The sequence below is a fragment of the Odocoileus virginianus genome, chromosome 3 (genome assembly GCF_023699985.2).
Source record: "Odocoileus virginianus isolate 20LAN1187 ecotype Illinois chromosome 3, Ovbor_1.2, whole genome shotgun sequence".
Lineage (NCBI taxonomy): Eukaryota > Metazoa > Chordata > Mammalia > Artiodactyla > Cervidae > Odocoileus > Odocoileus virginianus.
The window spans coordinates 90,056,262-90,117,209 of record NC_069676.1 but is presented as its reverse complement, the minus strand read 5'-3'; the positions used below and the strand labels follow the sequence as shown (position 1 = coordinate 90,117,209).

General features: G+C 41.1%; 2 long non-coding RNA genes across 2 annotated transcripts; one reads left to right on the top strand and one right to left on the bottom strand.

The window, feature by feature from the left end:
- The first annotated feature begins 1,981 nt into the window (after positions 1-1,981).
- On the top strand, positions 1,982-36,070 carry LOC139032486 (uncharacterized). The gene is made up of 3 exons (XR_011485042.1): positions 1,982-2,190; positions 15,356-15,513; positions 35,887-36,070. It is a non-coding gene; the product is annotated as an uncharacterized lncRNA (long non-coding RNA).
- On the bottom strand, positions 20,409-30,853 carry LOC110126020 (uncharacterized). The gene is made up of 2 exons (XR_002310274.2): positions 25,525-30,853; positions 20,409-21,037 (listed from the first exon to the last, which is right to left on the bottom strand). It is a non-coding gene; the product is annotated as an uncharacterized lncRNA (long non-coding RNA).
- Positions 36,071-60,948: the final 24,878 nt, after the last annotated feature.

Below are 60,948 nucleotides of genomic sequence, written 5' to 3'. Positions count from 1 at the left end.
GGTGATATTCTGACATTTGCTGTGTTTGTCTTCATACATATTTTATGAGAAAATACAAATAAGGGAGAACAGAGTCTGCCTTTACTTTAACTTCAAATGTTAGTTGTTGATGGGACCAATCAAGGATTATTATAATGAAAGTTCTGTGGTATTTTTCACATAAAATTCAGAATGGTGTGGTGTTACCATATTGACAGAATATGAAGAGCTTCCTCTTAGGGTGATATGATAGCAGCAGAACCGTTAAAAATAATGCCTCTGTGAGTCACTTGACATTGATTTTTTTTTTAATCTTCACTTCCTGAGGATTTTTTAAAGTCTTACACAGCCAGAGTGCAGTAACATATTTCCATCCAATGGTGTGAAACAGAGATGATATGCCAAAGGTCACTCCATTTCTGGCCAGAAGACTGTACATCTGAGGGAGGTCTGAGAGATCTTACAAGTGACTGATGACATAGTAATTCAATATTACACTTTTTGTTCCTTTTGATTTCAAAAGACTCACATTACAAAACTTTTAAGACTGAGGTTAGTCTTGGACCTATTTCTAGCTATTTGAACATTTCCTGGTTTGCCTACTGATTTTACTGACAATTCAGAAATTCAAGAGATGTTACAAAGTTTAATAATATTTTCCAAGATTTTGAAGGTCATTGGTCACAGCTTTGCTGGTTCAGTGTTTATTATTCATTTATATGCTTTTAAATGTTTTCCAAACCTCACTGGTTTCCAAAGGATCTTTCAACCATTTTCTATCCTAACAAATGAATACAGAAGAGGAATTTCCCTTCTACAAATAAACATGATGTAAGGTTCACATCCACATATCCTTATATAATTTTATACCTATATCAATCACCATTAACTGACCTACTTTCCTAAATAACTTCAAATTAACTAGTGGTTATAAATTTAGCCCTAGAACCTGATAATGGCTCTCGATAACCTCTGTGGTTGAAAGGAAGCTATTCATTGGAGGGCCTAAAGAATACCACGTGACTTGGTGTACCACGTGGTTTGTCTAATGAAGCATTTTTCTTTTGAAAGCTGTTGTGCTTGCCTTGTGTGTATATCACATGAACTGAACAGGGTTTTCAGGGGGCTGAGGGAGAGAAGAGACTGAGAAGTGAGAGATCAATGGGAGACAGGGCTGGAAGAGTGGAAGCTACTACAGGAAGATATTTTAGGGGAAGAGCTGGGATGATCTATGGACATAAAGGATGCTTTTGGTGTATGATGTGCAAACAATCCCTTCATCCCCCTCAAAAACAAACTAGCAAACATATATATTCAGTTCAGTTCGGTCACTCAGTCATGTCAGATTCTTTGCCACAGCATGCCAGGCCTTCCTGTCTATCACCAACTCCTGGAGTTCACCCAAATTCATGTCCATGGAGTCGGTGATGCCATCCAACCATCTCATCCTCTGTTATCCCCTTTTCCTCCTGCCTTCAATCTTTCCCAGCATCAGGGTCTTTTCAAATGAGTCAGCTCTTTGCATCAGGTGGCCAAAGTATTGGAGTTTCAGCTTCAGCATCAGTCCTTCCGATGAACACCCAGGACTGATCTCCTTTAGGATGGACTGGTGGGATCTCCTTGCAGTCCAAGGGACTCTCAAGGGTCTCTCCTATATATTATTAGACATCTCTAGTTTTATTTGGGGATGCATGCTAAGACTGGCCCCAGGGAAAAAGCAGCATGGCCTGAGGGGCTGAGTGACAATCACATTACTCCTGGAAGCAGCACCTCCAAAGCAAAGGAAAAGAAAGCTGTCCACCTTTTACGGCTGCTCTTTCATTTCTCGGCTGCTTTCAAGATGCCAGAGTTTATAGGTGAAGAAAAGAGAAATGAGAGTTTATGGAGAAATGAGATGAGCTTAACCTCTTTGGAGAGGAAATGATGAGTCATTTGCCATGAGAGTTGACTAGATAAGGATTTTTTTAAAAACTCTTCCTGTGTTGCTCACAGAAACAGTAACTGAAGTGTTTTAATAAGTTCTCATTTCAGTGGCTAATCATACACTAATGTGACCACAGTAGACCAAAGTAGAGGGCTTTTTTAAATCATAGCACAACTCAAGGGGAAGAGAGGTGCTTGGAAAGCCTAAATGGACACAAGATGGTTTGCATGTTGATCCAACGAGAGAAAAATGTGTTCAGACATTTTTACAAAATCTGCTGAGAAGAGGTAAGTTGCTTTTATATTTTTTTGGTGAAGAAGCCAGTTCGAATTCAATTCTGAGATAAGCTTTGGGGGAAGTGAAGCATAGTGACTGAGTTGAGTTAGGGGTGCAGGGGACAGAGGTCAGCAAGGGTAGGCTTCAATCTGGCCTGAAGCCTATAAGCTGGTCAATAGTCAGGGGAAATCTGACTGGCTACTATAGTGAAGTTTTCCTTCCTTGGAAGCAGGCTCTATGTCTCAGTCAAATTTGTATTTCCCTAAGACTTTACAAATTCAAGCATGGTAGATTTAAATGTGAGAGCTAGACTTCCAGGTTCTCTTGGAAGAAGACAGTCTGGTTTGGTAACTTTTGTCAGTGAGAATGGGATCGTAAACTCCCATCCCAGGCTCACCTGTGACAAATATGTGGCAAATCACTATATTTAATTTTTACTCACTTCTTCTTTCTATAAAGAACGTTCACATTGTTACAAACATTTCTCCCCCTAAAAGTCGGACCCTTGCTTACTAAGCTATTTGGGGTCAGGAGGGGTCACTTCCTGTGGCATGATCCCAAATCATTGTTAGAATTTCCTTTATAATGTGGCACAGATTTGAGATGACATCTCAGAAATGGATTACTCTAAGGTATGTGATGGCTATACAGAAAGATAAATGTATCAGCAATCCTATAACCAACAGATTTTCTTCAAATCTCATACCTATGCCTTCTTCAAATCTCGTATCTATGCCTTACCTTCCTCTTCTCTGATTCTGTAATTACCTCTCCTTCCTCACTTTTTGCTCACTTGTGAATCTACTGAAATCCAGGCTGCAGACCCATTGCTCCACTAAAACTGTTCTTGTCAAAGACACCATTGAGCTCCATGTGGCAAAATGCAATAGACAAATCTGCCAACCTCATCTATGGAAACTTCACTGGCGCTAGATAGTACTGGCCCAGCATCCTCCTCTTTAAAAAAAAAAAATCTTAAATATTTGACACATGTTGATTAACATGTGGTTTTATAAATACATTTGGTTTTCTCTGTTGTGATTTATTTATACTTAGAGTCATGCTATACATATTCTTTTTAAAAGTTTCTATTGGAGTATAGCTGCCTTACAATGTTGTGTGAGTTGGTACTGTATGGCAAAGTGAATAAGCTATATATGTACATACATCCCCTCATTTTTGGATTGCCTTCCTATTTAGTTCACCACAAGGCACTGAGTGGATTCCTCTGCTACACAGCAGGATCTCATTAGTTATTTGTGGCTATATAATTTAAATGTGCAAAAGGGCCCATCATTAAAAAAAAAGAAAAGTCCATGCAGTATTTTATTTAAAAAATAAAAATACAGGATACCCAGTTAAACTTGAATTTCAGATAAACAATGCTTTTTTAAAATATAAGTATATCCCATTTAATATAGGAGGTATATTATGCTAAAAAAAAGTATTTGTTGTTTATCTGAAATTCATACTTAACTGAGTATTTTGTATTTTTTCTGGCAACTCATGCAACGATATCCCATGCTTTATCCAATTCTCCAGAAGCAGTGAATTCTAATTTTTAAAATGCAGTTTCTTCTGGGAAATGAGCTCCTTGTTTCTAAATATTTTAAAACCTCCTGATTTTTTACTTTATCCCTTTGCTTCTGTGATGATGAATGAGGATTTAGTTCCCTTACATGATTCCCTTTCTCCTTTCCCCACTTTTTTGCAATAGAATCATACTTGCTATGTTAATTGCTGTTTCCTTACAAGCTTTCTAAAATACCAACAGCTTCAAATTCTTATTCCATCAACTACAGGTAATATTTTCTGACCTTTTGTAATGTGAGGGAATTAGTGCTCCTGCCCTATTCTTTATCTCTTCTTTCCACTTCCACCTCCTACTTTCTGTCTTCTGTACTCATTCTGTGGATAAAGCAAGGTTGATGGTATTTACCATTGGTTCTACAACAGGAACTCGGCTTTTATTTTTATTCTAAAAACTACAAGTCAATAAAGTGCTTACATTGTTTTGACACCCTACCAATGCAGTTTTAATACTCTGTTACATTAAAATGTATTGATCTCATACTTTCGGGAGCTCTTTTGCTTGTGTGTGATATAATACCATGCACTGGTTATTTAGACAATGTTGATTCAATGAGTTATGCATATCTTCCAAATGTTGACAATATCAATATTTTACAATATCAAAAAAAAAACATTTGTTAATATCACCACTGATCTCATCAGGAAGGTCTTTAAGTATCGAGAATCTGTCAGGTTTATAGGAGCAGATACAAGTTTTCCAAGATTGTCATTTCTGCTTGACAGTTTGCATTTTATCAGTGGCAATAAATACTGTCAGTTCTTTTCTTTGAAGCGATGGGCTCATTTCATTCATTTTAGGAAATGTCTGCCAAAATTCCAAGTTTGAATAATCAGAGTTTGTCTATCAATTGTTCACTCAAGTAAAAATAGTGCTTCATGGCAAAAGCATCTAATTTAGCTCACAAACAGCTGCACAAGTGCTTGTCCCCAAGAACACCTTCATGCTGCCGTTGATGGAGGGTTCTGCATGTTTGTTTTGATGTGAAGAATATTTAAAAAGACATGCTCAAGAGTCAAGATGAATAAAACTAACAATTTTTGCTGCTTTGTCTATGACATTTTAAAATAAAGGGTGGTGGGGTTTTGTTTTTTGTTTGTTTGTTTTTATTTTTGGTTGTTTTCACCAGAGTGCATGGCAGAGGAGAATTCAGTGCCTATTAGTACTGCTTGGTAGCACCAATTCATTTATGCTAGTAAGCAATTTTAGCCATCTTGGCTTATGCAAATTTCAAAGCCATGCAAAAGGCGTATCTTAGCAGTATTATGAAAAGTGTCGATCTCGGATCTCCATCTCACAGAGTCCCTGAAGATGTCTCTGTGTTTCCTAGGAATCCGTGGAGCCCAGTTTGAAATCCAGTCTGGGTCTGGAGACCTCTCAGGACCCTCTAACTTCCTTCTCTTTGAGCAAAATCCCCAGACTTCCCTTCACAGGCGTGAGTTAGTGATTCTGTTATTTGGATCCCACATCATCTTTTTGTTGTTATTTACCCCTTGATTTATTACCACAGGAAAAACGCATAAGGGAGGCAAAGTTTTCTGAGTCCTTCTATACATGAAGTATCTTTATTCTATCTTCACACATGATGGTTTAGCTGGGTATGGAATTACAGCTTGAAAATCATCTTCCTTTGAAACTTTTCATTGTTCTACTGTCTTCTAGCCCTTGGTCTTGCTAATTGCAAAGTCTGATGAGAGGGTGATTCTTATTTCTTTATAAGTTGTTTCCTCCATATCCCATTGAGAAAGCATTTCAGATCATGTTTATATCCTTGGTGTTTCTACATTTCAACGAGATGTGCCTAGGTGTGGGTCTTTTATTTCTTTCATCCATGTAGGACTTCAGATCCTGTAAAACCCATAGACCTTTAAATCTGTCTCTCTGAAATATCCCTGCATTATTTCTTTGATAGTTTATTACTTGTTTTCTCTTTCCAGTACTTCCATTAGTCAGTTTTTGTATCCCATGTCATCTTTTTATTGTTATTTACTCCTTGATTTATTACCACAGGAAAAAGTCATATAGGAGGCGAAGTTTTCTGAGTCTTTAGTTTTTCTTTCTTTATTATTTCTTTCTTTCATATTCTTTGGTTTTATTTCTATGTTGCTTATTTGTAAATAATATTTTCTGTCTCTGACTTTTTCTTCTACTTTCTGATATTTCCATTTTGATTTGTAATGCTTCTATTGAATGTTGTACTTTGGCAGTCATATTTAATTATTCAAAACATCTTTCTTTTGTTTTGATTATTCCTTCTTTTGCTGCAATCTTTTCGAAGATTTTTCTGTTCCATATATTAATATTTCACTTCCTCCAGTGTCATATTTACCTATTATTTATCATGATTTCTTTGTGTTGGACACTTTCTTAAAATCTAGTGATCTTTAATTGTCTATTCATATTTAAGAGTGAGGCAATAAAAAGTTAACTGGGTGCTCTGGGTACATGGAAGACCCTGTTATCTCACAGATTTAGATCAAGGTTAACACACTTTATTAAAGCATGTTAATTCTCCATGCATCAGGCTCCATTCTCCAGGCCAGGCTCCAAAATCACTGCAAATGTTTACTGCAGCCATTAAATTAAAAGACGCTTGCTCCTTGGAAGAAAAGCTATGACCAACCTAGATAGCAGATTAAAAAGCAGAGACATTACTTTGCCAACAAAAGTATGTCTAGTCAAAGCTATGGCTTTCCAGTAGTCATGTATGGTTGTGAGAGTTGGACTATAGAGAAAGCTGAGTGCCGAAGAATTGATGCTTTTGAACTGTGATGTTGGAGAAGGCTCTTGAGAGTCCCTTGGACTGCAAGGAGATCCAACCAGTCCATCCTAAAGGAGATCAGTCCTGGGTGTTCATTGGAAGGACTGATGCTGAAGCTGAAGCTCTAATACTTTGTCCACCTGATGCAAAGAGCTGACTCATTGGAAAAGATCCTGATGCTGGGAAAGATTGAGGGCAGGAGGAGAAGGGGACGGCAGAGGATGAGATGGTTGGATGGCATCACCGACTCGATGGACATGAGTTTGAGGAAACTCTGGGAGCTGGTGAGGGACAGGGAGGCTTGGCGTGCTGTGGTTCATGGGGTCGCAAAGAGTCAGACACGACTGAGCGACTGAAGTGAACTAACATGCTTAGTAGGAAGGTAGACTTTATTTAAAGGAGGTAACTTCTAGGAACTGTAGAGTATAGGCCTTCAACTTACAGAGAGGAGGTTTTGTTTGTTTGTTTTTTCTAGCTAGAGATTCAGAATGCAGGGGTGAATGTGGTCAAAGAGCAACAGTTATGTATATTCTTCCTTTCAATGCATTCCTCTGTGTTCAACCCTTAGCCTCACTTCTGTTCTCTGTGGTACACTCCTCTAGGATTCCGCAGGGCAGGTCGGGTCTTCCTGTAACCCCATCTCTTGCACGTGTTCTCTGCGCTGTGTCTTCCTGGGTCACACTCAGTCAGTCTTCCATCTCCTTTCCATCCTCCGGAAATCACTGACATGAAGCCACTGACGGTTCTTCCCCATGTCTTTACTGCAGTCACGTTTATGTCTTTTCTAAAACCGTGGTACTCAGATCATTTCCTAGGTCTTGGGATAGAAAGGGGAGTGGGAGATGTGCTCATCACCCCAGCATCCTTAACCACTAACTCTCTTCTTTTGACTCCTATGAGCTCCGCTCTCCCAGGTCCACTGGGCTCACTCTTTTACTGGTTCCCTCTTCCGTATTGATGGCTTCTTGTAGGAGTTTCTCTTTTCTCCATACTCTCTTCCAAGACAATCTTATCCACTGGATCATTTTTAAATGTTTATCTATATGCTGGTTGTTCCTCGTCTGCACCTCCCTCCCTGACATGACTTCTGGGCTCCAGGCTCTTTATCCAACTGCCTATTTGAGATCGCGCGCATTTCAGATCCTTCCGAGGCTAGTTTCCCACATTCCCCTCTCCAGCTTGCCCCCGTCTCAGTGAAGGGCCCCCTTTCCCTCTGCAGAGATTTCCACTCTTGTTTCCGCTTCCAGGAAGGCTACTTTCTTCTCATCCTGAGGCAAAACTTCCCTATCTATACAAAGTTTCTCCCTCCTTCCCACTCTGGTCTTTTGTCTCTTGGCAGCCTGCTATCAATCTTCATAGAACTTTTTAAACTTGAAATTATTTATTAATATTATGCTTATCTTCTCCCTTTCTTATAAATGGTAAGGTCCACTACAGGTAGGGACTGTGCTGTCCTATTTGTCACTGCTGTCCTAGCTCTAACATAGTGCTTGACATGTAGAAAGAATTTAACAAATACTGTAAAATCGTTAGATACAGCTTAAAATGAATGCTGAGATCTCAAATGTTTTCTTATTTATGATCATCTGAAAGCTGCCTTAAAGGGCCTCAAAAATATTCTAACAACTTATCCCATCACTTAATTTTTAAAATTTTTACTTGCAACCTGAAGATATAATTCAATTAAAGCAGAATACTGTATTGATAGAGCCATGATGGAGAAGAGTATGGGGTTCCTTAGAAACCTAGAAACCACCGTTTGACCCAGCAATCCCACTCCTGGGCATATACCCAGAGAAAATCATAATTCAAAAAGATACTTGCACCCCAGTATTCATTGCAGCACTGTTTCCAATAGAAAGGATATGGAAGCAACCAAAATGTCCAGCACCAGAGGAGTGGATAGAGATGTGGTATATATATATACAGTGGGATATTAGCCATAAAAAGTAAAAAAAAAAAAATATCATTTGCAGAGACATGGGCAGACCTAGAGACCATCATACAGAGTGAAGTAGGTAAATCAGAAAGAGAAAAACAACGGAGGAGCCTGGTGGGCTGCCGTCTATGGGGTCGCACAGAGTCAGACACAACTGAAGCGACTTAGCAGCAGCAGGAGCAGAATATCACTTATATGATATGAGGGTGGGGAGGAAGGGAGAATGAGGCGAATCGGGAGATTGGGATTGACATATATACACTATCATGTATAAAATAACTAAAGAGAACTTACCGTATGGCACAGGGAATTCTACTTAATGCCCTGTGGTGATTTAAATGGAAGGGAATCTGGAAAAGAGGGGATATAGGTTTACATATGACTGAGTCGCTTTGCTATAGGGAAGTAATTAATTCAACATTGCAAAGCAACTATATTTCAGCAAAAATTAATTAAAAAGACAGAATACTATAATACTTGTGAATACAGTTTAGTCCAGAGAACAATGTGAGTGCCTTTTAAGGCATGTATCACTTCTTGAAGTGATATATGCCATCTTTTTTGATATATGCCATCTCTTTGCCATCTACAGGGTGAGAACTCCAAGTGAATTTTCTCTCAGTTTTTTCCTTTTGTCCTTACTTGACCCAACTTTATGAAATTGATATGGCTTGCTTGATTAGGGCCATGAATCTTGAGTTCAAAATGGATTATGAATCATGACACCACCTGAGAACACAGGAATAAAAAAGCAGCAAGACTTTTCTGCTAAAGCCAGACAGCTCTCTATATTTCACTCCTTTAATTCTGCCAAATAAAATGTCATGAAATAGATCAGATAGATCTAGAGGATCTCGCTGTCACAAAGAGCCATATTCATCAGATATATGTCAATTGTCCTGCTACAGATCCTTGGCTTGATTCCTGACACCTACTTCTTCAGGGAAGACACAGAAACACACAGCTGGTTACACAGAGAACTAAGCCCTGGGAACTGACAGAGTAAGATATTATTAACGGCTCTGAATATGTATTTTGGCTAGACCAGTCATCACCACAAGATCCTTTTATTATCTCTTGGCACTAGAAAGAATCACTTGGACTAAGCTTATGAATGCTACTAGCTATCAAAGGAAAAGAATACCTTTTATGCTGTAATTCTTGATTTTAATGGGAAACAAATTCTTGGAAACTATTCTTTAATTCAGTTTTTAAGGTACATATTTGATATAGCAATAAGAGCTGTTTTGTGTAGTGATAAGAGCTTGTCTTATCACATCCGAAGAAAACCAACTGCTAGGGAGATTCTCTTTCTGCCCCTCTTATCCTGTAAGACCCTTGAAACATGTGCCCTAGTCTCCGGCAGGCAGCTCCTATCCTATGGGAATGAGCTTCAGAGAAAATCATTCACCTTGTAAGGCCTTCCTCTGGTTTCAAGGAAGCTATAAAGGAAACCAGGAGGGGCTGGTGGAGGGGTGGATGATTGCTTGGAGAGGTGGCTATTGACAGAACCATGATGTGGAGGAAGTTGTGCTAATTAACTGGATCTGTGTCTACATCATTGTCTCCTGAGCCCAGGACACTTGGCTTCCTCACTGTGCTCTGGCTAAGCTCAGAGATACTTCTTTAGGAGGAGACCAAATAAATCCAGCTTTTAAAGTCAGACCACTCAGATTTGAATACCAGTTAAACCACTTTGGGACTTCCCTGGTGGCTCAGATGGAGAAGTGTCTGCCTACAATGCAGGAGACCCAGGTTTAATCCCTGGGTGGGGAAGATCTTCTGGAGAAGGAAATGGTAACCCACTCCAGTACTCTTGCCTGGAAAATCCCACGGGAGAAGCCTGGTAGGCTACAGTCCATGGGGTCACAAAGAGTCAGACACAACTGAGTGACTTTACTTACTTACTAAACCACTTTTAGGGCTTCCTTCGTGGCTCAGATGGTAAAGCATCTGCCTGCAATGTGAGAGACCTGGGTTTGATCCCTGGGTCAGGAAGATCCCCTGGAGAAGGAAATGACAACCCACTCTAGTACTCCTGCCTGGAAAATTCCAAGGACTGAGGAGCCTGGTAGGCTACATATAGTTCATAGGTTCTCAGAGTCAGACATGACTGAGCGACTTCATTTTCTTTGTTTAAACCTCTTTTTGGCAGGGTAACATTATCAAGTAAACTCAAGTTCCCTGAGTTTCAATTTTTTTTAATCTGAACATGTGCATAAAATCAGAACCTCTCTCTGTGTTTCTTTTGTGTGTGTGTGTGTGAGTATTAAGTGAAAAAGTTCTCAGAACTGTGAAAATATAAATCAAGTGCTAAATACATATTGTTTGTTGCTGTGAGCATTGCTGCTATCTTTCCATCACTCATTCTCCCTCTCCTGGAAATTATCCCATTCTTGTCTGGGTTTGCATGACCAACCCTATAAGATCTTTGCTTTTGGGTCTTAGCTTAATATTCCTGGCTCAGGCCTTAAGTGACACAATCCCCACCTCCTAGCCATGGTTCTTGGTCCTAGGGTGGGTGTGTGATCTACTTTGGTCCAGTGTGACTTGAGATGTTTGCTGGGGAATCCTGAGAAAGAAACATTCTTGCTTTTCCAAGAGAAGTTTCTGAGGGAAGTGGCATCATCACTATTAGCTCTATTTCTTTTATTATTATTATTGCAGATGACAATTCTAGGTTTTCTGGAGGGCCTTGACCTTTGTCTTCACCAACCTGCTGTAGAGGGAAGAGTCAAGTCAGACACAAAAATGGATTCAAGGAGTTTACTAAACTTCACCACTGAGCATAGAGACAGAGACAAGGTTAGAACCTCCACAAGAATCCTCACGGGTCAGACACTGAGATCAAAACCTCACCACTGAGAATAGAGACAGAGACAAGGTTAGAACCTCCACAAGAATCCTCACGGGTCAGACACTGAGATAACAACTCCACCACTGAGCATAGAGACAGAGACAAGGTTAGAACCTCCACAAGAATCCTCACGGGTCAGACACTGAGATCACAACCTCACCACTGAGCATAGAGACAGAGACAAGGTTAGAACCTCCACAAGAATCCTCATGGGTCAGACACTGAGATCACAACCTCACCACTGACCATAGAGACAGAGACAAGGTTAGAACCTCCACAAGAATCCTCACGGGTCAGACACTGAGATCACAACTCCACCACTGAGCATAGAGACAGAGACAAGGTTAGAACCTCCACAAGAATCCTCACAGGTCAGACACTGAGATCACAACCTCACCACTGAGCATAGAGACAGAGACAAGGTTAGAACCTCCACAAGAATCCTCACGGGTCAGACACTGAGATCACAGCTTCACCACTGAGCATAGAGACAGAGACAAGGTTAGAACCTCCACAAGAATCCTCACGGGTCAGACACTGAGATAACAACTCCACCACTGAGCATAGAGACAGAGACAAGGTTAGAACCTCCACAAGAATCCTCACGGGTCAGACACTGAGATCACAACTCCACCACTGAGCATAGAGACAGAGACAAGGTTAGAACCTCCACAAGAATCCTCACAGGTCAGACACTGAGATCACAACTCCACCACTGAGCATAGAGACAGAGACAAGGTTAGAACCTCCACAAGAATTCTCACGGGTCAGACACTGAGTTAGGGAAATTAACATGGAACTAACCTTGTTCATGCTTCAGAAGTAGGACAGCGGGCCTCTGACTAACTTCTGACCCTGCCTGAACTGCGTGCCTGCCTGCAAACACACCAGTCATTACCAGCAGGTCAAGTGGCAGTTTAGGTAAAAGAGGGAGCAGGTCTTCTATTTTCTTGAGCTCCTGTAGGCCTGGCTACACCCCTGGCTTCAGAAAATCTTATGACCTGTAAGGTGAAAAAAACAGCATTGAAAAGTTAAAGGAAAGTCAGCCGTCTTTTTGCTCACAAACTGATGATACCACCAGTTTGTGGCCTGGGGTTACATGCAGGAGCCCCCAAAACTGCAATCCGAAGTCTTGCTCACGGGGTGGATGCACCGCCTGGGACCCTTTCCCAACTGGGACTCCAGATTGCGGTTAATGAGGGACTTCCCAGAGCTGTTTAAGTTTGGAGGTTGGTCAGCCCAATTTGGTGATGTATGTGCTGTTACTTTTCTCTATTATTTCTGTTGCTCTTCTTTCAATGACTGTACGTTGAAATTAAGTTAAATTATCCTATATTAAATATTGAAATTGTTTATTGTGTGTGACATGTAGTTTCTTTTGTTAATGAGTCCTTTGCACCTAAAACAAAAGTAAAACTTTTGGCAAAACAGATGGCAGCCAAGGAACTGTGCAACTTGGGGCCCCATGTTATATATCAAGAGGCTTCTGAAAATGCTTCGTGCATTTCTTGAGGGGAGTGAGGAGAGATAAATTAGGAATATGGGCTTGACATAAACACACCAATATTTGTATAAATAGGTAAAGGACAAGGACCTACTGTATAACACATAAAACAACAATCAACATCTTATAATAACCTATAATGGAAAAGAATTTGAAAAGGAATATATATATGTGTGTGTGTGTGTACTTATATATATATATAACTGAATTACTTCATTGACACAAATTTTAAAACATAAATTTTAAATTAACTATACTTAAAAAGAAAAACATTGCTTTATGAATTATTAACAGCAAGATAGCAGGAAGTTATATGACATTAACCATCCTGAAAAAGCAAGTTCTCCAAGGTCCTTGCCTTCCTTCCAATAACTTGGCCACAAAAGGGGGAAATAGTCTGATGCCATAGTAGCAAAAGCAAAGGCATCTCAGGGAATACTGCAGCTGCAAAACTTGCTGTCTGAAACCCAGTGATGCGGTACAAATGTAGGCACCAGAGATCTGTGGCATTTGGGCCAATTATGAGACACAGATCAGCTTTCATTGTCAGGGGATCAATTGCCTCTCACTTTCTCCTTTCCGGTTGGAAACCACAGTTCCCTCTGACTGAGAGAACTATCATGGGGCGGGAAAAGCAGTCACTGACAAATGTCTCTAGCCTCGTTTTAGCTGTTGGTTCATCCACCTTGGGGAGACAACCCCAGCATGCCAATTTTCAAAGCTTGCCAACCTTTGTAGCAAAGCACAGTGAAACGAACTGATGTTTCTATTTTGTTTTATTGCTTATTTCCCTGTAATGCTTATGTTTTTCTTTAGCTTAACTAAATGATAACCAGATTCTTGACTCAGTAGAAACACCATATTTCAACTTATAGGCAAAAGTGAAGACCTCCAAAGGCAGTGAATCCTAGAGACAACATTTAAGTTAGAAAGGGCAAGAATGTAACTGAGCCTGATTCTCAACAGCCTTTTGAAAATGCTTCATGAATTTTTAACTGCAAGAGGGCAGAAACTTGTCTTTGTGACTCAGCTGAGGGATGAATCCTCATAACCCACTGGTTTCATTTGAAGTTCAGAAAAAGAACATCATCTATTAAGTCATCGATATCACTGGTTATAACACCTTGGGTTTCCCTTGGAGACTTGGCTCTGACGTATAATTCTATAACAAGCCCCAGATTAGGGGAAACATGGTGAGTGCCTAAGGAATTTCACCACGATGATGATGTGAGGAAGGCTCAATGGAACAACAGACTGTGTGAGCAACATAACACGCCTTGGTCCATGTCATACATAGTCTAGACCAAGTACCTGCCTTCCAGGAGCTGATAGCCTAAAAAGTGACTGTGTAGGATTAAATCAATGTGGGAAAACAAAAAATGAGGAGCCAAGGCAGCAGGCTGAGGAGTTAGGATGAATCACTCTTCAGTGATCAATATGGTTCCCGCTTCTAACCTTGGCCTTCAGAGACAGCAAAGCTGCAACAGCAGATTGCAAGGTTATTACTCAGGAGGTCTGAGTTCTATTTTTAGCCCTATCCTCACAGCAGGAATAAATATTAACTGACAATATGTGGTTTAAAAAATATTAATACTCTGTTGGAAAAAAAAACATTCTCCCTAAGTTCCTACCTGCTCGTGGAGGAAAATTCACCCTTGATCTCATTTTGGGCACTGCCTCTACTTCCCCAGGGTTATAGGATAGTCTCAGTTCACTTGTAAGACCAGAATAGAGAGGGGACACCCAACTGTCTCACTTTCACTTTCACCAGACCCACTCCCATAATATACATTTTCCTGGAGAAGGAAATGGCAACCCACTCCAGTACTCTTGTCTGGAAAATCCCATGGATGGAGGAGCCTGGTAGGCTGCAGTCCATAGGATCGCAAAGAGTCGGACATGGCTGAGCGACTTCACTTTCACTTTCACCCTCCTGTCTGGATCACCCTGGTCATCTCTCTGGAAAATGGGTTCTTGAGCAGAGAAAACATTTCCAGCATTGGGAGGTACTTTACAATTCACATCTGGGCTTCCTGAGCCACACACATGGCCGCTGCTCTTAGGATGTGTTCTGAAGGCAATGCACAGCTCTGGTCCCAGTAGCTGCTAGACAGCCCAAACCCTGGCCCCTTCTGCCTCAAGGAAACTTCAACACCTCTCTCCAATCCACTTCTGCTTTTCCCAAACTTTGGAGCTCCTCTCTCATTACAGGGACTTTGCTATCATTGTTTCCATGAGTTCATGTCATGAAAGCAAAAGTTGAGGCTGGGTTTACCTGCTGAGTACCTGTCAATGTTGGCTCTTGATCCCACAACACAAGAGCCTGTTAGACATGGGGACAAAAGCTGAGCTACTTTTCCATGACAGGGAAGGGAAATGTATCAACAGCAGGGAGACGGAAGTACGAATTAAATTATCAATAGGTGATCCTCTCGCATATACTGGTGTGGATGGCACAAGCAATTCAATGTGCCAGGTTGAAATCTATAAAAGGGGAGGGAAAAAAATCTTCTCTTTTTTGCAGAGACTCCCTGATCTCTTTGATTACGTATTCTTGGCCTCCTTCCTGGGAGCAGAACTGCTGATGTGGCTGGAAACCTGGACACACATAGTAAAGGGTTCATTTCCCAGCCTCTTTTGCAGCTAAATGTGGCATTGCAGCCAAGCTCTGACCCATCAGAGGTAAGTGGAAACCTATCATGTAAATTCTGTGAGTGTAGAGTGTCCTTAAAGAGAAGGGGCATGTCTTTCTAGGTCCTTACTCTTTCCTGCTGACTGGGATGCAGCTCCCGATGCTCCAGCAGCAACCTGGGTTCTTGCAGTGGACACCGCGTGTTGAGGGCGGAGGACCAGAAAGAAGGCTATAGCTCAGGCCCTGGTGACCTCACAGAGCTTCATCACCAGGCCTGGACTGGTCTAGCTTCAGACTTCCTCCACCCTACAGAGAAACAACTGCCTATCTTGACAAGCCTAGCTATTATTTGGAGATATCCCAGCTGATATTCCTCAAGGTAAATGAGATAACACCAGGTTTTAGATTCTCAGAAGAATTCCACAATACCAGCAATTTCACAGTACCAGGGGGAAATAGAGTAAATTCACAAACATGTGAGTTTTGCATTCTCTCTGACAATTTCAATAAGGACATGTAACCATGTGTGCACATGTTCCTGAAGTGTGCAGAAAGAAAGCTAGCTAGAGTGTCTACAATGAATTTCTAGACTGATCCAACAGGTGTGTGTGTTTGAGTGGCTGTGGAAACTCTGGGCCTGAGCCCATCCTAAGCAAGGAACAAATCAGGTCCACAAGCTGGGTGTGGTCCCTGGACTAGAGGCAGAGTTCCAGGATGCTCCAAAGATAACACTCAGCTCGTGTCTGAACATGCTTGGATTGTACTCAGGCCACAAGGTGAGAAGCATCTGAAATGAAAATACCTATGTTCTTTAAAATATTTGGTGTGTTTGGGAATTGCGTTTGGGGGCCAACATGGTCTAACTATGGGCATCAGGAGGAGGTGATGCTGGCGGCGGCAGGAGGCGGTGGGTCATGGCGGATGGTGGCAGGAGGGACGGGCGGTGGTGACAGGGGCGGCAGCACTGTAGCAGCAGCGGTGCGGGGTGCAAGCGGACGAGGCGTCAGCTCACAGCATCGGTAAGAAAGAGGACGGCTCCAAAGGCGGCCAGAGGCGCTGCTACAGATTGCAAGTCTGCGGAGAAAAGGGACCCTTTAACACAGTTGGTGGGAATGCAAACCAGTGCAGCCACTATGGAGAACAGTGTGGAGATTCCTTAAAAAACTGGAAATAGAACTCTCATAAGACCCAGCCATCCCACTGCTGGGCATAACACAGAGGAAACCAGAATTGAAAGAGACACGTGTACCCCAGTGTTCATCGCAGCACTGTTTACAATAGCTAGGACACGGAAGCAACCTAGATGTCCATCGGCAGACGAATGGATAAGAAAGATGTGGTACATATACACAATGGAATATTACTATTAAAAAGAATGCATTTGAGTCAGTTCTAATGAGGTGATTGAAACTGGAGCCTAATATACAGAGTGAAGTAAGTCAGAAAGATAAACACCAATACAGTATACTAACGCATATATATGGAATTTAGAAAGATGGTAATGATGCCCCTATATGTGAGGCAGCAAAAGAGACACAGATGTAGAGAACAGACTTTTGGACTCTGTGGGAGAGGGCGAGGGTGGGATGATCTGAGAGAACAGCATTGAAACATGTATATTATCATATGTGAAACAGATCGCCAGTCCAGGTTCGATGCATGAGACAGGGTGCCCAGGGCCGGCTGCACTGGGGTGACCCACAGGGATGGGATGGGGAGGGAGGTGGGAGGGGGGTTTGGGATGGGGGACATATGTTCACCATGGCTGATTCATGTCAATGTATGGCAAAAACCACCGCAATATTGTAAAGTAATTAGCCTCCAATTAAAATAAGTAAATTAATTATATGTAAAAAAAGATCACAAGTCTCCAGTGGTGCTGGGAGCCATGGAAGGTGGCAGAGCTGCTCTGTGCCAGCAGGAGCCGTCAGACCACCTGGGCGGCAGGAGCCGGGCACCTGCAGCAGTAGGCACCCTGGAAATGGGAAGAGAGGCCGGGAGAAACACGGTGCGGGCCACGTGGAGGCTGGGAACAGCTAACTGTTTTGACACATTTTCACCACTTCACTTAGCGCCCCTCAAACTTATCTGAGGATTGAAGAGAAGGTTTTACAAAGAGTCTGAGATCCTATGACATTAAGCAGGGGGTCAGAGCAGAGAAACACTGTTTATTACTATTAATGTTGCCTCATTTTACCCTGAGGCTCATGTGGCCTGGGGAAAACATAGGTTACATTTTTTTTAAAGGCTCTTTATGCTGACTCCTGTGATTTTTTTCACTGTGCCACATTCAGTTCACTGATAGATGGGTTTGAGACAGGCTTAAATGATCCTTTCCAGCAGCTACCTAAAGGCATTTTAAATTGGGTAAGAGAGACTTGCCTTCAAGAAACTAATATTGTCTCATGTATGCAGCATGTAGGAGGCAATAAGTGGGTGACAAGACTGACATACTATTCTGCTAGAAATGGGAAAGTAAAACACTGCAAGGACAGATTATTTCATCTTTTACATTAGAAAAGCAGGAGAAATGAACAGCAGGTGGTCAACACTTAAAAATAAATCTTCTAATTTGGTTTAAGAATAAGACCTTGAATTGTATCTTTTGCAAAAACATTGAGTAAACTAAGGTTTAACCCTTTAATCATCATCCTACATAGTACAACGAAGAGTTATAAAAATCTATTCATTAAATTAAAAAAAAAATTAAAAAAAATCTATTCATTAAATCAAAAATTACCTGATCAAATGCTATATTCTAAGAGCTGAGATATATACCATATGAAATTAGAGGCAAGTTAAAGATTAATAAGATACAATTCCTGTCCTTGAAAAACTCAAAGCATATGGAATAAGGAGGGGGAGAGATAGACACACAGAAATAGGTGGTTACAATATAAGGTCATAAATGAATCCAAGTGACTCTGTGGGTACAGGACTGAACATGTAACATACGAGGGTGTGTGATCTTTGAGTTGGTTATGAACAACAAACAAGGTGGTATTAAAGGCAGACTCATTGCATAGAGCATTTACTAGTAGGCCTTGAGAAATCCTAGAGTAGATTATCTGGAGAGCAGGAGACGCAGGATGGTGTGGCGGGAGCAAAAAGGAAATGACTGGGACCTGGGGAAGGAGGAACCAGAAGGAGAAGGCAGGGCCAGCCTGAAGGACACTGTGTGTCCAGCTAAGGAGCTTGGACCTAAAATCTTTCATCGTGGTGAGTCAGCAAAGGATTTTAAGTAGCAGAAGGGCATGATCAAATTGGCTTCGGTTAGTAGCTGTTTAGTCAACACTTACCGAGTTTTTCTTAGGTGCCCCACACTGTTAGGCAGATAAAAGGAAGGACGCAGCTCAGGGATCCTACGGCTCCATGGCAGCGGCGACGACACAAACATCCTGGGGTCGCAGTCACAGGATGTGCTGGGCTCAGCCAGCCTGGGAGATGCAGAATTCAGGAGGACCCACGCTGAGCCGCGGAGAACTCATCTGGCTGGTGTGCATCCCCAGCTAGAAAGGAGTCTCTTGGACTGCAGGAAGTGCTCCTGGCACACAGTCCAAGTAACATTCAATACATTCTTAAACTGAGAGCCAAGACTTATCTGCCCTGGTCCATGTCTGGAACAAGACCTGCATGGAGTAGGTGCAACACAGATATCTGTTGAGAAATGAAGGCAGGCAGGAAGCAAGGGTGGGCTGAGGTGAGGAAAAGCATTTTAAGTAGAAGGAACAATATGCACAAAAGCATGGATGCCTGAAAGAACAGAAGTGGCATAGCTGACAACAAAGTTGGAGTATTGAGGAGGAGTGCGTATTAAGGCCAACAAGGAGTTTGGTGGCTAAACAAGGTACCCTGCTAAGCGGCTGATGTCCACCATGTAGACGCCTGGAAGCCAGGAGGGTTTCTAGAAAGGTGGTATCTTTTAGACATCTCACTTTGAAAATAGCTTAGAGAATGGGCTGAAGGGATAAAACTGTATTCTGTTCGGCTATAGCAATAAAATGATGATGAAGGGATAAATCTGGATATTTAGGAGGTAGAACACCTAAAAGCTTGGATGTTTATTAGAGGAGAGAGCTGAGAGAGTGAGAGCAGCCAGACACAATCTTCCATCTTCCTTGGTTATACAAGGAACACACACACACACATGCACACATACATATACACACACATGCAAACATAGACACACATCCACACATGTATACACACATGCACACATGTATACACACAACACATTTGGTGGGGGTGAGGTGTTTATTTCAGATGTTGTATGTTGAGGCTCCTGTAGCATGTCTGAGTGTGTGTGTTCAGAGGACTGTTGGCAATACAGATCTGAACTGAAGAAGGGAGGAGGGGCTACCTTGGGAAGATGACACATGAACACATTCACCAGTCTTCCTGACTCACTTCTAGAAACAGCAGAAGAGACGAGAGAGTAAAACAAACTCAAATCAGCACTGGGAGATATGATGGGACACTCTTAGGGATTAGAAATCATGAGAAATCTTTGGGAGATGGAAGCAGATGGACTAATTGAAGATGAAAATCCCAGCTGGCCTAAAACTCAGGCAAAAGTGGAATTGGTTTTGAGGGAGCCTTGAGCACAGCCAGAACAAATCTAGGGACCAGGGGTGCTTTTGAAACAACAGAAGAGAGGTTGGGGTATCACAGGAGTGCCCATGTGGGCTGGCGGGGGGGTTGCCACTTTTTTCCAAAACTGGATGAAAAAGTGCATATAGAATGATGAGATGAGCTACAAATATTTTTTTAAAAGAAAGAGAAAATAGATTACAAAGATGAAATAAGGTGTGTAGTATATTAAAAGTCATGCTATGAAATCCCACACACTTGCTAGAGAGAGTGTGTCACAAATTAGGCTATAAATTTTCATTCAATGAGAAAAGGAAAACAGAATCTCTTTACATAGCTACCAGCAACCAAAGGGTTAAAAACATATTAGCTGCTTTTTATTTGATTTCCACAAGTTCAGCCTGGGATCTGTTCACATTCAGAGAGCAGCCAAGGGGTTAGATGCAGTGGAAGAAATGAACTATCAGTTAAAACATGCCTGCCTGGTGCCGGACACTACCCCCATATTCTCAATTTGGTATTCAAACAACTGTTCTTAGTCCAGATCCTGCGGGCTTTCCATCGTCCTCTGCTTTCCTTCAGGAAGAAGAAGCTCCCGTGTTCTTTGCTGTCTGCTGAGTCCTTAGTACAAAATGCAGGTTGATTCCCATGATGTGTATCAATAATTTGTGAAGGAATCTTCCACGAGATGTGAATCAAAGGACTTTATCCAAGATGATTGATACTTGCAGCCATCTTTTAAGATTACAATACATTCTATTAATCCTTGCTGTCAGGCAAAGCACAATACTATTCCTTCTCAGAGAGGGTTGCTTGACCCAACACAAAGCTTCCTCCTGGATCACCAGGAATGCCTTATCCACAGTTTTGTAACAGAACAGCGTGCCCATGGGATGCTGTCCACAAGTGTTCTGTGAGGTATTTGAATTTATGGGGAAAAGTCAAGTGTTTTTCCAACTGAGTCCAACCCTTGAGTCAATCCACCTGAAAGCGTAAATGTACATTTTTAAGGTAAATCTGATGTAAATGCCTATTAACAGCCCAGATGTACACTGAAACAGCAGGCGGTATAATTAGGGTTCTGTAGCTTTCAAGGATGATTCTCTGATCCTCCCAGATAGCCTATGACTAAACTGATTCCCTTTAGTATATTCCTTTCTTTCAGCTAGCTAATGTGGATTACGCCCTCTGCAACGAAGAACTCCAATAGTTGATATATATCTATCCACAGAGGAGAAAGAGGAAAAGGAATAAGATCCACATTGTATATTAAGGGCTTCCCTGGTGGCTCAGATGGTAAAGAGTCTCCCTGCCGTGCAGGAGACCTCCCAGGTTCAATCCCTGGGTTGGGAAGATCCCCTAGAGAAGGAAATGGCTACCCACTCCAGTGTTCTATCTGTAGAGGAGAAAGAGTTAAAGGAATAAGATTCGTGTTGTACATTGAAGCTACAATTAAATACCAGGTGAAATGTGTATAGGTACTAGTTCCCTGGTGTCACTCTTCATTACTTCATTTCCTTAGTTATATTTGAATTGCCTCAAAGACAAGGACATCTTCTCAGGAGAGTTTAGTATTTAAGAACATGAGCTCTGCCACCAGACTGCCTGATAGGAATCCTGGCTTTATCATTTTCCAGCTGTGTGACCTTGGACAGGATATTTAAGTTCTCTGCACCTCAGTTTCTTCATTGGTAAAATGTTCAAAGTGATAATAATCATAAAGAGCTTGTCACCATCTTGGCAATGTGATAAGACTGAATAAAGATTGCTATCCTTTTTATCTTGATTTTATCTTGTATAAAGATTGCCAGGAGAAATATCAATAACCTCAGATATGCAGATGACACCACCCTTATGGCAGAAAGCAAAGAGGAACTAAAGAGCTTCTTGATTAAGGTGAAAGGGGAGAGTGACAAAGCTGGCTTAAAACTCAACATTCAAAAAACTAAGATCACGGCATCCAGTGCCATCACTTCATGGCAAATAGCTGGGGAAACAATGCAAGCACTGACAGACTTTATTTTCTTGGGCTCCAAAATCACTGCAGATGGTGACTGCAGCCATGAAATTAAAAAATACTTGCTCCTTGGGAAAAAAGCTATGACAAACCTAGATGGCATGTTAAAAAGCAGAGACATTACTTTGCCAATAGACATCCATACAGTCAAAGCTATGATTTTCCAGTAGTCATGTATGGATATGACAGATGGACCATAAAGAAAGCTGAGTGCTGAAGAACTGATGCTTTTGAACAGTGGTGTTGGAGAAGACTCTTGAGAGTCTCTTGGACTGCAAGGAGATCCAACCAGTTCATCCTAAAGGAAATCAGTCCTGAATATTCATTGGAATGACTGATACTGAAGCTGAAACTCCAATACTTTGGCCACCTGATGTGAAGAACTGACTCACTGGAAAAGACCCTGATGCTGGGGAAGATTGAGGGCAGGATGAGAAGTGGGTGACAGAAGGTGAGATGGTTGGATGGCATCAACAACTCAATGGACACGAGCTTGAGCAAGCTCCAGGAGTTGGTGAAGGACAGGGAAGCCTGGCGTGCTGCAGTTCATGGGGTCGCAAAGGGCCGGACATGACTGAGCGACTGAACAACAATTCTTTTTTTTTTTTTTTTCATTTATTTTTATTAGTTGGAGGCTAATTACTTTACATCATTACAGTAGTTTTTGTCATACATTGAAATGAATTAGCCATGGCTTTACATGTATTCCCCATCCCGGTACCCCCTCCCACCTCCCTCTCCACCCGATCCCTCTGGGTCTTCCCAGTGCACCAGGCCCGAGCACTTGTCTCATGCACCCAACCTGGGCTGGTGATCTGTTTCACCCTAGATAATATACATGTTTCAATACTGTTCTCTTGAAACATCCCACCCTTGCCTTCTCCCAGAGTCCACAAGTCTGTTCTATACATCTGAGTCTCTTTTTCTGTTTTGCATATAGGGTTATCGTTACCATCTTTCTAAAGTCCACATATATGTGTTAGTATACTGTAATGGTCTTTATCTTTCTGGCTTACTTCGCTCTGTATAATGGGCTCCAGTTTCATCCATCTCATTAGAACTGATTCAAATGAATTCTTTTTAATGGCTGAGTAATATTCCATGGTGTATATGTACCACAGCTTCCTCATCCATTCGTCTGCTGAGGGGCATCTGGGTTGCTTCCATGTTCTGGCTATTATAAACAGTGCTGCGATGAGCATTGGGGTGCATGTGTCTCTTTCAGATCTGGTTTCCTTGGTGTGTATGCCCAGAATTGGGATTGCTGGGTCATAGGGCAGTTCTATTTCCAGCTTTTTAAGAAATCTCCACACTGTTTTCCATAGTGCCTGTACTAATTTGCATCCCCACCAACAGTGTAAGAGGGTTCCCTTTTCTCCACACCCTCTCCAGCATTTATTGCTTGTAGACTTTTGGATAGCAGCCATCCTGACTGGCGTATAATGGTACCTCATTGTGGTTTTGATTTGCATTTCTCTGATAATGAGTGATGTTGAGCATCTTTTCATGTGTTTGTTAGCCACCTGTATGTCTTCCTTGGAGAAATGTCTGTTGAGTTCTTTGGCCCATTTTTTGATTGGGTCATTTATTTTTCTGGAGTTGAGCTGGAGGAGTTGCTTGTATATTTTTGAGATTAATCCTGTCTGTTGCTTCGTTTGCTATTATTTTCTCCCAATCTGAGGGCTGTCTTTTCACCTTGCTTATAGTTTCCTTTGTTGTGCAAAAGCTTTTAAGTTTCATTAGGTCCCATTTGTTTATTTTTGCTTTTATTTCTAAAATTCTGGGATGTGGGTCATAGAGGATCCTGCTGTGATTTATGTCGGAGAGTGTTTTGCCTATGTTCTCCTCCAGGAGTTTTATAGTTTCTGGTCTTACATTTAGATCTTTAATCCATTTTGAGTTTATTTTTGTGTATGGTGTTAGAAAGTGTTCTAGTTTCATTCTTTTACAGGTGGTTGACCAGTTTTCCCAGCACCACTTGTTAAAGAGGTTATCTTTTTTCCATAGTATATTCTTGCCTCCTTTGTCGAAGATAAGGTGACCATAGGTTCGTGGATTTATCTCTGGGCTTTCTATTCTGTTCCATTGATCTATATTTCTGTCTTTGTGCCAGTACCATACTGTCTTGATGACTGTGGCTTTGTAGTAGAGTCTGAAGTCAGGCAGATTGATTCCTCCAGTTCCATTCTTCTTTCTCAGGATTACTTTGGCTATTCGAGGTTTTTTGTATTTCCATACAAATTGTGAAATTATTTGTTCTAGTTCTGTGAAAAATACCGTTGGTAGTTTGATAGGGATTGCATTGAATCTATAGATTGCTTTGGGTAGTATAGCCATTTTGACAATATTGATTCTTCCAATCCATGAACACGGTATATTTCTCCATCTGTTTGTGTCCTCTTTGATTTCTTTCATCAGTGTTTTATAGTTTTCTATGTATAGGTCTTTTGTTTCTTTAGGTCGATATACTCCTAAGTACTTTATTCTTTTTGTTGCAATGGTGAATGGTATCGTTTCCTTAATTTCTCTTTCTGTTTTCTCATTGTTAGTGTATAGGAATGCAAGAGATTTCTGTGTGTGAATTTTATATCCTGCAACTTTACTGTATTCATTGATTAGCTCTAGTAATTTTCTGGTAGAGTCTTTAGGGTTTTCTATGTAGAGGATCATGTCATCTGCAAACAGAGAGAGTTTTACTTCTTCTTTTCCTATCTGGATTCCTTTTACTTCTTTTTCTGCCCTGATTGCTGTGGCCAAAACTTCCAAAACTATGTTGAATAGTAGTGGTGAGAGTGGGCACCCTTGTCTTGTTCCTGATTTCAGGGGAAATGCTTTCAATTTTTCACCATTGAGGGTGATGCTTGCTGTGGGTTTGTCATATATAGCTTTTATTATGTTGAGGTATGTTCCTTCTATTCCTGCTTTCTGGAGAGTTTTAATCATAAATGGATGTTGAATTTTGTCAAAGGCTTTTTCTGCATCTATTGAGATAATCATATGGTTTTTATCTTTCAATTTGTTAATGTGGTGTATTATATTGATTGACTTGTGGATATTAAAGAATCCTTGCATTCCTGGGATAAAGCCCACTTGGTCATGATGTATGATTTTTTTAATATGTTGTTGGATTCTGTTTGCTAGAATTTTGTTAAGGATTTTTGAACAACAATTCTTATTATCACATGCTAACTCCAGAGAACTTGCTATAACAACAGTGATGAATAGCCAGTGTCAAAAAAGGAGTTGTACATGAATGGGAAACATCTCAGATCCCGCAGTATCTTAGGACATGAGGAAGCACACTTTTCTCACCCTCTGAACTTTGAGGCTTTCCCTCAAGTTCTTTTTCCTGCTCATTGGCAGCGGAGCAACAGTGAATGCAGAATCTGTCAGCTTACCTTGACATCCCTAACCTTACACAACTCACTCCAGTCATATAGCTCCTTTTACATACCCTCCTCCCCAAATCTCTTCTGCATCTGATTTCACAAGGAGATCATTACAGGCAGAGTGTTTATGCAAGTCTCCATGGTGACAATCCATTCTCTGGTCTCCACGGTGACACTTGCAAATAACTCATAACCTCTCCAATTCATTTTGTTTATCTGAACCGTCTACTGATTGTTATCAGCCTAAGCCATGTATAACAACACAAATTTATGCCTTTCTAGGAATAAAAAGGGAGAGAATAAAGTAAAATAATATTTAGGGCATGTCTCATATGAGAATAATCCTCTAAAAAGCATATGGGGAAACCAAAACTCTAAATTTTATTTCATCCTTTAAATAGACAGAGAATGCATAATTAGCACTTACAATTATTTAAAAATTGTCTTCAGTGGTAGGACAACTATAATCTCAGTAAAAAGCAAAGATGGGTGGGACAAACATCACTGAGTCAGTAATCAGAGGACCCAAAATTGAGACCTAACCTTAAACTGACCAACCATTCCAGGATCAAGGGGGCTTCCCAGCACAGGAGACTTTCATGCTAAAATCAGGCCAGCTCTAAGTGTCCTCATTTCCTTCACTGTTATGGGGGTGCTGGAGAGAACCACTGCTGTGGTTCCTTCCAGAGTGTTTTGTGATTGTACAAAATAGAGCTGGCTACTTTTCCCCCAGGACCACCCAAGTTCACTGTGAGTGCGGTAGATCACACTTTATTTCCCAATTATAAATGCTTATTAGAAGTGAAAAGTGCAGTTCTCTTAGAGCTGTGTGCTTGACCAACAGAGGTCAAGCAACCAGTTAAGTTGTAAACTATAGCAGACTGCCTTAAATCATATGCATTCTTCTCACTTGGGCTTGCCCCCTAACATTTTCACCAAATAAGGAAAATCTGTTTTGGGGATTAAGAGTGAGTAACATTTATTTTTCAAAGCAACTGTGTTTTTTAGGGTACATAGCCTGCCATTGCAAAATACCTCCAACCACCAGTAAGAAAGTCACTGGTGTGCAGACTCAGCCTGAGAAATAAGAATAGATGTTAAAAGGTGCTAAGTCAGTATACCTCTTTGCTTCACAGCAAGAGAGAACACATTATGTAAAAAATAGAAATTATTCAGAACCAATCTCTTTTATTTTCCCATACCTGGAAGGTTCACCATGTTATTCCAGACTGTGGAGATGGGTGAGTCAAGCAGAGATGTTTTGAACAGAAATAATGTATTGGTGTGCTTCCATTTCAGTTCACAGCATTGTATGTCCCTTGCAACAATTTCTACGTGAAGAAAAATTGTTGTTTTTGTAGAAGGACTATGAGCAAGATTTTTTCATTCCCCTGAAATGCACGTTTACCATGTTAGGAGAGGCTTCTTTCTTCACAGATAATTCTCTTGCAACTTGGTGACTCTGATGTGAAGACTTGCTCACCGGCAGTTTCATAATTGATAGGCTGGGTTGCCTAGCAGGTTTATCTGTCAGTCTCTAGATGTCTATCTTGAAGAATGTTCTTTATAAAACAACAGTTACATAGAAAAATATTAAAGGAAAAAGGACTTTTTAGTTATAAGGTTCTATCTTAGAAATCCTTTGGACTTATCCATCTCTGTTCATTCCAATTCTATGTCCCCTAAACCTTTCTAAAATTAATCTTACTGATTTTTTCCTCATTAGTATAAAATTAATCCATTGCTTATTCTCTTCTGCAGCAGGATGGAGTCTGCTGTCACCAACTTCTTTATTACTCCTCATTCTTGCCCTTGAAGGGAGAGGACAAAGGACATGTAGACACAGAGGCTGCGTGACGAGAATTGATCAATATTAGCAAAAAGAGTTTTGTTTGCTTATATCAGTGCAGCTCACTAAAGGGTTTAATGCTCCAGCTTTGTTTCCTTGGGCTGGAAAGAGGGACAGGTTTTGCCGGCCATGATCACAAGGGGCAGGGAAGATTGCAGGCAGGGGAGAGAATACAAAGGGAAAAAGAACTTCCTAGTGTCAACAGCCAGGGAATTCTGTATGGTTTGAAAGGCAATCTTTGTGGGAATGAGAATTGAATATTTGAACCATCCTCCAAACCCTTTGCCTGTGTGCGATCACCTATGAATACATTTGAGTTCATTCTTGAATTATACCTTATGAACGTGGAAGCGGGTGGCCTTGCAGAACTGTAGAACAGGGACTGGCCACGTCAGGTGAAATAAGCCAGGAGCGCTCTGCTACAGTAGACAAGTGATGGGCAGATTCAGCCTGAGCTGCTGGTGTATCAGGGTATCCTTCCATGACGAGGAACGTCAAGCACTGAAATCTGCTGTGTGGATAATGGCTTAGCAGAAATCTAGAACCGTGCTCTGTTGTGAAGGCTCATCAGTGTGATTCCACAGAATATTTCCTACAGAAGACGCTGGCAGAGTGGGAAATATGGACTCACAGCGGCCAATATAGATTTTAAAGAAGGTGGAATTAGTTCTTGGCAGGACGGGAAGGATACAAGCGGAATGCTGGAGTTGGTGGGAAGGCCTGTGACCATCAAATCTGGCCTCCCAGTCTCACACCTGCCAGGACGGTGGAACAGAAAGTGGGAAAGCAAGGTGTTTGTGGAGACTGTGGATTGAATGCCAAAGGGAGGAGTATAAACCACTGCTTGCACACATTTAGGAAATACACTAGGAAACAGACTGTCTCAAAGAGCAGATAATGCAGGAAGATCATGGTGAGACCTCAGGATCCCACTCTCTACCTGGTCCCAGGGGCAAAAGCAGAGAAGCAGGGTGCACACAGGACTGTCTGCTGGCTCCAAGGAGAATCTGTGACAGTGACGTGATTGCCAATAGCAAACACCCAGCACCACCCAGGAGAGATGAGACCCTCCAGTTTGTTCTCTCAAATTGGTGCAGAAGGTTCAGGAAAGGCTCCGATCTGGCAGGGGGAAGCCACCAGTGGCCAGGATCTGTGGGTCTAACTGCGGCATTGACAGGCTTTAGATCTTAGAGGCGTCTTCTCTGCTGCTTCCACAAACTCTGATGGGAGATATGAGAGGCAGGCTTTGTGTTCGGCTGGGATTTCCTCTCTCCTGCGGACCATTGTGCTGGATCATTCTGGGTCCAGTCAGAAAAAAGACAGTCAAAAAGGGCATTTTATACAGGCATTTGTTACACAGATGATGAAAGAGCTGAGAAGCTAAGTGGGATTCAGTGAGAAACCTACTGATTAGCAACTGGAGGAAGGCCCTCCGACCGCCAGATACAGAGATGAGCAGGATGGTGATGCTGGGTCCCAGGAGCAGGGACCACAGGACAGAGGTGGAGCTTTCCCTGCGGAGAGAAGCTAGTCTGGCGTGAGTTAGCCCTATATCCACTGCCTCTCCTGCAGCAGAGAGAAAGGAGAAGACAGACTCTGGCTTTTCCCCTCCTCCGGCCCTCCCGGATTCAACCAGTTCTTCCTGTTAGCTGACTCTCTCTGGAAAGCAGAAGGCAAGAGAGCCTGGGAAATGTCTTTCCCTGAAATAGACAGAAGAACTTCCCAGGTGGCACTAGTGGTAAAGAACCTGCTTACCCATGAAGGAGATGTAAGAGACGCAGGTTCCATCCCTAGGTCGGGAAGATCCCCTGAGGAGGGCATGGCAATCCACCCCAGTATTCTGGCCTGGAGAATCTCTGCGGATAGGGGAGTCTGGTGGGCTATAGTCCATAGGGTTGCAAAGAGTTGGACATGACTGAAACGACTTAGCACAAAAAGGGAAGGAGAAGATAGAAATATGATTTGCACTGGGGTTGAAACAAATCAGAGACTGCACTTTTCTTTTCACATGAAGGAAGTATGGATGTAAGTTGTCCGATGTTAATATGGTGACTCCAAGATATTAGCAGGAAGCCAGGCTACTTCTCTCATGCCACCAGCCTCAATGTGTAGCTTTCATTGTTAATACCCCTTTACAGTCCCAAATGACTGCTGTTGCTCCGGTTGTCACATTTACCTTCTAGCACGAAACAGGATGGTTGAATAGGACATAAAGAGCTTTCCAGAAGCCATGCCCCAAGATTGCCACTTACATATCTTTAGCTATTCTTGCTGGTGATCAAGGCTTGAAAGTGTTGTTTTTCAGCTAGGCAAATTGCCCTCACATTCTGCCTTTAAGGAAAGAGAAGATGGGACATTTGGTAAATCACAGGCAATCTCTGTCACAGAAAAAGAAAGACTGGCATTTAAGATCTAGTGAAAAATAGAACAGGGTGGTTGGGCAGCATCTCAGGGTAGTGTCTCAGACACAGGCCCAAGTCTCACGATCCACAGAAATCCAAGGCAGAGGAAGGAGGAAGGGAGTGCCAGGTTAGGAGTGGGGTTACTAGTCTATACAGCTCTGTCCAAATTTGAGTAGAAACCTGCAGAGAGTATTGAACGTTGAGTACAGTCTTGATCGACTGCAAATAAAGATCAACTGCAAGTAAAGATAGATTCTGTGCTAATAGAATAGTATTCTAGATTATCTGGTACGTAAAAGAAACATCACCATTCATTCATCTACTCATTACTTCAGCAAATATTCGGCAGGCACTGCGCTATGGGCCTCAGAGACAAACAGAGAGAGCCATGTCTATCTAATTGCGCTTACAGTCCTTTCTGTAGGCTCCTTAATGTTTGGCCTAAAGTTCCCAAGTGAATAAGCTGTGAGTCACCTATATGATTTATTTCTTCCAGAGTGTTAACTAAGGCACTATTTTTTAAATGCATACTAATTGATAGCTATTATGAGCTAAATTTTGTCTTCCCTGCAAAATATATATTGAAGTCCAAATCCTCAATACCTTAGAATGTGACTCTATCTGAAAAGAGGGTCACTGCAGATGTGATTAGTTAAAATGAGGTCAACTGATAGGATGGCCCTTTAATTCAATATAACCAGTTCAGTTCCATTGCTCAGTTGTGTCCAACTCTTTGCGACACCAGGGACTGCAGCACACCAGGCCTCCCTGTCCATCACCAGCTCCCGGAGTTTACCCAGACTCATTTCATTTGAGTCAGAGATGCCATCCAACCATCTCAACTTCTGTCATCCCCTTTTCCTCCTGCCTTCAATCTTTCCCAGTATCAGGGTCTTTTCCAGTGAGTCAGTTCTTCCCATCTGGTGGCCAAAGTACTGGAGCTTCAGCTTCAGCCATCAGTCCTTCCAATGGATATTCAGGACTGATCTCCTTTAGGATGGACTGGTTGGATCTCCTTGCAGTCCAAGGGACTCTCAAGCATCTTCTCCAACACCACAGTTCAATATGAGCAGTGGTGTCCTTATATGAGGGACAGAAGAGTCACATGTGTGCTTTCCAAACCATGGAAAAGAATTCTCAAAAAAGAACATATATATATATATATACACATACATACATACATATATATATATATAAAACCAAATCACCTTACTGTGCACCTAAAACTAACACAATATTGTAAATCAATTTTTAAAAAATCAGATTTTTTATTTCTCTTGGAAGACAGCAGATCTGGCAACCCTGACCCAAATCTCACATGGCCACAGTGCTGGATCTGAGAAACCACTATATTCACCAGTTATAGTAACTGTCTGGTTTATTTTCCACAGCTCTTAATAGGAATTTGCATTTGTACCCCACTGTCTCCAGCTTTATTTTGTGCTTTTGGTCACAGCCTTATCTGATGGACTTGACATATCAATTCTGTATTGTCAAAGGGCAACAAGTATTTACTTAAATCTCAGTGGAGATTTCTCTGCCCATCCTATTTACTACTGCTACCCCACACTCTATTCTCTGCTTTGTATTTCTTTCTTTCTATACATCTAACTATCTTAGCTTATTTACTTTTTATGGTCGATTTTCAGTAGAACATAAGTTCCCCAGAGGAAGATATTTGTAATTTTTGTTCACTGTGGCAGCCCCAGTGCCTAGAGAAGTGTCTTGTTGTGAATAAAGAAACTATGGAATGTGAAAGCTATAATAAATCCCAAACATTAACTAACTCGATCTTAACGTTTTAACTCTCAAGGAAACTAACCAGGCTGAGAGAGGACATGATTTGAGAAAGGTCATACAGCCAATTAGCAGTCAAGTGAGTCAGGATTAGGACTGAGGTTTTTCTGCCCCCAGAGCCAGTGATCATTCTGCGGTTCCAGGCTGCCTCTCTAGTGATGTAATCATAGCATTTTAATTTTAAGAGTTAAGAATTTTAATTTTACCATCAAAATGGTAATAGAGAAATGATAGCTTTAATGTATTTCATCTAACTATTTATCTGCTAAATGTTTTCAGAAAACTGAAAAAATATTAATTCACATTTCTGATATCTGAAAAGGTGACAGATTTACTGCTTCTTTATGATTATTCATAGTAAAGATTTAATTGTCATAGTTTAGTAAATACCATTTTGATTTCAGCCTCAGAAGAGAACCCAGCTGATTTCTTGATAGCTATGTTCTGTCTTATTAAAGAGGTAGTTAAAAAAAACAACAACAACTACATTTCCATTCACCAGGTTGAAACACAATATGCCAGAAACTCAAGTGATGGTTTTCCAGTAATTAACCCATCTAATCTTTCTAAGGAAGTTCAGCCTGGTTGTTGAAAAGAGAATATCACATCACAAAGAGCTGGTATGTGTTCACCACTATATGTCAATCATTCATTCACTCAGGAAAAATGTAATGAGGTCTTGCCATGTGCCAGATCTCTCCAATGACTAAAACTAGATAAGGTACCTACTCGATAAAGCTTCCCTTGTGGCTCAGCTGGTAAAGAATCCGCCTGCAATGCGGGAGACCAGGGTTTGATCCCTGGGTTGGGAAGATCCCCTGGAGAAGGGAAAGGCTACCCACTCCAGGATTCTGGCCTGGAGAATTCCATAGACTGTATAGTCCATGGGGTCGCAAAGAGTCAGACACGACTGAGCGACTCACTTTCAGGTAAAGCTTATGTTCTAGAGCGGTGTTTCCTACAGCTGCCTAATAGGAGGAGGCTCCTTGGCACCTAAAAAACATGCAGATTCCCAATTTCTACTCCAGACCTACAGAATTAGAACCTCAGGGGAAGACTTGGGAATCAAGTGTTCAGCAATCATTCAGTTTCAATTTCATCAGGAGTGCCTGGGCGCTTAGTCGCTCAGTTGTGTCCATCTCTTTTGTGACCCCATGGACTGTAGCCCACCAGGCTCCTCTGTGCATGGGATTTCCCAGGCAAGAACACTGGAGTGGGTTGCCATTTTCTCCTCTAGGCGATCTTCCCAAGCCAGGGATTGAACTCATCTCCCCTGTGTCCCCTCATCGGCAGGTGAGTTCTTTACCACCGAGTCACCTGGGAAACCTTTCATCAGGCAAGTTTAAGCAAAACTTTTAATGAGAGCTATAGACATTAACCAAGTATTTACACTAAAGCGTGTGTGGTTCCCAAAATAAGTGCTATGAAAAATTGTATACAGTGATTGTTCACTAACTGTTCATTCCATATGTATTTATTGAGCACCTAACATGTGCTAAACACTGCTTTAGATGCTGAGCATACAGCAGTAAATGAAAGAGATATGATTTCTGCCCTCACGGAGTTTTCATTTTAGTGAAGGAAACAGATCATGAGCACACATTCAAATGAGAAAGCATGGTTGCGAGCGCCGTTCCCTTTGGGGAAGTCTTTCTGTGCCCAGTAACCAGGCTAGGCAGAAAAGGGAGAGAAGCCCAAGAGGATAGGATGGCTGTGGAGGGTTTAAGGACTCAGGTGTGTCTGAGCTGACTTCAGAAAAAGTCCTGGCTTGTCCTTCTCTAGGCCCATCTGAAAAGACTGTGTGCTTCCCAGAGAAGCCCAGGAGTTAAAACTATCCACTACATCCAACAGGCAGGGGGCGGAGACTAAAATCGGCTGAGAAACGTGCTTAAAAGATTGTATGGAATATCCTCTCTGCTCCATTGATTCTCCATGGCTTTCTCCTGGAGTGTTAGGGCTCTAGACATTTCTGTGTCTGGGGCGAGGGGGTGGCATGTGGAAATAACTGAACATGTAAGCTGGTGAGTCAGTGATGCCGAGTCGGTGGCATCACCGACTCGATGGACACGAGTTTGAGCAAGCTCCAGGAGTTGGTGATGGACAGGGAGGCCTGGGGTGCTGCGGTCCACGGGGTCAAGAAGAGTCAGACACGACTGAACCACGGAACTGAACTGAACTGATGAGCTGTGAACTCACTGGCCAGGAGGGGTCGCTGCGGATAGGCACTATGGCTCTGGAGCTGGGAGCCACAGCTTGGATCCTCCAAGTCCCAAATCTGCTGGCCTTCAGAGCCAGGCCTCCAAGCATCAGCAGCGCAACCAAAAGCAGAGAAAAGAGAGGTAAGGGGGAAACCATCAGGGTTCAACCACGATGTGCTAGCCTGACTCAATTCCGAAAGTCACAGTCCTCTCAAAGGCAGAGGACCTAGAGAAGAGAATGCCCTGAGGGTCAGACTTTGCACCATCCTCTATTCCAAGAGGAGACACTAGCCATATTTACAAGGCACTATCTTGAAAAAGAGGAGAGAGAGACTGCTTTGGGTTAGAAAGGATTTTTTAAAAATTATGAATATTTTGAAATTTGAAAAATAGAATAGTATGATAAATTCCATATATCTATTATTCATATTATAGTTTTTGTCATTCTTGTTTCCTTAACAACTCAATTCTTTAAAAAAAAATGTTTTACAGCAAATCCCCATGCCATTTTGCTTCTATGGCTTCAGTAGGCATATCGAGAAATACAATTTCTAACATTACCTCAATGTTATCATCACACTTGGGCAATTAACAACTATTTTATGAATTATCTAATGTGCAGTCCATTTTAAACACCTCCAAATGTTTCAAATTGCCTTTTCTGTTGGCTTGTTTGAATTGGGATTTAATCATGGGTGACATGTTATGTTTGGTTGTTACGTCTTTTTAAGTGTCTCTTAATTTAGAGCAGCTCCCTTGAAATCATCAGAGCAAGAATTTAAGAAAACAAGATCAATTGGAAAAAACAAATCATTATCCTATTTTGCTCACACGAATCTGAGGGTGTGTATTTTGACCCCACAACAAGAAGAAGCATTAATAGTCATGTAGAATCTCATGCAACTGGAAGGTACTTTAGGAAATCTTCCTGGGTAAATTATGTTAAAAAGCAGCAAGAATGTACTGGAGCAAAGGCTCTTATTCAGAAAATATTTTTCTGCACTATTACAAAGGCCACTAGATGAACATGCTTCCTCAATTTCTTCCTTGCCATCCTGTAAATCCTGCAATACTCATTATTAGCAGCACCTACTCTGACTCACAGACTATTAAAGCTTATTGAGAAATAACCTGGACTTCCCAGAAGACTAATTTACGTCAGCAAGCAAAAGGATAATCACAGCTATAAATCTTAAACCGATCCAAGAGTACAGCTGGTTAAAAAAAATTCCGTAGTATTTTGTTACTTTCACCCGAAAGGCTTTGATTTTTCTTTCTTTAATAATCCATAGTGTCTTAAAAGCCACCCAGTTTTATTGCTATTCCTTTCCTGCTACTGTGCAGGGTAACATCAAATGTTATGGCTGAAGGGCCAAAGTTCATTGTTAGCTTCTCTCTGTTTGGTTTTATAGGTTGTTGGGAAACCAGAGAATAAATGCTTGGAAGGAAAACAGAATTTAGATGATGGTACACATAAGTATAGAGAAACTCTCACACAAGCAAACATTGCCAGTCTTCATTTGTGTGAATTCCCGTTTTTAGAAATTGAAGCCATTCCCTCTTATCGGTTTATTGGTTAATTGCTTCAAAAGTGCCTCTGGGAATAATTCCTAAAAATGGTGATTAAAACAATCTCCTGAAATGCAGATGCTCCCCATCGCCAGCCCAGCTCATTCCTTTCTGTGTTCACGTTAATATTTCTCTGGCCAGTGTCTGGTCAAAGACAGATTATTTATAGCAGAAACACCAGAGCTCAAAGCATCCTGCTTACCTTGTGTTGTCAAGGTAACAACTTAAGATTTTTTTCCCGGTCTGTTGAAAGGTCAGATCTCTGATGATATGAGTCACAGAGCTCAAGGGGATTGTTAAAATTGAGATAGCACTTTGTCAAAGCCAAATTAAAAATAAGGCTGTATACACATCCAGACCATTTTACATTTGATTGAAACCACTAGGTGGTTTATAGTACATAATTAACCCTGTCGCCTCCCTGGCTGGGCTCTGGGAGGTGTGGTTCAACCTCCTGGCCACTCGAAGAGCTTTCTTACCAGGACAGCAGCACTCTCAGCTACTTACTGACTCTGTTAATTGCAAACAGAACTGCTAATTCTCACTTGCATGAGACATGACAGAGACTCCTAAAAATGTTTGGTTTTTTTTTCCTTTAAATTTCATATTTAGAAACTTTGAAAACTACAGTGGGGAAGGAGATTTTGGAGTTGACTTTGAAAGGGAATCGGAGACCAATGCAATAGGAGGTAAGAGCGACTTGAAGCATTATCTGTGAACTAAATTCTCAGAACAACTTTCTAAGGTAGAAAATATTAATCTCAAATCCTTTTCTTCTTCTTTTTTTTTTAATAAACATGGTCGGTGAGACGCAGATTGAGTAAGTAACTTGGCCCAGGTCATAGGAAAACTTTAGGGAGAATTTGCTCCCAACAGTTCACTTCATGTCTACATCCTCACAACTTGGCCAGAATTCCTTTTCACAAGCTCATCTCTCGAACGGAGTTACAGAAAAGCCCTAAGGTGGCGTCCCACTCAGGAGGAACACAAGCAAACCGTATGCTGTGCTTTCGTGGGACCCTCCAGCGACACATACCTCCTCCAGGATGGGGCCCCCACTTCCACCCTGCAGTGCCCAACGGGGAGGCTATTAATTTAGCAAATAATAAATCAGGGACATAAATAGTTGAGTACCTTAGTCCAACCTTGTCCAAAACAAAGTTTTGAAAATTTAGGTGCGTCATGTTAGGGGCTTTGGGCAAGGGACTCCTTTGACCTGACTGTAAGCAATGGACATGAAAGGGAGCAGACTTTTTAGAAAGATAAATAATCTTGAGCAAAAACAAGATTTACAATACCTGCTAGTTGCTTTTTTCTGTGTGTACATTTTTTTTTTCACAATTAACTGAAGGAGCAGTTTGTTCCTGACAATAAACTTTGTGTCAGAGGCTTACAAAAGACAGGCTGAGGGGTACAGGGCATCTTCCAGAACCCTCTCAGAGGAAAATAACCACAGACCCCCTCCCTTCCTCCCTAAAGTCAGTTTAACCACTGTTTTCTGCAGCATCTCCAGGCTCTAACATTCAAAGAGAGATCGAGAGCACCAAGGAGTTTTAGCTAAATTGATTCTTCTGGCCCTCCCATATAGCTACACGACAGAGGTTTGTTCATATTTATAAAAGATTATTTGGATCCTAAGAACATCTGACTCATGTGTGTTTGAGATCTGCATAACTACAGATAAGATTCGACTGGATGCGCCAGTTCATACATCAAAGAAATAATTGCTACCGAGCGGAGGATTATTACACAGATTCGGATGAGCCACCGCAGAAGTCACATTGCCCCTCAAGCGTAGCATCTATAATTAGTTAAAGCCTGATGGAACAGAGCGGGGGACGAATGAACATTTATCTAGCTTGTTGGGTGCTCCACCTCCCCCAACCCCTCCCCCCGCCCTTAGTCCGGCGGGCTCCTCTCTGTCCTCAGCTCAGGCCCCCCCTCAGGATGCCAGCTGGAGCACTCAGGCCAGTGTAGGAGCACCTGCTGTCCTCCCGCCCCAGACTCTGCCCCGCATCCACCTGACACTTTCAGGGCCCTCATCACAATTTGCAGTGAGGGATTTTTTTGTCTGTCTATGTTCTGCCTACTCAATAGCTTGCAGGTTTTCATGAAGGCAGAGGCCACATCCATTCTTACAGCAGCATTCAGGAGTTTGGCTCCTAGCCAGAAGCCTATGTTGTGATTTTTTTTTTTCAAGCCCAACCACAGGCCTTTACCAAGGCTCTGCCTGAAAGTCTGATGGAGAAAGTCTGCCTTCCCCTCATCAGACTCACATCATCAGTCACGGACCCAGCTTTCCTGCCCCCTACCCCTGGCTGGTCAAGCTCTTACAGGTATTTATATTTGCAGCCAAGCGATCTTTACTTGGAGGTCTCTTTATCAAGACCCTTAAGTAGAGGGCTTGTTAGGTGCCTCTGAGAGCTGGGAGTGGGGTTGCAGGTGGCAGGAGGTGGGGTAGATGCTGGGGAAATGAAAATCTGAAGACATTTTCTCCACTCTGCTCAGTACCCAGTGATTCTTCTCTTCTGGCTATTCCCTCTCCGCCTTTATCACTCTCCCACCCCATGGCTCTGGGGTCCTTAACAGCAGGAGTCTTTCCACCAGGACTCTTGATAGTGAGACAATTCCCCATGTCTGGGCTGACCTATCTAACCCTCACCAGTGTCATTCTCTGGGGAAAGTGGAATGATGGGGGAATCTGTGCTTTCTCTACTATAACCTCATGCTAACATTATCACAGTAAGTGGTTAAAGGCTAGGCCATTTCATTTTGACTTGTCTTAATCAGCTACTCATATGTTGGTGGCTCAGTTCAGCTCTCAACAAACATACAGGAGGTACTCAATAAATATTAAACAAAAGATTCAATGAGTGAATGAATGAATAATCTCTATAGGTATCACATATTACATTAAGTACTTTTCTGTAAGCATTTGCTAAACACCTCCTATGCCTAGCGCTGTTCTAGGCTCCTGAGATTCACACAAAGATTTCCTGTCATCAAAGACCTTACATTATATGCATTCTATCATTATCCCAGTTAATCCTCACAGTAAGCCTGTCAGGTAAAAACTGAAAATTATAAAGGTTAAAAATTTGCTTAAGGTCCTAAAATTGTAAGTAGCAGAACTGCAGCTGAAAAATCTTTTTCCTTTGTGGCTATGGCCTTGTCTTCCCAAACCCCCTGGCTAAGGACTAACTTCTCTCCTGATCTCAGGAGTCCACAATCTACAGTCATCACCCGATTACTGTAGCAGCGTCCACTTTGCTGGTGTCCATAGGACCAACAAGGCGTGTGCGCCCAGAATCCTCTGTTGCTGCCCCCTAGGAAGGCTCACTGGAGTCTTCTTAGCCAACAAAATCTGAAAGGGGCACCTTCAGTGGTGGCCCACAGAGGCAGGGCAAGGAAAGTGGGGACCAAAGGACTGAGAGCCGCTGGTGACTGTGTACTTTTCCTTTGCCAGTAGAATTCTAAGGAGCTCTTGGATGAAGACTGAGAAGGAATGGAAGAAAACAAGACTGCTCCCTTCCCTTAATTCTGTTACTATGACTGCCCATAATTCCAATCCTAAAAACTGCAAAATGCTGCTCAGAATTTTTATTTGGTTCCTTTAGACTGGGTAATTTCATGACAAATGCAACCTTAAAAAGATGAGAATTATTAACAAATGTCTTCAGAATCTGTTTGACAGTTTTTGAGAGAGTTAAACATACATTTCCCACATGATCTTGCAACTCTACTACTTGGAATTTACCCAAGAGAAATGAAAACACGTCCACACAAAGACTTATACGCAAATGTTCACAGTAGAGGTGCCATAGTCAAAAACATGACGCAACCCCAGTGTCCGTGAGGAGGTGAATGAATCAATGGAACCTGGTATAGCCATGCAATGGAATACTATGCTGCTGTCGTAAAGAATGAAATGCCAATACAGGCAACAGCATGGATGAACCTCAAAAGCATAATGCTAACTGAAAGACGCTAGACACAGAGGACTGTGTACTGTGAGATTTCACTTATATGAAACTTTTAGAAAAAGGCAAAACTACAGAGACAGAAAGCAGATCAGCTGTTGCCGGGGTTGGAAGTAGGAGCAGGTATTAACTCCGATTATCAAGGGGGAAGTTTGGAGGTGATGGAGCTGTTCTACAACTGGATTGTGGGGATGACTGCACAATTACTCACCAGTTTATTGTAACAATTAGTTACCAAAAGTTTAAAAACTGCACACTTAAAATGGGAGAGTTTTTATGGAGACGTGACACCTCAATACAGCTCTTCAAAGAGGGAAGGGGCAGAAACTGTTTAGGCATGGTCTTCCTTTAAGAATTAAAACAAAAGAATATTAGACTAAGAAAAAAGGAGTATCCTAAATGCAAACTCTATTCTTGGGATATGGTTTAATTTTAAAATCTGCTCATAGAGAGATTAATATTTGCTCAAACGCAGCTATCATCTGACATTTCAAGCTGGTCTCTGTGTGGGCTGAAATATGCAAGCGCCTTCATGTTACCCTGTTCTTGGAATTCTCTGGAGGACTTCCTGACAGGATCAGAGAATAAACTGCCACCACACACAGGAAACGAGGAAAGAAACAAACAGGAGCTGCGCTGAACTGGACGTGCTCGCCCACTTCGAGAGCAGCTGATGGGGCCAGACCGAGTGGGGAGGTGGGAGGGGAGGAGACTGGGGGGCTGGGCGCCGGGCTGTGTGTGTGCGCTCAGCCGTGTCCGACTCTCTGCGACCCCGTGGACCGTAACCCACCAGGCTCCTCCGTCCGTGGGATTCTCCAGGCAAGAATACTGGAGTGGGTTGCCATGCCCTCCTCCAGGGGATCTTCCCAACCCAGGAATCAAACCCATGTCTCTTGTGTCTTCTGCATAGTAGGCGGATTCTTTACCGCTGCATCCAGCTGGCAGCAGGGTTTTAATCTGCTCCCTACAACTGACCTGTTAAGAGGGCTTAGGGACAAAAGCCGCAGAAGCATGTGTCATAAGTCCTGCATGTGAATGGTAGTCAACTGGTCCTCAAAGAAATCAGACTCTGGCCCAGGTGGCATTTTAATAAAAGCAGACAGCTGCCTCCTGCCTGCGGGTCAGCCTCCCCACAGCCTCGAGACTCACTCTTCTATCTCTGTGGGAAAACCTGCTGGAGGCATATTGGCTGCAAGATGAGGTTTCTTTTCCTATTTTTTTCCCCCCCACTTTTTAAAAAACCAGCTTGAAGCTCATTAAGATTAGAAAAGTGAGTGAGACACTTGTGAAATAGGAAAAGTGGGGTGCAAGACAGATGCGGACATGTGTGAAAAGGTGGAATCAAAGGGTGGTCAGGGAGGGCAGGGGCCGTGTCGTTTCGGCTGCGATGCTTGGGGCTTCTATCCCCTCAAGTGAGACTATCAGGAGGAGTCCACGTTTTTCAATAGACCAGCACGACATTAAGCGGATGGTTCCTGAACATTGGCACTCCAGACTGCAGGGTCTCTGCAGGTGGGTTTTATGCTGTGTTCTTTGGTTGCCAGAATATAAATCCCCCATGAAGTGTGCAGCAGCGGCAGGTTTCATGGATAGCAAAGAGGATTATGTGCTCTGGGGAAGTGCTTTTCTCCCCCTTTCTTCTCTTTCCTTTTTAAAAAAAAATTTTTTTTAATGGAGGCATTCAACTTCCCAGAGAGATGGAACCATCTCTTTACAGCCAAAGTGAAAGGGAAGTTTGAGGCAAAATAATAACTCAGGTCAAAGAGGGCTGTCTTGGCCACCCCACCTCCTCCATCACTTCCATCTCACATAAAAGAATATACGGTGAACAAGTATTTCTAAGACAAAAAAGGAGAAAAATGGGCAAAGAATATAGACAGACAGCTCACAGACAAAATTATGTAAATTACAGCTAATACATGAAAAGGCTTATTGCCCCTGGTAACTAGGGATGTGCAAACTAAAGGAACAATGAGATACTGGTCTTCACATTTCAGATTGACAAAAATTAAAAGGTACAATAGTACAACAGAAGGTAGGAAGCAGGCCCTTCAAAATATTGCCTGTAGGGATGTGAACTACAGGCAACAACAACAAATAACATTAAAAAAATTTTTTTTTAAATTGAAGGATAATTGCTTTATGGAATTTTGTGGTTTTCTGTCATACATCAACAAGGACCAGCCATAGGTACACCCATGTGCCCTCCTTTCTGGACCTGCCTCCCATCCCCCTCCCCATCCTATGCTTCAGTCTGTCACAGAGCCTCTGTTTGAGTTCCCTGAGTCACATAGCAAATTCCCGCTGGCGATCTATTTTACATATGGTATTGTAAATTTCCATATTACTCTCTCCAAACATCTCCCCTTCTCCCTCCTCTCCTCCCACCACCTCCATAGCTAGAACATGGAAGCAGCCTAGATGCCCATCGACAGATGAATGGATATGGAAGTTGTGGTACATACACACAATGGAATACTACTCAGCCATGAAAAGGAACACATTTGAATCTGTTCTAATGAGGTGGATGAAACTAGAGTCTATTCTACAGAGTGAAGTAAGTCAGAAAGAGAAATATAAATGTCTTATACGGATACATGTATATGGAATCTAAAAAGATGGCACTGATGAATTTATTTTCAGGGCAGCAATGAAGAAACAGACATAGAGAACAGAACTAACTTTTAAAGTTTAAACAGGACTCCCAAATTCCCCTCTTGGTAACTTGTCCTACAGAGAAGAAAAGGCACCATGTTAGGAGGCAGAAAAACTGGAAACCCCAAACAATCAATCAAAAAGGGATGAAGAATTATGAGGCATCTATATTATAAAGTGTCATGCAGACAATAAAAGGAATGAGTTGGATTCATATTTATTAGTCTGGGAAAAATTTTCATGATCTGTTCAATATAGAAACACTTCTAATTAATGTAATATAGTATATCTAATATTCAGTAGAAAAAAATCCTTTACTTCCCCTCAAACAATATGAATAATTTTGGACAGATAAATTGGTATATAGATAGATATAATTAGGTCATCTGGACCACCTTGAAAGGGAGGGGGAGACAGAAAGCTACATTTTTTTCATACATCTTTGGACTGCTCACTTGTAACAATGAACATGCATTACTTTTTAATTAAAACAAGGAAATTTGTTTAGTTAATCTCTGTGCTTAGTCCCTCAGTCGTGTCTGACTCTTTGTGACCCCATGGACAATAGCCAGCCAGATTCCTTTGTCCATGGGAATTCTCCAGGCAAGAATAATGGAGTGGGTTGTCATGCCCTCCTCTAGGGGATCTTCCCAACCCAGGGATTGAACCCAGGTCTCCCGCATTGCATGTGGATTCTTTACCATCTGAACCACCAGGGAAGCCCAAGAGTACTGGAGTGGGTAGCCTATCCTGACTCCAGGGGATCTTCCCAACCCAGGAATGAACCAAGGTCTCCTGCATTGCAAGCAGATTGTTTACCATCTGAGCTACCAGGCAAGGCCTAGTCAATCTTTAATTTGCTTTAATTTTAGTAGGGTCTTTGCTGAGGCCCTACTAAATTTTGAACTGTATTTCTGCCATCAGTTTACTAAGCTACTCCAAAAATATGAACAAAGAGGAAAAAAAAGAAACCAGAGAAAAATAAATGACCATACATGTCAAGATACTCTGTCCCTTTGGAGGCTGGAGAGCTATGTGGGCCAAGGCAAGAGTGTAGAACTCTGTATTTTCTTATGGGGGCAGCAACAGAGACAAGATCTTCAAGTATAGGATTTGTGTTATGGGTGGTGTGGGAAGAAAAAAGTTGAATATACATGGTGGGATTATTAGATTGATCTTGCTAACTGTGTTTTTCCAAATCTTCCAAACCATTACTGACGGTTTTATCTTTAAAAATTACTAAAAGAGGTATATTAACATTTCCTACTCTGATGGTGAATTTGCTCCTTTCTTTGAGTATTATGTAAATTGAGTGGTAGATACAAGGGTCAGTTAATTGCTTTGTTGACCTTTACACCATGCACAACAAAAATTAATTGGTAATCATCTGACATATATAGAAACAAAACAAAACTTTCTTCTGGTTAAGTTTCGGCATTTTTATGACTATTATAAATTCAGTATTTTTATATCTTTCTGTCAATTTAAACCTATTATGAATTATGTGATTACTGTTTTTATCCTTAGTAATCCTTTATTACTTAAAATAAGTTTTGTCAGATATTGATGTTGTTACACATGTTCTTTTGATTGGTATTAAACTGGGATGACAAGTTTATGCCTTTTCATACCTGTCTTTCCTGTATGTCTCTGGTTAACTGTTTATAGATAATATTTTTTAAAATTCATATTTCTAATCTTTGTCTTTTAACTGAAAACAATGTTAGTTCATGTACATTTATCGTGTTTACTGACATATTGATGCTTGTTTTTACCATATTACCTTGTTTGTATATTTGCCCCAAGGTTTCACATTTAATAACTTCTTTCTGGGTTTGATGCCTCTGGTGTCTGCACTTTGTCCTTTATCTGGATCAAGCCTCTCAGCATAAATTTTCAGGTTGACACCTCAATTAGGCTTACACTACCTAACTTTTAGTTACATCTTTCTTAACTTGCTTCTACTTACACTTGGTACCACAACCTGCAGCCCACTGCACCCCACTCCATACTGCCCTGGGACCTCAGGAGGCTGATTAGACCCAATACCTGGGGTTACTGCTTCTCTGGGAGGAGCTATTAGGCATTCTTGTCACCCAGGCTCTAATTATTGGGTTTACCTTCATTTCTGTCTTTTGCAGTCCACAAAATTCTGACCATTGTTCCTTTAAAATCTATCTTTATTCCACCCCCTATTTCCATAACCACGACCCCAACCTGAGTTTAGGTTCCTAGTGCTTCCTAGTTATGCATTTAATAGCAATTGCAGTGGCTCTGCTAGACACAGTATTTTCTCCTTATGTCTCACAGCCATCATGTTCATCTTCCATTATCACGATCTGGTCACATCATTCACTACTGCACTCAAAAACTTTCTGTTGCTCTCCAAACAACTTAAATCTTCCCTGTGTAGAATTCCTAATCTACTATTTCAGCTTTATCTAATTACTCTCTAATTGATTTTCCAGCGTTAGTTCTATTCCCTAACCTAGATTATAATCTTTCACTTTAGGGAATTCCATCTTGTCCGTTTTTTTAGTTTTTCTTATCTTATCACCTTGATTTCTTACTCAACAGAATCTTGATCATACCTCAGAACTATATTAGATTGTGAGATCCTTGAAGGTTGACACTGACGTCTTCATAATTGTATCTTATCATAACACAGTTGACAGGAACAGAGTAGTTACTCAAAGGTTTCCTTACATACTACTATGAATTGGTTGTCCCGCTGTGGGAACAGGACTGTCATTGTCATACTTAATATTTATATACCTAGTTCCAATATCTACCTGTAATAATACCTGGTAGACCCCTTAATTCAGAACTTTATGAAAGTACCTGTGGCACATGGAATCTGTTGCCATTTAAACAGGCAATATTCCCTTCTCTCATGTTAAGAGAACCCCTATTTTGTCTTGGTATTAAGAAGTATGGCACATAAGGAAGGCCACCCAGCCCCAGGGGACAAATCACGATGTGTATAGACCAGGAATGGTCTATTCTCGTCAGGGATTAATTTTTCCTTTAGGCATTTGACTTTGTTCTGACCAATGAGATACAGCAGGATTGCTGAAAGATTCTCAGAAAATTTTCTAAGAATAAAAGACACTTGAGGAGAAATGGGCTTTTCTGTCTTGGGGTGTACTTGCATATAGAAGTGATGCCTGAAACTGAAATCACCATCCTGTGACCATAAGGAGACAAGCTTCAAGAAGAAAATCAATATGCTCAAGATGAGAGCATAAAGGTAGGAAGAGTCTGGGTTATGGATAAAATCGGTCCTGGAACCAGTTACATCCATATTGGACAGTTTCTGCCAATTATAGGCAAGTCTTCTGGCTATAGCACAAAAACAAAATAGCCTAGACTGTGAGAGCTCTCACTATTGGTTGAATCTATTTGTAAACATATTTACTATACAGTTAACTTTAATTATATACCAGAGTGACCCAGTCATGTCCGACTCTTTGCGATCCCATGGACTGTAGCCTACCAGGCTTCTCCAGTGGAATTTTCCAGGCAAGAGTGCTGGAGTGGGTTGCCATTTCCTTCTCCAGGGGATCCTTCCGATCCAGGGATCGAACCCAGGTCTCCCGTACTGCAGGCAGACGCTTTACCATCTGAACCACCAGGGAAGCCCCCAAAGTAATTATATAAAGAAAACCATAATATCAATAAGGAACTTGATGTTTCTTTTGATACTAATTTCACTCACACTAATTTCCCACCCTAAAAAACTATCACTAGTTAAAAAGGTTTAGCAAGTATAGCTTAAGAAGACTGTTTATGGTTTCATTCTTTTCTTCTTGCTGTTCCATGCTCTCCATGCCATTATGTCCTTATGTTGGGAGTCTAATTTGCAGATAAAGACAAATCTCAGCCCCAACTCATGTGATTACTTGTATTTCATTTTAAATTCTGGACATTTTCTAAGTATGGATAAGGATGCATCCTCAATACCTGCTGAAAACTACCCAGCACGAGCTACCATTACCCTTGTATTGTGCTTCTACAAGGGAGCTGAGTATCCTCAAAGAAACCTGAGGCTCTGTTCTTAATCTCTTAGAAATGGGTCAGCCTGTTTGCTTGGCCTTGCTGCTCTCGGACTGTCTCTGATCCCGTCCTGTTCTCCACCTCTATGCCTTGTGCTTAGCAGAAGTACAGACACCGATGAAGAGTTAAAAAAATTGAAATGTTTTGTATTTCAGCTCTTTTCTTGGTAAATTTCAGTGAATTTCCTCACTGCAAAGAAACATGGATCCTCTGTTACTCCCGCGGAACATCATTAAACCTCCTCCCTGCGGTGTTTGAAGCCCACTGTCTCTTAGTATGCACAGCACGGGGCTCGGGGCTGCTGGGAATACTTACTGGTTTAGAATTTCCAAGGGAGTGAACTACATTTGAGGTTTATTTTTGCAGCTTGCCCAACTTCTAACTGGAGACTGTAATTTAGTTGGTGAGGAAATTGAGCCCACTTCCCTTTAATCTCTCTCTGGTGAAGAGGCGAGATAGGGGTAGAATTAGATTGTGAGGACAAAGGGAAATTTCACTTTGCTCCATTCCTGGGAGAGCCGAGTACCTTACCCCAACTGAAGAGGAGAAGAATGAACAAATGCTTAAGCCTGAAGTGAGAACAGTATAAAAATGTTATGAAAAGGTACATAAAAACAATAATTTCAAAGTAAAACTAAATCGGTGTTAGGGTATTTTTACAGAGGGCTGTGTGACTTCTTGAATGGCAGCTGCTCTCTCCTTGTTTTTACAAAATAAATCAATTTTACGAAGCATTGCTTCTGTTAATTCAGGAAGAATATCTTGGTATATAGAGAATAAAATTATGTGTAGCTTTTATCTGCAGTTTTACTTTATTGATCTTTTAAAGCATTTCTTGATTATTTTTTGCGGTAAAAATAGGGTCAACTTTAAGCAAAATATGAATTAAAAAAATATTTTCAGACTCCAAAATCAATTGGCCTGTTGTTTTGGATTTTCAGCTGCGTCACTGCACCTCACTGAAATGTTTGCATGTGTCTCTATTGCTCCACTCCCATAATTAATCACTTCCTTTTTGGTGATTCGGCATGGGACCTCGAGTTAGCTTGACATTTAGTCTATTCCCAGCTCATGTTCTTCAGTTTTATCTACTGCCTTACATGTTCTTCACTGAAGTTTGTATTCATCATTCGGTCATTCATTAGGCTCTGGCACCGGGATGGAAGAGGATATAATTGGCTGGTGGGAGTTTGGTATGAGAGGAAAAAAGTGAACATCTTTAGTTGCAAGGAGAGAAAAACAGAATATATAAGGACGTACTCCAAAGATTCAAGTCACTGGAAAGGGAGCTTTCCAATGTAAGCAAAGAGCTCTGATGATGATGTTTCCTTTCAGTTCAGTTCACTCGCTTAGTCGTGTCTGACTCTTTGCGACCCCATGGACTGTAGCACGCCAGGCTTCTCTGTCCATCACCAACTCCTGGAGCCTACTCAAACTCATGTCCATTGAGTCGGTGATGCCATCCAACCATCTCATCCTCTGTCATTCCCTTCTCCTCCTGTCTTCAATCTTTCTCAGCATCAAGGTCTTTTCAAGTGAGTCAGTTCTTCACATTAGGTGGCCAAAGTATTGGAGTTTCAGCTTCAACATCAGTCCTTCTAATGAATATTCAGGACTGATTTCCTTTAGGATGGACTGGTTGGCTCTCCTTGCAGTCCAAGGGACTCTCAAGAGTCTTCCAACACCACAGTTCAAAAGCATCAAAGATGTTTCCTTAGGGGGCTAACATACTAGACAGAGTAGAAAGAGACTACACTGGCTGCTGATTTGCTTTGGTACAAATCAGGTTTTATAGTCTATAGATTTTTAGAAAAAGAATTGTTTTATTATGGAAGATTAAAGACAAATACAAAGTTAGAGAGAATAACATAATGAAATCACATGCTACCCATGGTCCAATGGAAACAGTTATTACTCTCCAGAGATCTCCTTTTCCTTCTAAACAGTGTCCCCAGCAGCTTCCCTTGGCTCAGTTTGAAGAGAATCAGGCCCTCCCTCAAACAAGAGTAAGTTGCAACATTGCATATTCCTTCCCCAAATACTTTTGTTAAAAGTGAATTATCTTATTCAAACATTGCATATGTAACATGTGCAAATCAGCTGTATAGCTTGATGACTTTTATAAGCTGGTCACACCTGCATAACCAACACACCTAGGTCAAGACACAGAATATAACCAGCATCCCAGAACACCCCCACCCCATGCTTCCTTCGCTACCACCCCTCTAGAGATGAGTATTACATGGACTCTATCCCAGTATGTTAGTTTTGCCTGTTTTAGAATATTATATAGATGGCTGAATTGTGTAGTATGTACTACTTTGGGTTTAGCTTTTTTCAACATTGTGAGATTCATACACTTTGTGTAGTTTTATAGTTTATTCATCTTCATTACTTACAGTGTTCCACTGTCTGAATACATCATGATATATTTATCCACTCAACTGTTGATAGACAGTTGGGTTGTTTTCAATTTGGGATTATTATAAATGCTGCTACTATGAATATTCTTATGTACATTTCCTATATATGTAGATACCTAGGAGTGGAATTGCAGTGCCATGGGTTTTGCTTATAATCAGTTTTTTAAAATATTGCCAAAGACTTTCCAACCTGGTTGTTTCTATTTATGCTTCCACCTGCAGTACATAAATGTTCAAATTGTGTCAATCCTCACCAGGATTCAGTATTGTCAAGCTTTTAAATTTCAGTCATTCTGATGAGTGTGCAGAGATATCATATTATATTATTTTTACATATCTCTGGTGACTAATAAGGTTGAATAACTTTTCATGGTTTCTATCCTCTCTTATGTAAAACATCTTGTTGAATCCCTTACCCATTTGCTTTATCGGTTGGTGCACCTTTTTCTTATTGAAATAGAGGGGTTACCTATTTTTGATACATCTGGATCTTCTGTCAGACCATTTGAATTGCAAACATTTTACAAGTGGCTTGCCTTTTTACTATATTACTGCTGTTCTTTGATGAACAGGTTCATTTTTTTTAATAGCTAGTACTTTTCATATCCTATTTAAAATTGTTTTGTTTATCCCAAAATAATCTCCCATGTTTTCCTCTAAAAGTTTTATGGTTTCTCGCTTCACATGTAGATCTATAACATTTCAAATTGGTTTTTGCATATAGTAAAAGTTGGAGGTCGAGGCTCATTTCTGTTACGGATGTGCAATTAATTCAGCAGCATTTGCATAATGATGATCTTTTCCCTCCTGTCCGGCAACATGATTTTTGTCATCATTTATATGCACATGTGTGAGTCTGTTTCTGGACTATTTATGTTCCATTGGCCTATTTGTATATGATTATGCCTACACCACACTGTCATTATCACTTCATAATATGCCTTGAGAGTGCACATTGAATCTCCTCCAGCTTTACTCTTCTTCAAGACTGACTCTGAGCTACTCTCCCTGGCTCTTTGCATTTCACATGCATTTTGGATCAGCAAGCCAAAATGACAGTTTACACACACACACATCTCCCTCTGTTGAAATTTTGGTTGAAATTTGTTGAATATTTGGATCACGTGGGTAGTGGCCTATTGTCTTCTCTATATATAACACGTGGGAGAGTCAGAAGAGAGAAGGCTGGAAGGTTCACCGGTCCAGGTAAGGAAGGTGAAATAGATCATGTTAGGTATTTTGAGCTTTGTTCCCAGAGCAATGAAAATCCACCTCCAGGTGATCTGATAATCACTGGTGATCCTTATCAGGCTCTCTCCAGTGGTAGTCCTGGTAAGGAGGCAGTTCTGCCCTGTGGATGTCTGAAGCACATACATCCAAATGTCAACTCTTACGAAGTCTGGTCTTCAGCTGCATTTCCTTTTCATTACTGTCTAAAATGACATGGAAGTGACCTCCAGAGGTCATCAAGTCCATCTCAAAGGAGTAGATTCTTTCTTATTCCCTTAGCCTCAGACTCACTGTTCCTGAACTAAGTGGCACTAATAAGCTGCAGTCAGTTTAATTGCCTGTGTCTGTGTGACAGGAGTCTCGCCTCTAAGCCCAGCTGTGTGGAGAGAGCGTGGCATCTCCTAGAGGCTGAGGGCCATTATCTATGTGCTGTCACAGGCTGTCAGCAAACAGGAGGGCCGACATGTTGTTACTGACAATCTTGGGATGGAAGAGGGGGCGAGGCTGGGAAGGGCAGGAAGGGAGAAGGATGGCACACAGCCAGAATCTTGTGTCTGACATCCCACCCAGCCAAGACTTCTGCACGATCATGTTGCTTAACACATGATGCACCTCAGTGACCCAGGAGTATGGCTCTCTTTATAGTATGGATTTGTGTACTGAGTGCATATTATTTACTATATATTATAGTATATATTAAACATAACATAATTTTAGAAATGTCGTGAACTATTCACAATCTGCATTACCGGGAGAACCACTCCCTTTGTATTAAATGAGCAGGGGATTCCCTGTGGTTGTTTATTATCCAACTTGCACATTTTAAAATGGCAACCGTCATATCCCATGAGTTTCTTTATCCATGGAAGAAGAGGGGCTTGACCTCAGAAAAATCTAACCCTTGTTATTCCCTAGTCACCACCAGGTCTGCCTCAACCTGGCTTAAAAAGCAAACTAGAAATTGTTACGCCTGTGAGTCTCTGTGGAAACCTAGATTTATGTTTGCAAGGGCAGGACAAGTATTTGTAGTTATACTCTCAAAACCTCACATTCCCTTACTCAATTTGTCCAGAGAGCTTTGGATAGCTGAGCATGTATTATATAAACTAAAGGGGGCTTCCAGGAATTTTGTGAACCCAATTATTGGGCTGAGTTAAATTCTTCCAAGGTGAACTCTGTACAGAAGTGGTGGGTCTGATATTGATCCTATTCGCCATTATATGCCCCCCTTCCCTCATGCCAAACTTCTCTTTGGTATCCTTGTTGTTTTTTTTTCTGCCTGAAAATCTCAGTTTATGCCATGCCCAAACATTGTAGAAGCTTCAGTAGAGCTGAGCCTCAAAAGGAGACAGAGGGGTCTTGTCTTGCTTCTCTCCAAAAGGACATTATACTCTAGGTAAATTTATTAAACTTTTCCTAGTGCCAGGGAGAAAACTTTGCCAGCTCACAGAAGGTTCTGCTACATCCTTCCTCCAAGAAAATAGTTACCACTTACTTCTTGTACATTTTGAATAATAACTCCAAAAATCTAATAAATGAAGCTTTTTCCAACAAAGATCTATTTTAAGGAACATGCTATCTTCATCTAGAAACAACTATCTGATGACTTCTCTAGATTAAAAGAAACATTACATCTCACTGAGCACTCTGCAATATGTAAATCATTTGACAAAGTGCCTTGTTCATATCCAGTCCTCAAAAAATGGTAGTCATTATTAGGCTGCTATTATATTGAGGTCTTGTATTTTTCCACATTGAAAATACATTGTTGGATGTTAACAAAAATAAGAAAATGGTTCATCAATGTTCATTGCAAATACTCAGTTTTTTGACTGCTGCTTTTTTATTCTGGATATCATTAGACTGTTGTACTGATGACTTCTCATCACTCAGGAAGAAATATCTGTTTGTAATAGAATACTGAATTCACAGAAAAGTGAAAGTCGTTCAGTCGTGTCCGACTCTTTGTAACCCCATGGACTATACGGTCTATGGGATTCTCTAGGCCAGAATACTGGAGTGGGTTACAGTTCCCTTCTCTGGGGGATCTTCCCAACCCAGGAATCGAACTGGGATCTCCTGCATTGCAGGTGGATTCTTTACCAGCTGAGACACCAGGGAATCCTCGAAGATTAATCACTTCAACCCTGGGTTAGACTATTGAATCAAAGGCAGTCCTTCCCATAACACATTGAATTAGCAAACAGTTTTCTCAAAGGAATTATTTTTCCTAACTCTACTTGGTTCTTCTCTGAAGCATAGAGTTGATGATTAATTATAGTAACAGGTGGTATTTTTAGTCATGTGTCCAACTGTATTAAAATTTTATGAGTTAGTCATATTCTATAAGATTCTCATGAGTAAAGTTACATAAAAACAAAAAGGAAGAAGTTATTAACAATGAGTGGAATGCTAGAGAAAAATCTTACATAAAAGTGTTTGCAGGACTTCCCTCATGGTGCAATGGATAAGAATCTGTGTGCCAATGCAGGGGCACAGGTTTGATCCCTAGTCTAGGCAGATTCCACATGCCTTAGAGAATCTAAGCTGATGTACCGCAACTACTTATCCAGCACTCTAGAGCTTCTGCGCTGCAACTACCGAGCCTGTGAGCTGCAACTACTGAAGCCCATGTGTCCTAGAGCTCACGCTTTGCAACGAGAAGCCACTGCAATGAGCAGCCCACGCTCCACAACTAAGAGTAGCCCCCACTCACTGCAACTAGAGAAAGCCCGCACAAAGCAACAAAGACCCAGTGAAGCCAGAAATAAAATAAATAAAAACTATTTTAAAAGGGTTTGCCTTTTTTGTTCCTAATGTATCATGCCATATACTTTAATCTTCTATTTAACATGATGTGTTCAGTGCCATTTCCAGATGCCATCCAGATTCATAGTGATGACAGAATATAAATTAAGTTTCTTTCACACACTTTCAAAAGCCATACTCCAAAATTAAATCTTTAATCTGCTCTTGGCTAAATACTTTCTACAAGAGGAATGTTTGTGTTATAGTTTGGAATAAGGTTCAGGTTAAGGCAGTGATATACAAGGAAAGGTCAGAGGTCATCCAGAGCCTTCTAAAGTGGCTTAAACTTTGTGGTTTATTCTAGATTTGTTTCCCAGGTGGCTCAGTGGTAAAGAATCTGCCTTCAATGAAGGAGATGTAGGTTCAGTCCTTGGATCAAGTAGATCTTTGATTTAGGAGTCCTTTGTTCTACAGGATCTGAAGCCTGATACAGTGTCTAAAAATAGATCTGTCTCACAGACCAACTCACAATGACCCAAACTGTTGAGATACCAATGTCTAAGAACCTGTTAGCTAATATATTAATTTACAATGAGACTACAATTAATGTAGGGTATGAAACAGTCAGCAGCAGATACATATGAGCCTCTAAATGATGCTCAGAAAGCATGGAATTAGGAAATAGTGATTTAATTCTATGTTTAATGACTTCCTTGTGTGTGAAGTCAAGGGGGCCTTAGGAAGCATTACTATAAACAAAACTAGTGGAGCTGATGAAATTCCAGCTGAGCTGTTTAAAATCCTAGATGACAATGCTGTGAAAGTACTGCATTCATTATGCCTGCACATTTGGAAAACTCAGCAGTGGCCACAGGACTGGAAAAGGTCAGTTTTCATTCCAATCCCAAAGAAAGGCAATGCCAAAGAGTCTTCAAACTATTGTACAATTGCACTCATTTCATATGCTAGCAAGATAATACTCAAAATCCTTTGAGCTGTGCTTCCAGAGTACGTGAACTGAAAATGTACAGATGTTCAAGCTGGATTTAGAAAAGGCAGAGGAACCAGAGACCAAATTGCCAACACCCTCTGGATCATACAAAAAGCAAGGAGTTTCAGAAAAACATCTACCTCTGCTTTATTGACTACACCAAAGCCTTTGACTGTGTGGATCACCACAAACTGTAAAATTCTTCAAGACATGGGAATACCAGACCACCTTACCTGTCTCCTGAGAAACCTGTATGCAGGTCAAGAAACAACAGTAAGAACCGGACATGGAACAATGGACTGATTCATAATTGGGAAAGGAGGATGACAAAGCTCTATATTGTCACCCTGCTTATTTAACTTCTACGCTGAGTAGATCATGCAGAATGAAATGCTGGTCTGGATGAATCACAAGCTGGAATCAAGATTGACAGAAGAAATATCAACATCCTCAGATATGCAGATGATAACTACTCTAATGGAAGGAAGGGAAGAGGAACTAAAGAGCCTCTTGATGAAAGTGAAAGAGAAGAGTGAAAAAGCTGGCTCAAAACTCAACATTCAAACAATGAAAATCATGGCATCTGGTCCCATCACTGCATGGCAAATAGATGGAGAAAAAGTGGAAGCAATGACAGATTTTATTTTTGGGGGCCCCAAAATCACTGCAGACAGTGACTGTAGCCATGAAACTAAAAGACACTTGCTCCTTGGAAGGAAAACTATGACAACCCTAGACAACATATTAAAAAGCAAAGAGATTACTTTGTCAGCAAAGGTACATATAGTCAAAGCTATAGTTTTTTCCAGTAGTCATGTATGGATGTGAGAACTGAACCATAAAGAAGGCTGAGCACTGAAGAATTGATGCTTTCAAACTGTGGTGCTGGAGAAGACTCTTGCGAGTCCCTTGGACTGCAAGGAGATCAAATCAGTCGATCCTAAAGGAAATTAATCCTGATTAATCATTGGAAGGACTGTTGCTGAAGCTCTAATACTTTGGCACCCTGATGTAAAGAGCCAACTTAATGGAAAAGACCCTGATACTGGGAAAGATTGAAGGGAAAAGAAGGGGGTGGCAGAGGATAAGATGGTTAGATAGCATCACTGACTCAGACATGAATCTGAGCAAACTCTGGGAAACAGTGGAAGACAGAAGAGCCTGGGTATACTACAGTCTGTGGGGCCACAATGAGTCGGACACGACTTAGTGACTAAACAACAACATTAATGTTATGATGATATGATGTACTAATTTATATAAACAAATCTGCATTCTCTAACCTCTGGGAGAATTTTAGGAGTATTCCCCATGATTTACTATGTTAAGAGAATAGACCATTGTTATACAGTAGTTTTAAAGTATACTATTAGCCTCCTGGTAGAGAGACCCAATCTCATTTTACAGAACTGTCTAGCATATTACAGATGTTTAGCATTCCTGGCCCCTAATGAGATCTCAGTGATGTTCCCCAATCATTACAGCAGCCAAAAGTAGTCTCAGATACTTTCAGGGTTCCACTTTCCCTGCTTCAACTCTAGCTGAGATCCACAAGTTCAATGGAAAGAATCGAGAACTTAAAAATCTCCACCTTGTGCATGGTATGCCCACTTTTTGATTGGCTTTTTTTCTGAGATTATATGACCTTGTGCTTCTCTTAGAGAATCTCTTAGAGGCCCACATCACAGATAAGGTAAGATATCAACATACTTCAATCGGAGGCCACCTGGGGACCACGGAAGAGTCCAGGGGAGGATCCAAGTTGACTTTATCAAGCAGTGAAGTTTTGTAAATTTTTTAGGTGCAGAAACTGTTCCCAACAGACCCTACACGGAACTGCAGTGTGATCTACAGACGAAAGTGAGCTACTCTGGTGGAAATGGTGATGGGGGAGAGGGGAGGTTCTGCTTGTTCAACTTCCCTGGCACTCCATGAGGCAGTTCACAGCATAACTGCATGAACCCCTAGGGCCCTGAGGAGCACAGTCTGAAAACTTCTGGTTGCAAAGAGTCGGACATGATTGAGTGGCTGAACTGAACTGGAATTTTATTGATAGTACAGAATAGGGGTAGGAGGATTGTGAGAAATGGGCTGCACTAATTGGCAGAGCAGGAATAGAAAAATCCTTGGTCTGTGGTCATAAAAACAATGATGAGTCTCTTCACTTCAGTTCAGTCGTTCAGTCATTCAGTCATGTCCAAGTCTTTGCAACCCCATGGACTGCAGCACGCCAGGACTCCCTGTCCATCACCAACTCCTGGGGTTTACTCAAACTCATGTACATTAAGTCAGTGACGCCATCCAATCAGTTCATCCTCTGTCATCCCCGTCTCCTCCCACTTTCAATCTTGCCCAGCATCACGCTCTTTTCAAATGAGTCACTTCTTCACATAAGGTGGCCAAAGTATTGGAGTTTCAGCTTCAGCATCAATCCTTCCAATGAATATTCAGGACTGATTTCCTTTAGGATTGACTGGTTGGATCTCCTTGCAGTCCAAGGGACTCTCAAGAGTCTTCTCCAACACCACAGTTCAAAAGCATCAATTCTTCATCATTCAGCTTTCATTATAGCCCAGCTCCAACATCCATATATGACTACTGGAAAAACTATAGCTTTGACTAGACAGAATTTTGTTGAAAAAGTAATATCTCTGCTTTTTAATATGCTGTCTAGGTTGGTCATAGCTTTTCTTCCAAGGAGTAAGCGTCTTTTAATTTCATGGCTGCAGTCACCATCTATAGTGATTTTGCAGCCCAAGAAAATAAAGTCAGCCACTGTTTTCACTGTTTCTCCATCTATTTGCCATGAAGTGATGGGACCAGATGCCATGATCTGAGTTTTCTGAATATTAAGTTTTAAACCAACTTTTTCACTCTCCTCTTTCACTTTCATCAAGAGGTTCTTTAGTTCCTCCTCGCTTTCTGCCAATAAGGGTGGTGCCATCTACATATCTGAGGTTATTGATATTTCTCCCTGTAATCTTGATTCCAGCTTGTGCTTCATCCAGTCTGGCATTTTGTATGATGTACTCTGCATATAAGTTAAATAAGCAAGGTGACAATATACAGCCTTGATATACTCCTTTCCCAATTTGGAACCAGTCTGTTGTTCCATGTCCAGTTCTAACTGTTGCTTCTTGACCTGCATGCAGATTCCTCAAGAGGCAGGTTAGGTGGTCTGGTATTCCCATCTCTTTAAGAATTTTCCAGAGTTTGTTGTGGTCTACACAATCAAAGGCTTTGGCACAGTCAATGAAGAAGAGGTAGATATTTTTCTGGAACTCTCTTGCTTTTTCTACGATCCAACAGATGTTGGCAATTTGATCTCTGGTTCCTCTGTCTTGTCTAAATCCAGCTTGAACATCTGAAATTTTACAGTTCACATACTGTTGAAGCCTAGCTTGGAGAATTTTGAGCATTATTTGCTAGCATGTGAGAAGAGTGCAATTGTGCAGTAGTTTGAGCAATCTTTGGCACTGTCTTTCTTTGGAATTGGAATGAAAACTGACCTCTTCCAGTCCTGTGACCACTGTTGAGTTTTCCAAATTAGCTGGCATATTGAGTGCAGCACTTTCACAGAGTCATCTTTCAGGATTTGAAATAGCTCAACTGGGATTCCATCACCTCTACTAGCTTTGATCATAGTGAAGCTTCCTAAGGCCCATTTGACTTCACATTCCAGAATGTCTGGCTCTAGGTGAGTGATCACACCATCGTGATTATCTGGGTCATGGAGATCTTTTCTGTACAGTCCTTCTGTGTATTCTTGCCACCTCTTCTTAATATCTTCTGCTTCTGTTGGGTCCATACCATTTCTGTCTTTTATTGAGCCCATCTTTGCATGAAATGTTCCCTTGGTATCTCTAATTTTCTTGAAGAGATTTCTAGACTTTCCCTTTCTATTGTTTTCCTCTATTTCTTTGCACTGATCACTGAGGAAGGCTTCCTTATCTCTCCTTGCTATTATTTGAAACTCTGCATTCAAATGGTATATCTTTCCTTTTCTCCTTTGCATCTCTTCTATTCACAGCTATTTGTAAGGCCTCCTCAGACAACCATTTTGCTTTTTTGCATTTCTTTTTCTTGGGGATGGTCTTGATCCCTGCCTCCTGTACAATGTCACGAACCTCCATTCACAGTTCTTCAGGCACTCTATCTATGAGATCTAATCCCTTGAGCCTATTTGTCCCTTCCACTGTATAATTGTAAGGGATCTGATTTAGATCATACCTGAATGGTCTAGTGATTTTCCCTACTTTCTTCAATTTCAGTCTGAATTTGGCAATAAGGAGTTCATGATCTGAGCCACAGTCAGCTCCCAGTCTTGTTTATGCTGACTGTATAGAGTTTCTCTATCTTTGGCTGCAAAGAATATAATCAATCTGATTTCAGTGTTGATCATCTCGTGATGCCCATGTGTAGAGTTGCCTCTTGTGTTGTTGGAAGAAGGTGTTTGCTATGACCAGTGCATTCTCTTGGCAAAACTCTATTAGCCTTTGCCCTGCTTCATTCTGTACTCCAAGGCCAAATTTGTCTGTTACTCCAGGTATCACTTGACTCCCTACTTTTGTATTCCAGTCCCCGATAGTGAAAAAGATATCTTTTCTGAGTGTTAGTTCTAGAACGTCTTGTAGGTCTCCATAGAACTGTTCAACTTCAGCTTCTTCAGCCTTGCTGGTTGGGGCATAGATTTGGATTACCGTGGTATTGAATGGTTTGCCTTGGAAATGAACAGAGATCATTCCGTCATTTTTGAGATTGCATCCAAGAACTGCATTTCAGACTCTTTTGTTAACTATGTGGCTACTCCATTTCTTCTAAGGAATTCTTGCCCACAGTAGTAGATATCATGGTCATCTGAGTTAAATTCACCCATTCCAGTCCATTTTAGTTCCTGATTCCTAAAATGTTGATGTTCACTCTTGCCATCACCTGTTTGACCACTTCCAATTTGCCTTGATTCATGGACCTAACATTCCAGGTTCCTATGCAATATGGCTCTTTGAAGAATCGGACTTTACTTCCATCACCAGTCACATCCACAACTGGGTGTTGTTTTTGCTTTGACTCTGTCTCTTCATTCTTTCTGGAGTTATTTCTCCACTGGTCTCCAGTAGCATATTGGGCAACTACCGACCTGGGGTATTCATGTTTCAGTGTCATATCTTTTTGCATTTTCATACTGTTCATGGGTTCTCAAGGCAAGAATACTGAAGTGGTTTTTCATTCCCTTCTCTAGTGGACCACAATTTTTTAGAACTTTCCACCATGACCCATCCATCTTGGGTGGCCCTACAGGGCATGGCTCATAGTTTCACTGAGTTAGACAAGGCTGTGGTCCATGTGATCAGATTGGTTAGTTTCCTGTGATTATGGTTTTCAGTTTTGTCTTCCCTCTGATGGAGAAGGATACTAGGCTTATGGAAGCTTCCTGATGGGAGAGATTGACTGATGAGTCTGATAAGAGACTGATGAGTCTCTTAGCTCTACCATAATATCACAAGCTCATCAGATTCATTTTTCAAGCCCTGAGTATCTTGAGGGCCAGAAATATTCTCTGATCAAGAAGAAAATTTATTCTATTCTTCTCCTTAAATCATATGTGTTGAAAAAGAAACTTAGAAAACTCAGTTAAACCCAAATGGTAAACCTATCAATAAAAAAATGAGAATCATGAATGGTGGAGAAGTCCAGGCTTATCATTATTTAATATCAATTTACCATCTGTTCCAGACTGAGTAACCCATCTGGTGTCTACTGCCAACAAGTATCAACACATCTTCCAGATGCCTCTGCTGAGCATAATTATGAAAGCTTGTACTTGATTTAAAAGCAGATGTAGAAGGGCAGAGTATATATGTTTCACTACAACTGAAATTCTGATGGCTTCACTTTTCAGACAGCTCTAATCTGCTCATACAAAATCATTAGCTGAGCTGAAAGTGTCTTTAAGAGTAACAACTGATACGTGTTGGGGAAGCTTAACAGTTGTGACTATGAGCAAAGCCATTGGTAATGGTAACCATAGGCATATGAGAGGAATATGCTCAAAGAAATTCCAGCCTCTCATGAGACACAGAGAATCCTGGTAATGTAAAAAGATCGACAAGAGTCCTCAAACGCATGTAACAGACTGATTAAACATACATTTATGCAGATTCTTTGAAGCTTGGAGCATAAGAAGATGGACACAGCACTAATAGAATTGTCAGTAAGCTTACATTCTGCCCCAAATAAAGTCTGGCATTGACTTCATACCAGCAGTCAAGAAGTTGCATCATGCAAATAGAACATAGCACTAGACTTGAGTCCACGTGATGTGGATGTGAGTTTTGACTCTGTGCTTCACCAGTTGTCTGATTTTGGCAAGTTACTTGACCTCTCTAAACTTGTTTTCTCAATTTGCAAGTGTGGTCACAAGAATCCCGACAGCTGTTTGTAAACTACAAATCAAGACAGAGTTGTTTCATATCTTTTAGAACAAGTCAGATACAAAAGGATTTTGCTATCAGTAAAAAGAAATATATTTTTTAAAATAATTAAAATGTTATTTAATCAAAAGAAAAAATAGTGAAGATCAAATTTAACTCAAACAACAGATGCAAAAACAGAAAAATTTTCATGGGGAAGAAGTCAGAATAATTATTTTATAAATCCTCAAATTGATCATTTTTAATTCAACTTTTTTCTTCCTAATTAACCTCACCTTTGCAAAAATGACCAGGTTACCATACAGTAAGAGTTTAATTCAGTCAATATTAATGAGCATTTACTACATATAAAGTTCAATGCTAGACATTACAGAGGAGGTAAGACTGGTAATCATGCTGTAAACACTGTCACAGCTAGCTCACTTGTCGGTAGTCAGCACACATCCTTACGGCTGATGCTTGTTCCGTGCTGATTTTGAGGATATGCTCTGAATACAAACATGGACAAAACATAGTCCCTCTTAGCCTTTGTCCACATCTTAGGTCATCTCAGTTTTCCAAATGCACAGTTAAAGTACAGATTGTTGAAGTGCTAGTTAGGTTTGACCAATGTGCTGACTGATTCACTGGCTGACAACAGGAGTTCCGCCATTTGAATCTAACTTGAGTTTGTATTTTATTGGGGAATCTGTGGCTTCTTATCTTGACCCACAGTTTCTTTAGAGATGTTTTCATTTTCTTGACTATTTATAATAGTTTCTACTTATTGTGTGTGTTATGTGTGTGTAAGTCGCTCATTTGTGTTGACTCTTTGCAACCCTATGGACTGTAGCTTGCCAGGGTCCTCTGTCCATGGAATTCTCCAGGCAAGAATACTGGAGCAGATTGCCATTCCCTTCTCCAGGGGATCTTCCTGACCAGGAATCGAACCCATGTCTCCTGCATTGCAGGCAGATTCCTTACCATTTGAGCTACAGGGAAGTCCTTTTCTACTTATTATTAAACATCAAATATGTACTTATTAAACATCAAATACCAGATGATATACTAAAGTCATCCTTACTATCTTGACAAGTCTGTGAAGTTGACAAAACTGTTTTAATAGACACTGGATAGGCTGAGCCGAAGACTCAGAAGTGATGGATAAATTTCCTAAGGTG